Raw genomic sequence first — 72089 nt, forward strand, 5'->3', positions numbered from 1 at the left:
CGTTTGCATTTTGTATGGAGTCGCCACCAATTTTTATGGGAAATTGGAACCGTTCGAATACCTCGTGTCATGTCAAGACACAAAGTAGTGACATGAACACTAAGCAATCGTTACCCTTAGCATTCTATGTCTAGAATGACTCTCGTGGATGCCAATGAACACGGGTGCTCACGGAGATCTGGAGTAAGGGGTGAGGGTACGTATTAGGAAGCTCTTTTGATCGAACACCTAATCCCGCCCGCCTCGATAGCGGCCTCTACTAATGATTAGGGAAGTTATTCGTACTTGATATATCGTCGGTTATATGCATGCAATGCAACATCCATTAGATTAATCCTAGCATGTGAGAATTTAACTAAGTCGGTGAACAATTAAGTTAGCACACAATTGGGTCGAAGTTGGATTTTAATGCTCAATTACATGTGGAAACATACAAATGATAAATGGAATACAATAATTATAAATTACAATAATGGAAATTACATTAGTTTACATTGGATAGGCGATTTATGTCGAAAATACCTTTAAAACGGAAAATTTGAGAAAAAGCAATAAAAGAATAAAACACGACAGATCAGAAGGTGATAATACGGTTATTAGTTGGTTAATACGTAGACTAATTAATCTAGGTCAAGGCAGAAAAGGAGTTCAGAGACAGAACTCATCCTGAACAGCGCAGCAGAATCGCCCTTTGGAAGAGGCGCAGCAGTTGCTGCGTCTGTTCCAAGGGTGAGTTCTGGCTGTGAAGCCGGAACTGCAAACCGTTAATGTTAATTGGTGAATTTATGGATCGATTAAATTATCTACTCGGATGAAAGTAATTAATGGATTATTTACATGCGATTAAAGTCATAAAAACAGTAAAACATGGATGAGACTGAAACAAACGGGCTAATTATGTGAAGGGCCGATGTTAATGAATAATTAATAAAACTAACTACACGAATTAATTACTAAACAAATTAATTAACTAAACATGATGGATTGACGAATATATGACTAAACGGGTGAAAATATATCAAAGGTAAATCCCAGAAACTCAATATGATGAAATTGAACTTCTAAAACTCGAATTGAATATTAGTGACAAAAAACCCGCAAATATTGATTATTTGGGATTTGAGTCGGATTTACGACGATTAGAACATGTTAATGACGAATGAATAATATACATATGAATTATTAAACTATCATGATGAACGAAACAACAGACGAACAAAGCAAAAGAAATATTTTTGATACGAATTACAGAGGACGGAGGAAGAAGAAAAGAAGCAGGAACTGCGGCAGCCTCACGAAGAGGCGCAGCAGGTGCTGCGCTCCTTCGAAGAGGCGCAGCAGTTGCTGCGTCTTTTCTCGACGTCTGTCTACTGGAAATCCGCAAAAAAGGTTTTAAAGACGGTTTTAGAAATCGGTTTTAATTAGATGTTTTCGACATAAACCTTACAACGATGATACGATAAAATAAATAACAATAAATAAAGAGGAATTATTACACCCTCAGACTTACATGTTGACGGAACGAGATGAACTAAGAAGATCGATTAGTGAATGCTCGACGCGAATGCAAGGAAAGAATGCCCTCGTGAGAGGAAAACGATTTAACAAGTTGATTAATTAGATTGATTATTGTGTAGTGGTCAAATTGGTCGGTCATGCAACGGAGAGGCTGGTACCCGGAAGGATCCGAGCTTACGTGGTCGAAGGTTCAAGCACGTAGGCGCCAATTAGTAAGAACGAAGTCTAGAATGCAAAGGGAGAAGAGAAGGGCGGACACTCGCGTAAGAAATATGAGGAACGAAAGCTTCTATTTATACTAATCACGCGGAGGTTTAGGGTTTCGGAGACTCTTTGGAAGTGAATCTCGGAAAGATATGAAAAAGATACGTAAATCATGCAAAGAAGGGCCTGGGAAGAGGCGCAGCAGCCACTGCGTCTCTTGGAAGAGGCGCAGCACCTGCTGCGTCTGTTCCCAGGAGGTTTCCTCCTGTTTAAGAAAGATTTCCGTGTTTAAGTTATGGTAGGACGGATTTGATTCGATTATCTTTTGAATATTGCGGGATTTTATTTGCCAAAAGATAAAATTTGAGAAATATGGAATAGAATTATCCTGAACATTCCAGAACATTCTGACTCGGGATTTAACAGCTATCAGAAAATGGAGACGGTTTTTGACCCGGACTCCGAATGCACTCTAATTACTGTCAAAACGACCGTATCAGGACGTAGATGACAACTAAGAGGTTGACATTAATATTTGAGCAATCACTTGACGATAATCTTACGAATTGTCACAAATCGTTCCGCGAACCAAACATGCGGCCCAATCATCACCGGGTGGTTTGCGAGGGGTGCAGAAACGAGGTGTCTACAGAGCCCCCACTTTGACTGAGGCTTGGACAAGGCGAAAGTCAAAGTATAGCCATCAGTCAATCAATCAAGATTACAACTGACGACTATGGCGACGCGAGGCGGCTCAAGGGGTCTGAGCCAAGGACCTATCGTCGGGAACATTTTAGAGTCTGTCGACTATCGGGGAGGGTCGTTTAAAGTCCATTAGACTACGTAAGGAAGCTCGCCAGCCATAAGAAGAGATAAACCCGAGATACCCCCAGGTGAAGCGGGGATCAAGACGCTTTAAAAAAAAAAAATTCTTTGTCCAAGATAACTTGGTGTCTGAAGGCATTAGGGGGTCACGGGGAACTTTGGTCGAACTCTGCGGGGAACAAGAGATATTAAAAATAGCAGGACGTCGGTAGAAACTGCTGGGGAAGTCTACTTGCGTCGGTCTCAAGCGAACTCTGGCGAAATTTAGAGGCTGAATTTGCTTGCGTTGGTCTCAAGCAAACTCTCGTTGGGGAATATACTGATGACTTTGGGGGGAATCTGCTTGTCTCTGTCCTCAAGCAAACTCTCGTTGGGTGATTATTTTGACGACTAGGAACATCTTGATCGTCATGGGAGAAACTTCAAGTGAGCAGTACTGCAAAATACCACTGCGCTGGATAAAATAAATTGAGCAATATCTTTGCAAATATCACTGCTTGGGGTAAAATGGGTTTGGACAATACTGCAAAATACTGTCGCGCTGGGGAGAATGGGCCGGAACGAAAGAAAATCGTCGAAACGGACCAAAATGACAAAATAGCATCGAGGAAGAGGCGCACCAAAGATGGGCCCACAAATAACGAACTCATAACGAACTTTTGAAAATTCGTATGGAGGGAACAAAAGGAAGAGGCGCAGAAGAGCTGCGTCTCTTGGAAGAGGCGACTCTGCCGCGTCTTTCCCAATTTGGCAATCTCGTAAAAACGCGAAATCAGAAAGGTTTATGTTCATTATTTTCGAAACTTATTTTCTTCAATTTCTTTCTCAAATCTTCACCATTTCCGTCAAGGTTGGATTCAAAAGCTTGCTTGAAATATGACTAATCGAGGTATGCGTTTTAATCTTGCATTAATCATCCATATTTGTCGAATTTTGAGTCATGATAATTAGGGTTTTCGACCCTTTTGATCGAAAATTTGGGGCTTTTCCCCAAATGGATTTGTCTTGCCAAATTGATGCTAGGAATGGATAATAGGTAATGTTAGGAACATAACCATGTATTTGCTTTGAATTTTCATCGAGTTTTGAGCCCTTGAGCGAATTTTGAGACGTTTCACGCTAAACCGCTAATTGCTTCGAAAATGGCCTTAGGATCGCCCATTTGTGATGAAATTTGATATTTGGGACCCTTGGGTGATGGGTAAACTTCCTGTCATCTTGGAATTTTGGTTTGTGACAACTTTTGCAGGACACTCTTCTAGGGCATAACCGCCATTGTAGCGAAATGCTGCCGAATTTTCGACTTGAACCCGGAACTAGGCTTTGACTCGGACTTGACTTGACCCAATTTGTCACATGAGTGATTGGGTTGGCGAGAACATGGCCAAGGATGGCCAGAAATGGGGAATTCCCGGGCCTTGGAGGCTCGAAAATTTCTTAATAGAGGCTTGTCGTCACGTGACGCGCGCCCGAATTCACTTTAATGTTTGCAGTGATGATGCTTCTACTTCGGGAGGACTCCCATGGATATAGACGCTTTCTTCTTTGTTGAGGAGGCTTTGGAGCGGGCCTTCACCGCCGCGATGATGGTCTGCAGACGAGGTTCCCGAGGAGGAGGCCGCTGACGAGGAGGAGATTCCGAGACGGGCCCACCTCGGACGAGGGGGTCGTCAGCTGAGGGGAGCTCCCGCGTGGGCTGAGACCTGGGAGAGTAGGCACCTTGTGTGGGCTGCAGAGGGTCACTTGTCCTACAGGACGGTGAAGAGTTTGGTAAATAGGAATTCCCTAACTCATTACCTACCCCCTTCTTCTTTTGTTTAATCTACTTTCAAATTTACTCAAAACTAAAGATAGCTTTGTTTCAAATCATGATAGGAGGTCGGGAACATCCGGTCGTTCTCGGGGTATACGACGGCGATGGAGCACTACGAGCGGCTGTCGGCAGAGGAGAGAGCCATGATCGAGCGTGGAGCGTTCGGTCCTCTGGTTCAGGTCTGGAGGGATATCGTGAAGAGGAAGTTGCGGGCCAACCTTAGCCTGGTTCGTGCTTTCTTGGATCGATTTTGGGATACGACTTCCACATTTCACCTGCCTTTTGGTGAGGTGGGAGTCACCTTGGAGGATTACGGCATGATTTAAGTGCAGGTGCGGGGCGAGGAGATGGTGTGGCCGGAGGCTGGCATGAGGGCGGATTCGGCCGAGGCGAGGAGGTTGATCGGTGGAACCTGTCGCGCCGAAGGGTGTTGCGGTCTTGGGCTTGGTACCCAGTACCTATGTTCGAGATTACTTTGCGGGGAAGACCCCGACATCGGTGGTGATTGATGGGAGGGAGACTGCTCCTCCTCCTTGTACAGCTGAGTAGAGGGCTCGTCTTTGGCTTTGGTGGTTCTTGTCTTCGATCTACCTCGGAGACAAGGGTGAGAGGCTGTCGACGAAGCTTCTCCCCTTTCTTTCTGACTTGAGTTCCCTAGGGCGTTGGGACTGGGTCACTGCTGGTTTTGCGGTCCTCATCCGCTTTATGAGGGCCATGGTTCGTCCGGAGTTGATGGAGAAGGGGACTTCTCCTGGCGCCCGCGTCGGACACAGGCTCTGTGGAGGTATGAACCTGCCTTTAGACCAAAGTAAATTCTTTCCTTCGTTGAATCACAAAAGATCATTATTGATATTTATGCTTTGCAGGCGTGGGTGTACTCTTACTTTCCGGGCCTCGCGCCCAAGAGGACGGAGCCGCTGGAGAGGGCCTACCCCGTGGTGAGGGACTGGGTCATGTGCCGGACGAAGAGCAAGCGCTCTTCTCACAATGTCTACCGGCGAGATGTGAACGCTCTTCAGCCGAGCAGCGTGAGTATCCTATTTGTAGGCATTTATTCTTCTCATACTTTGTTTTGAATTGATCATAGGAATGACTTTTGCCTTCATATTATCGCAGTGGGTGCCCAGACCTTGGGCGGAGTACGCTGGAGCGCCTCCTTTTGTCGGCCGAGGTCCTTCGACCTAGGAGCTCGAGTCGGCCGCTTGTTGTGGACGTCGATGGGTCTGTGTGGTATCCGGGCGAGCGGTTAGCTCGTCGGTGCTTTCGGGCGCGTTGACGGTTCCCGTCGATCCTCCTAGGACGATGTTTAGGGAGCCTTCGAGGCCGAGAGGAGAGCGGACTTGGGCGGTGCCGATGGCGGCGACCTTCTTCTCCCTGATGAGGATTACTCGGCGTTCCTTTACGGGAGGTTGGCGTATTGGCCGGTAGTGGTGAGTGTCTTTTGTTTCTTGTTGGATTTTGATTTTCGAGAATTGCGACGAAAGATCATCGATTAACGAGAGCCATTCGTCTCTGCAGGAGGTTGAGGCGGCGGGCATCGAGCCCCCAGAGTACCCCGAGACCCTTGAGTACACTGACGCTACTGGGAGGACGACGATCTCCGAGCTGCGTGACTTTGACGTGGCTGTGACGGACGGCCTAGATGACGGCGAGATCGATTCGGAGGGTGAGTTCTTATCTTACGCGATTTTAGTGTAAGAACACATTTGATTGAACTTGTTCGGTTCGACAATTCTTTTGAAATGCGAGTCGCGCCATCTCGGTTTGTGGCACTGGAGGGTGCCCAACCGGCTACGAGCTACGACCATCGAGGCACTCGTCGGCGGTCGAGGTCGTCAGGTATGAACCTCATTTGTTTTTCATTGATCTTTGGTTTTTCCGGTTTTGTTTGAATTGATTGACATGAGCCAATTTCTTGTTGTCCACAAAGCCGATCGTGAGTGGAGCGAGAGTTGACCCAGTCTCGGGAGGAGACGGCTCGTTTGTCGAGGGAGCTCGAGTTTCGGGATGCCGAGATCGCCGCTCTTATGGCGAGGGTTGCCGAGTTGGAGGGTGCCCAGCAGTAGTCTGCTTGGTTTTGGTTTTGAACATCTTTTTTGGATTTGTTTGGGGCGCAAGCCCCAGTTTACATTTGGACTTGTTTGGGGCGAAGCCCCCAGTTTGCACATTTGAACTTGCTTGGGGCGAAGCCCCCAGTTTGCTTGTATATTTGCCTCTTTGGCGGCCTGAGTGCCTTTTGTTGCTGGGTTGCGTTATTTGTACCTGCAGGTTAGCCTTTGAACAGGTTTGGTAGACAACGGTTTACACCGTCATGCTGCCGAAATTTACATAGACAAATCACGTAAAACATACATTTTTATATACACATAAGGCCTTTAATTAGTGCAAAATGAGACTCGAAGGGATGTGAAAATGCAAAAATTTTGTCGGAAATGACCGGACGGTAGGGAGGGTTACCCCCGAAAAAAAAGAAAAAAAGAAATCTATAAGTTAGAAATTAGAATTAAAAAATATTAAGAAGATGAAATGACTAAAAAAAGAATTAAAATGAAAAAAAATAAATATAAAAGTGTGAGAAAAATGGCGGAAAATGTCGATATCGCCTCGAAATGCGCGCTTGCGGATCAAGGAAACCTGAAGCATGGTAAATTACTCGGATTTACCAAAATAAAATCCCGTAGGAATAGGAAATTATTCGCTTATAGAATTAGGAAAGATCCAAACGCGAAATCACAGAGATAAGGTCGGGGAAGAGGCGCAGCATGAGTCGCGTCCCTTGAAGAGGCGCGCGAGTGCCGCGCTGTTCCCAAGCGGTCGGTTCGACGGATTTTTGGAAACAAAGAAATAGTATAAATAGAAGCGTCGACGAAGCTTTAAATCATATAATTCTTCCGTCTCCTCTTCGTCGATTTACACATAAAAATTCCCAATAAATTTTCAAGAGAAAATTATCATCATGAATACCCTAGAGATTCGCTTGAAGGAATGGACTAATGAGTTTTCGAACATTGAGAAACATGACATGGGTGCTTATAACCTTGGATCTTTGCTGAGTTTGAAACTCATTAAGGTTGTAAAACCGTTCTTGGACGCTTGCCTTGATTATTGGGACCCGAATTACCATGTTTTTGCGTTCCCGGAGGTGACATTTGTCCTTTTCCTGGAGGAGATTCTTTGCTATTGGCGGGTGGGACCACTGAATATTTACCCGCCATCCCTTCTACTTTGCTCGGGGGTATAAGGGCAAGTTTAGAGATTTGCTTGGACTTACTAGACTTGAGGTAGATCGCCTTGTTACTCCAAAGGGCGTGAGGATGCTAGACTTTATAGATCGATTTATCAACAGGGCCGACCCTACTATCTCTTATGTTGCTAGGAGGAGAGCATTTGGCTTCTGTTTGCTTCATGTTTATGTCTTTCAGGGACATGTTGACGAAGATTTGAGAGGTGATCCTCGTCTATTGAGCCTTATTGAGCAAATGGAGCTGCGCAGGAGCCCAGCTTGTCTATGTTTGGGGGAGATCATCTTGGGCTTGGATAATAGGAAATCCAACCGCGATCTTCCATTTTTGGGGAGTCCCGTTATCCTACAGGTAAAAGACACCCTTCTTTGTTTCTTTTTTTTTTCTTTTCGTTTTTTTTTGTTTTTTTTTCTTTTTCTTGTGGGTGTCTGATACCTGTTTTTGGTAGGTTTGGCTCATGGAACGGCTCCGGTTGCTCGAGCCCCCAGTTCATGCACTTTCCTATCATGCCCGTATGATTTCGATGAGGACACGGCTGTACATGGTGGACTTCACCCGGGTCTGCGATTATTGGAAGAACAAGTCAAGAAGAATGATGATGGCCCGGCCGATCAGATGGGTCGTTCCGTGGTGGCACCTCAAGTCTGTCACTGGAGTGTCTTCTTTGGATCCTACTAGGTCCGTCCGCATTCCTGGATTGGAGTTTATGGTGTGCATCTTTCCTGAGAGATTGATGAGGCAAGTCGGGTTGAAGCAGATGATCCCTAGGCTTGACACCGTTCCTGCAGATCGCTATGGCGCTTACTATAGAGAGCCGAAGAGAGTGGGCTATGAAGTGGGCCCAAAGAAACATGTGGTTCTTGAACTTCTCCTCCAATGCCTTGTGGGTGTCGGACTCTTATCGATGTGGAGGAAGGCTTCAACTTCGGAAGAGCGCGAAGATCGAGCGAACGCGAGCCCGTTGACTACAAGGTGCGCGAGGGAGAGAAAGAGAAGGAGAAGCATCCGATCAAGGAGAAGAAGAAGCCGGGTTCCAAGTCATTCATCCTTCGAAGAAATCGAAGACTACTCCTGTCGCAGAGATGGTGGTTGGCAAGAATGGAAAAGTCAGGCCTCGAGAAAGACCGTTGGTGATTAGGTCTGAAGTGGTGCAAGAGCGCCCGGCTCGAGGTCGTGACAAGAAATATGACAAGAACGACAAGGGCAAAGGAAAGATGGAGGAATAGCCCAAGTCTTATTTATTATTTGATTATTATTATTATTATTGTTGTAATAAAAGGGAGGGATTTTTAGAATCCTAGCCTATTCTATTTTTATATTATGTAACGTATTATTATTATTAGAAATTGAATGAAATAAAAGAGGTTAAGTGGTTACGAAACCGTTGTGATTTTCCTTAATTATTCTTGTCGAATTTCAAATGCAATGCAAATGTCCTTCTATTTACATTTTAAATATAATGGTGGGTTGAATCCTGTGAAGGATTGCCTACGTATTCGCTTTAAGAAAGCGAAATCAAACCCTTGCGCGTAGTTCAAGCAAATGTAAAAGAATAATTGTTCGAAGCAAGAGCTTGTAATGAACATGGAAAATAGGCATGAGCCTTTGCTTACTCGGGAGGTGCGAATTTAGTTTGTTTGATGATATGAGGATGACAAGTTTGCCAAGATGCCCGAGCATAGTGACATTCAAATGGGCCAGGGGCCGTTCATTTAGTGCCACAGGAGCGACACGTAGGTTTATGCGAGGCGCGTTTTTGTCCCTATTCTAGGCATAGTATCGTTTCAGTTGGTCGAGATTGGTGGGGTTTGAGAACTCATTCCCATCTAGGTCTGTGATTCTAACCGCACCCCCTGGGAGTATTGATTTGACTAGATATGGTCCCCCGATTAGGTTTGAATTTTCCCCTTGGGTCGACAATTAAAAGAGCTCGACCGATTTGAGAACTAAATCTCCTTCTTTGATGTTTCTTGGCCTAACCCTTTTGTTGAAAGCTCGTTTGATACGTGCTTGATATGTTTGGACATTATGTAAGGCACGAAGCCTACGTTCATCCAAGAGGATGAGTTCTTCGTATCTATCCCTCTTCCAATCGGCCTCTGGGATTTGACTCTCTAGTAGGATGCGCAGGGATGGTATTTCTAGCTCGACTGGTTGTACGGCTTCCATGCCGTAAGTCAAATAGAAAGGAGTAGCCCCGATGGGCGTCTGACGGATGTTCGATACCCCCACAAAGCGAAGGGTATTTTGCTTGGCCAATCTCTATAGTTGTCAGTCATTTTCTTGAGGATTGTGACGACATTTTTGTTAGCCGCTTCTACCGCGCCGTTAGTCTGTGGTCTATAGGGCGAAGAGTGGTGATGCTTGATCTTGTATTTGGCTAACAATTGTTCGGTTTCGGCCTGGAAGTGGGACCCATTATCACTGATGATCTCATGTGGGCAACCATATCGACAGATGATGTTATTTTGGATGAATTTGGCTACATTTTTGGCTGTAAGAGCGGTGTAGGAAGCCGCTTCTACCCACTTGGTGAAGTAGTCAATTGCTACTAGAATGAAACAGTGACCTCCTGTTCCTGCTGGGGTTATTTTCCCAATTATGTCAATTCCCCATGCGGAGAATGGCCAAGGAGATGTCATCGTATAGAGTAACGAAGGAGGGACATGTTGTACATTCCCGAAGATTTGGCAATTGTGGCAATGTCGCACATATTTGATGCAATCGGATTCCATTGTGGTCCAATAGTACCCTAGACGTGTGATTTTCCTTGCCATCATGGGTCCACTCATGTGAGGACCGCATTCTCCGTCGTGGACTTCTTCCATCACCTTTCGTGCCTGTGAATGATCAAGGCAATGTAGGATTACACCAAGAGGTGTTCTTTTGTATAATTCTCCTTGCATGAGAACGTATTGTGAAGACAATAGGCGTATAGCTCGTTGTCCCCTCTTATCCATATCTGGTGGATAGGTACCATTAAGCTTGAAGTTCAAGATTGCTTGGAACCAGGGCTCCTGTGCGATTTCTTCTTCATTGGTAATTTGATGGACATAAGCCGGCTCCGACCGTCGTTCGATACACAAAGGCATTTCCATCATGTAATCCGGCATGTTTATCAAAGATGCAAGTTTCGCAAGAGCGTCTGCAAATTGATTTTCCTCTCGAGGTAGGTGTAAGTAGGTTACGTGATCAAAGAATTGAGCGACTTGGTCTATCCTAGCCTGATAGGGTGCTAGGCTTTCACTTCGGATTTTCCAGGATCCCGTAACTTGGTTGATGATTAGTGACGAATCTCCATGCACTCGGAGGTTTTTGATGCCTAAGCTTATTGCTGCTTGTAGTCCAATTAGACAAGCCTCATACTCTGCGGCGTTGTTTGTCACCTCGAAGTCGAGTTTGACAGCAATCGGTGTATGCTCACCTTCAGGAGAAATGAGCAACACTCCTATTCCAAATCCTCTTAGGTTTGATGCTCCATCAAAGTATAGGTCCCAGGAGTCTACATCTGTTTGAAGTATATCCTCGTCGGGAAACGACCAAGTATCTATGTTTTGTGCGTCGTCGATGGGATTTTCTGCGAAGAATTCGGCGACGGCGCGACCCTTTATTACTTTCAGTGGTACATATTTGAGGTCAAATTCCGAGAGCATCATGGTCCATCTTGCCAGGCGTCCGTTGAGGACGGGTTTCTCGAAGAGGTATTTGACTGGGTCCATTTTGGAGAATATCTTAACGGAGTAGCTAAGCATGTAGTGACGTAGCTTCTTTGTTGCCCACACAAGAGCGAGGCATGTCTTTTCGAGTTGTGAGTGTTTGCACTCGTATTCTAAGAACTTCTTACTTAGATAGTAAATAGCTCTTTCTTCACTTCCTACGGTTTGAGCTAGCATTGCGCCCATGGCGGTTTCGGTTACCGTGAGATACAAACCAAGAGGTTGATCTTGTTGTGGTGGCATGAGCACTGGTGGTTTAGCCAATATCTCCTTGATTCGGTCGAATGCCTTTTGACAATCATCATCCCACATGGTGTGGTCTGTTTTCTTGAGTTTCTTGAAGATAGGCTCGCAAATCATCGTAAGTTTCGATATGAATCGACTTATGTATTGAACTTTTCCCAGGAATCCTCTGACTTCTTTTTCTGTTTGAGGTTGTGGCATTTCAATCAGAGCTTTGATTTTGGAAGGATCTATCTCTATACCTCGTTGGCTAACGACGTATCCTAGGAGTTTACCGGATGTTACCCCAAATGTGCATTTACGAGGGTTGAGTCTCATGTTGTACTTCCGTAGCCTTGCGAAGAACTTGCGAAGGTTCGCAATATGTCCCCCTCGCTCCTTGGACTTGAGGATCATATCATCTACATATACCTCAACTTCTTTGTGCATCATGTCGTGTAAGAGTGTAGTTGCGGTGCGTTGGTATGTAGCTCCGGCGTTGATCAATCCGAACGGCATTACTGTGTAGCAATAGGTTCCCCATTGGGTGACGAACGCGGTCTTATGCATATCTTCCATGGCCATCTTGATTTGGTTATAACCCGCATACCCATCCATGAAGGATAGTAATGCGTGGTCTGCAGTATTGTCCACCAATATGTCGATGTGAGGCAGAGGGAAGTCATCTTTTGGACTTGCTTTGTTCAAATCCCTAAAGTCAACACAAACTCGGATTCTCCCATCCTTTTGGGTACGGGTACTATGTTAGCTACCCAGTCAGAATACTCGGAAACTTTGATGAACCCGGCTTTGAATTGCTTATCCACTTCTTCCTTAATCTTTAGAGCCCATTCTGTTCTCATTCGTCGAGCTTCGCTTCACGGGCTTGAAACCTGGCTTAATCGGAATTCTATGTTCGGCAATATCCCTGTCGATCCCTGGCATGTCTTTGTAGGACCAAGCGAAGACGTCTTTGAATTCATTTAGGAGGTCTATGAGGTCGGCCCGTTCGGTAGAGCTCAAGGTAGTCCCTATCCTAAGTTCTTTGGGTTCTAGTTCAGTTCCTACATTGATGGGTTCGGTGTCTTCAATTACTGGTCCCCCTTCCCTTTCCTGTAATATTTCTTTGGCTACGTAGGGAGGTATTTCGGTCAAGTCTGGGTCTTGGTCATCCTCAGTATCATCATAAACAGAAATGCACTCAAGATAACACAAAGAGTAAGCGGAACCTGATTTATTCATATTAAAATTTGAGTAAAGTTGAAACAAAGAAGCCAACCGATCCATGGTCGGTGGCGGTAAAGGAACGATAATGGGGCATTTCCCGAACTACCGTGACTACTCGATGCTAGGCTAGGAGAAACGAAGGGAGTGGGGATGACAACAGGAGTAGACTCTCTAATGACTTCTCTAGACTCCGACTCTGACTCCGACTCCGACTCGAACTCGTCGTCTTCTGGTTCTCCTTTGAACATCTCTCCTTCTCCAGTAGTGAGCTTGAAGAGCCTTCCTTGATTGTTGGTCCATTTGATGGATTTCCTCCATCCTTTCTGCTGTTTTGTGTCAAATTCTGTGATCAACGCGGTGGGGTTGAAGCGATCGTCCTGAAGTATCATAGTAATGATCTCATCCTGCGCGGCCCTAATGAATCGGTCCTCTCCAAACAATAGGCTAACGGCTTGTTCGTCAAAGCAAGGTGCTTGACGGGTTTTGACGGTAGGAACCGTTTCGGGAGGGATGAAGTAGCAATCGTGAAAGATCTCGATTCCGGCTAACTTCCTCTCAAGGTAATGCCAAGGTTCGGGAAACCCGTGAAAGAGTTCTGAACTTCCTTCTTGAACGAAGTATCCATTTAAGATGGGGAGATATGGCCTCATTTGGACTCCTACATACTTGCGATTTTGGACTTGAGCGAGCATTTCGAGAACTTCTTCAGTTGTGGGTTTGTACCCTAGTCCAAGTGGTATTCTCGATGAGTTGCCTTTCTTGTATGGCGCGAAGGTGTTCTTCCGAATCGGGTTCAAAGGCATTCCAGGGAAGTATCCCTGATTTTTGAGTATGTGGTTGACCACTAAGTTAGAGTAAGGATTATAGTATAAAGGTGCCAACTCACTTTCTATGACATTTACACTTTGGAAGCCCCCAAGTTCATATATGGGATCCGTAAGGACTTGATTGTTTGATTGCTTCTCAATTATTGCCTTGATGGGCGACGAAGCGATCGTCACAACTTTGCCATTGAGTGGGATCTTGATCTTTTGGTGAAGGGTGGACGTTACTGCTTTGGAAGCATGAATCCAAGGCCTTCCTAGAAGTATGTTGAATGAAGCTTCGATGTCCACTATTTGGAAGTTGACTTTTCGCTCGATTGGTCCCGTGGCTATGGTTAGGCTAGTAAGTCCAACCACTTTTCGTCGTGTACCGTCGTATGCACGTACACCTTGATTGGTGGGAGTCCAATCCGACTCTTTCATGCCTAATTTGTACGCCGTTTTGAGAGGTATGACGTTGACCGCGGAGCCATCATCTACCAAGGTCATTGGCACATTCTTCTTTAGACAAATGACGGTGATGTATAAAGCGAGGTTGTGACTAGCGCCAAAAGGTGGCAAGTCTTCATCTGAGAAAGTAATAGGATTACTTAACCTCGGTGATTCTTGGAAGACCAAGTTGACTACATCTTCGGGAGTAGAGTTATGCGCTACATTCAGTTTGGCCAACGCTTGCAGTAAAGCTTGGCGATGCGGGAATGAGCTTGCCACTAGTTGCCAGACTGAAAGATCAGCCTTGGTTTTCTGTAATTGCTTGAGCAAATGATCAGTGGGGTCGTCTTCATTGTCATTTGGAGTGATGACATTGGTTGGACCGTTTTGAGTGGTGCTTTGGTATGGACGACCCGAGCGAGTTAGGTGATCCACATCTTGGTCTTCGCCATTTTGGACTATTTCTTTGACTAAGGAGTTTTCAATGAGATACTCGTCCTCGTCGTCATCGGCCCAAACCCCATTGATTGCAGCTAGTTCCTTCATCCTCATGATGTCATTTTCTAGTTGTATGATTTGATTAACTAGCTTGTCGACCACGGCGACTACTTCTTGCATGGTGGCGTTTTGAGAGAAGGTCAATGGTACGCGTTCGTTAGGCGTTGCCTTAGGATCACGTAAGTTTGTTACCATATTCTCTAGTTCCCACACTTGTCTATCTACACTCCTTGCCCATGCGATGAAGTCGGAAATGGTAGGGGAGATGGTAGAGTAGAGTCTTTCTTTCTCAATTGCATGAATTTCATTTTCGGTGGGAGAAATGAGATGTGAGCAATCTAAGGTAGATTCGTCACTTGTAATCACTAGAACTCCAAGAGGATTCTGAGTGTTGTTGGGTTTACCTCCTGGTGGAATTGGAAGTCGACCGTCTTCAATCATATCCTGAAGCACGTGTTTCAACTTGTAGCATTTTTCTGTATCGTGCCCCTTGCCCCTATGGTATTCACAGTAGGAATTTTCGTCCCAGAATTTGGACTTCCTTTCAGGTTCGGGAGTAGGCCCAATGGGTTGGAGTTTACCTTGCTTCATTAGTCTTTTTAGAGCGTTGGAGTATGTATCTCCAAGGTTTGTGAACTTCCTTGGTGGGCTAGTTTTCTTGGATGGCTCGAGAAGGTTAACTTCGTCGGTCTTGCTAGTAGAGCCGTATGAACGACTTGTGGACCCTTGGTATCCTCGACCCACCGTTTTGGACAAGAGTCCTTTACGGATGTCGTCTTCAATTCGTGTCCCTAGTACAGTTAAGTCTTTGAAGGTTTTGATGTTTTGATATCTCAAATGGTTGGCATATATGGGCTTGAGATTGTCCACGAACTTTTCCACAAGAGTGGCCTCATCCCAGGGCGTTCAACTAGTTGGGTACTAGTCTTCCTCCACCTACTTAGGAAGTCGGTGAATCCTTCTTTGTCATTTTGGGTAAGAACCTCTAGAGTACGCATGTTGACTTGGATCTCGGCATTATCCGCGTATTGTTTCGAGAACTCGATGGCGGCGTCCTCCCAAGTAGCGACCTTTTTGTGATCTAAAGTGTAGAACCATTGCTTTGGGATGGTGTCGAGAGATGAAGGAAAGATCCTTAAGAACATCTCGGGTTTGATGCCTTTGATAGACATGTAGTCCTTGAATGCGCGGATGTGGTTCAAAGGATTCTCTTGTCCTTTAAACTTAGGGATATCCGTCATGCTAAAGTTAGTGGGCAATTTGGAATTGACGGCTTCATACTTACGATTGTTCTCCCTGTGAATGTCATTCCCCTTAAGGTACATCAATTGCTCCTCTAGGTATTGGAGTCTTTTCTCACCAAGCGGTCGTCCCTTGGAAAGGGTTCTCATCTTTAGACTCATCATCAGAAAATTGTAGTACTTCTTTTTCAGGAGAAGGTAACTTTCCCTCTACATCAAAGATGCGGCCTTCGATAAGTTCGAGGCGGTCATAGGTTTGTTCTTGAGTGATTTGCATTTGGGCTATCGCGGCTAGGATTCGATCACTATTTTCTTGAAGTTGCTGGAGGTTTGTTTCATCACTTGACCCAGGCATCTTGGAAACTGGATAAGAGATCGACGACGAATCATAACACGATCGACCATTCTATCACACTTGCTAAAAGAGGAAAAGTTTTGACTCGTGAAGTGGGTGTGTGCCACTTGTGTTGAGTGATTTTTTGAAGAAGGACAAGGTCTTTGAAAATGTGCGTCCTAGCCAACTGTAGTGTAGTTGTAGGAGTGGACTCGAGGTGAGGTTTGAAATGGGCTTTGTGGCCCGAATTTTGACACGACAAACGGACAGAGTTTTGACCGGATTTTGCGCTAATTAAAGGCCCTTTTTTTTTTTTTTTTTTTTTCGAAATTTTCGATTGAAATTGGGTTTTGATTTTTTTTTTTTGAAAATTCGTCATGATTTGTTTTGAAATGGTGATCACGTAAGGTTTACACATTTATACAAGCATTATAACGGGATGCTGAGTGCATTTAGAAGGGTTTTGGTTTAAAGGGTGGGTTGCCATACCGAACCATCAAACCCGAAGTCTGTGGAGAGGCTCGTGCCAAACAAGAGTAAGGCCGATTCCTAGTCCATTTCCTCAAGTAGTGAAGGCCCTTGATACAAACAAGAGTAAGCATCATGGTATGGATGACGTCAATCGCTATCCATCCTTAGGCCCAAATAAGAATTAGGACCGTTTAGACGGGACGATTGGTCGAATGGGTTGGGTTGGGCCTAGGAAGGTCAATTAAACGGTCTAGGAAGACCGAGTTATGAAAAACCGACAATTGTCTTGTACAAACTTATTCCCTAACCTTGTTCAAGTTTCACCCTAGCTACACGTAAGTGTATATCCCCAGCCGGAGTCGCCAAACCGTGGACGGGCCGCCCACGGGGCGCTTGGTTGAGAAACGAGGGACAAGCGTTTGCATTTTGTATGGAGTCGCCACCAATTTTTATGGGAAATTGGAACCGTTCGAATACCTCGTGTCATGTCAAGACACAAAGTAGTGACATGAACACTAAGCAATCGTTACCCTTAGCATTCTATGTCTAGAATGACTCTCGTGGATGCCAATGAACACGGGTGCTCACGGAGATCTGGAGTAAGGGGTGAGGGTACGTATTAGGAAGCTCTTTTGATCGAACACCTAATCCCGCCCGCCTCGATAGCGGCCTCTACTAATGATTAGGGAAGTTATTCGTACTTGATATATCGTCGGTTATATGCATGCAATGCAACATCCATTAGATTAATCCTAGCATGTGAGAATTTAACTAAGTCGGTGAACAATTAAGTTAGCACACAATTGGGTCGAAGTTGGATTTTAATGCTCAATTACATGTGGAAACATACAAATGATAAATGGAATACAATAATTATAAATTACAATAATGGAAATTACATTAGTTTACATTGGATAGGCGATTTATGTCGAAAATACCTTTAAAACGGAAAATTTGAGAAAAAGGAATAAAAGAATAAAACACGACAGATCAGAAGGTGATAATACGGTTATTAGTTGGTTAATACGTAGACTAATTAATCTAGGTCAAGGCAGAAAAGGAGTTCAGAGATAGAACTCATCCTGGAACAGCGCAAGAAATAATCTGCGCCCTTTGGAAGAGGCGCGCAGCTTCTTTGCGTCTTTCCCCAAGGGTGAGTTCTGGCCGAAGCCGAATCGCAAACCGTTAATGTTAATTGGTGAATTTATGGATCGATTAAATTATCTACTCGGATGAAAGTAATTAATGGATTATTTACATGCGATTAAAGTCATAAAAACAGTAAAACATGGATGAGACGGAAACAAACGGGCTAATTATGTGAAGGGCCGATGTTAATGAATAATTAATAAAACTAACTACACGAATTAATTACTAAACAAATTAATTAACTAAACATGATGGATTGACGAATATATGACTAAACGGGTGAAAATATATCAAAGGTAAATCCCAGAAACTCAATATGATGAAATTGAACTTCTAAAACTCGAATTGAATATTAGTGACAAAAAACCCGCAAATATTGATTATTTGGGATTTGAGTCGGATTTACGACGATTAGAACATGTTAATGACGAATGAATAATATACATATGAATTATTAAACTATCATGATGAACGAAACAACAGACGAACAAAGCAAAAGAAATATTTTTGATACGAATTACAGAGGACGGAGGAAGAAGAAAAGAAGCAGGAACTGCGGCAGCCTCACGAAGAGGCGCAGCAGGTGCTGCGCTCCTTCGAAGAGGCGCAGCAGTTGCTGCGTCTTTTCTCGACGTCATCTCTTTGGAAATCCGCAAAAAGGTTTTAAAGACGGTTTTAGAAATCGGTTTTAATTAGATGTTTTCGACATAAACCTTACAACGATGATACGATAAAATAAATAACAATAAATAAAGAGGAATTATTACACCCTCAGACTTACATGTTGACGGAACGAGATGAACTAAGAAGATCGATTAGTGAATGCTCGACGCAAATGCAAGGAAAGAATGCCCTCGTGAGAGGAAAACGATTTAACAAGTTGATTAATTAGATTGATTATTGTGTAGTGGTCAAATTGGTCGGTCATGCAACGGAGAGGCTGGTACCCGGAAGGATCCGAGCTTACGTGGTCGAAGGTTCAAGCACGTAGGCGCCAATTAGTAAGAACGAAGTCTAGAATGCAAAGGGAGAAGAGAAGGGCGGACACTCGCGTGAGAAATATGAGGAACGAAAGCTCCTATTTATACTAATCACGCGGAGGTTTAGGGTTTCGGAGACTCTTTGGAAGTGAATCTCGGAAAGATATGAAAAAGATACGTAAATCATGCAAAGAAGGGCACGGGAAGAGGCGCGCAGCCCACTGCGTCTCTTGGAAGAGGCGCAAAGACTGTTTCTGCGTACTGTTCTCAGGAGGTTTCCTCCTGTTTAAGAAAGATTTCCGTGTTTAAGTTATGGTAGGACGGATTTGATTCGATTATCTTTTGAATATTGCGGGATTTTATTTGCCAAAAGATAAAATTTGAGAAATATGGAATAGAATTATCCGGAACATTCCAGAACATTCTGACTCGGGATTTAACAGCTATCAGAAAATGGAGACGGTTTTTGACCCGGACTCCGAATGCACTCTAATTACTGTCAAAACGACCGTATCAGGACGTAGATGACAACTAAGAGGTTGACATTAATATTTGAGCAATCACTTGACGATAATCTTACGAATTGTCACAAATCGTTCCGCGAACCAAACATGCGGCCCAATCATCACCGGGTGGTTTGCGAGGGGTGCAGAAACGAGGTGTCTACAAGAGTATACGAGTATAAGTAGTTTTAGAATGTAACGTTTAATATCGAAAGAGTTCTTTGCATGAACCTTTTAATTAGTTCATAGTTAGAGACTTCAAGGTGAGATTACGTAATTGTTAATATATGACGAAAAATACATACTTTTTTCGATTATTTGTTTGTTTTGGTAAGTAACCATATTCCAAACACAATAAAATAGTAGTTTGAAAATATAAAATTTAAATTTTGAGTAAAAAAATATAATGTTTTCATATTTAATTATCCAGATAAAAGGTATTTGAGTTTCAAAAAACCGAAATTTAAATTTTCAAAGTTGGCAACAAGGTAGAGAATTGAATTTCAAGCATTGGCGCCAAGTCGAGAATTAAATATTCGCTTTGAAACCATGTCAAAATTGAAAATTCGTTGTGGCTTCAAGTCTAATTTCAAACATTTCAAATATTTGATTTGGTCCCAAGTTTGAAATTCAACTTTAATGTTCATTTTTATTTGCTATTCTTTTATTGTCGATTTTCACGTGTGATTTTATGAATAACGATTTACTTACTTAAAAATTAGATATTTTCGAAACAAAAATTAAAAAAAAGTCTCATAGTATTAAAATTATTTTTAGAGAAATTTACAAAAAGTTGGAAAAAAATCATTAAAGTGGTCAAAAAAATGAAACAAGAGGTAGAAAAATGATGGAAAAAAGTTTTTTTTTTAATTTTAATTAACCCGAAAGCTGACCCAAAAGTTGACCCGACCCGAAAGATAACCCGAAATAAAACAATTAAATCATTGACAAAAAAAAAAAACCATTGGGTGGGTCGGGTCAGTACATAAATCGGGTTGACTCGAGTCACGGGTCATCTCGGATCGGGTCGGGTTCCACAAAAGGCGAATAATGGGCGTGAAGCCACTCCCGCAAGTGACTCCACTCAGCCAGGAACGCGCCCCGAAGAACACAGACATATACAAACAATCACAACTACTAAACATCAATCAAAACCAACAACCGTCACAATACTCGTATGATAACAATCAACAAACACAAATCACCACCAACACATTATGGGACTAATACTGAGTAGGGAAACCCTACCCGAAAGCAACACAACAGACGATCTCAACAGCTGTTATCAAAAAGCCTCCTCTACGAATCCTCCTCCTAACATAACATCACATAAATCACTAACCACATAAAACTAACACAACTCCCCAATTCCCAAAATTAGGGTTTAACGAAACTTAATAAAATATAATAAATTCGGTACGTAGATCTTACCCTCGACGCAAGGATCACAAAGATGTAAGGAAAGATGAATTCCGACCTTCCAAGCTCCGGGATTTGTCAATAATGCCATGAATGCGAAGTACGTAGATTGAAATCTCTTTTGAAAGTGATTAGGTTTGTAAAAGCGTATTATGAAAGTGAAATGTGGTCTTTCGTATCGAGAATTGTTAATAAGTCGTTTCGGAATGTTGTGTAGAGCATACGAGTATAAGTAGTTTTAGAATGTAACGTTTAATATCGAAAGAGTTCTTTGCATGAACCTTTTAATTAGTTCATAGTTAGAGACTTCAAGGTGAGATTACGTAATTGTTAATATATGACGAAAAATACATACTTTTTTCGACTATTTGTTTGTTTTGGTAAGTAACCATATTCCAAACACAATAAAATAGTAGTTTGAAAATATAAAATTTAAATTTTGAGTAAGAAAATATAATGTTTTCATATTTAATTATCAGATAAAAGGTATTTGAGTTTCAAAAACCCGAAATTTAAATTTTCAAAGTTGGCACCAAGGTAGAGAATTGAATTTCAAGTATTGGCGCCAAGTCGAAAATTAAATATTCGCTTTGAAACCATGTCAAAATTGAAAATTCGTTGTGGCTTCAAGTCTAATTTCAAACATTTCAAATATTTGATTTTGGTCCCAAGTTTGAAATTCAACTTTAATGTTAATTTTTATCTGCTATTCTTTTATTGTCGATTTTCACGTGTGATTTTATGAATAACGATTTACTTACTTAAAAATTAGATATTTTCGAAACAAAAATTTAAAAAAAGTCTCATAGTATTAAAATTATTTTTAGAGAAATTTACAAAAGTTGGAAAAAAAATCATTAAAGTGGTAAAAAAAATGAAACAAGAGGTAGAAAAATGATGGAAAAAAGTTTTTTTATTTTATTTTAATTAACCCGAAAGCTGACCCAAAAGTTGACCCGACCCGAAAGATAACCCGAAATAAAACAATTAAATCATTGACAAAAAAAAATAAAAAACAATTGGGTGGGTCGGGTCAGTACATAAATCGGGTTGACTCGAGTCACGGGTCATCTCGGATCGGGTCGGGTTCCGTTTCGAGTCAACCTTAATCGGATTACGTCGGGTTATAGGTCATCATCGGGTCAGTTTCGGGTCCTATCGAGTCGGGTCACTCGAATCGGGTCAGACTTGCGAGCTCTAGTTGCATATCCCGTACAAAATCTCTATTGCAGTTAGAACATGGGGAGTCATGTTGTTGCATTTTGTGTAAGAAGCATTAGCGAGTGGAGTGGTCTTAATGCTACCAAGAGATGCTTGTCTTAGTAGGAGTTATTTTCGATGATTGATACATATGTATGACATATTGCATTTAGTTAATGTTTTTTTTTGTTGACAGTTGTATTTAGTTAATGTTAGTGCATTTTACTCAAAATTAATTGAATAGAAAGTCCCTAAAATAGTTTACGATGATGAAGTGGATCATTTAATACGTGACGTAGTTGTGGAACTCCATTTGATTGATATTCTTATTTTTATCTTTAGTCAGGGTTTTATGTATGTTGGAATACTCATGAATAACTAGTGTGTACACTGGTTGATAATTATGTTCCATAAGTCATAAGTATGGAGATACTAAGGGAAGTACATGGATGTGTGTTGGAAAATACACATTAGGTAGATTTGAAAATAACTGAATTTTTCTGTAATTATTTTCTTCAATAAGCCTTCCTTGAAACGACACTATTCGTCTTAGTGTCGTCTGAAATGAAAATTTGTGTTTTTAAAAACCTGATTATTGTATGAGATATTGTCAGGCGAAATAGCATCTCATCATTCTCATGTAATACGAATGTGGCCAACAAATGTAAATTTTGTTTGTTTGTTTATTTGTAGAGTATATTTTTTTATTTCATTAAGAGTAACCTGGAAAAACAAGACAAAGCATAACATTAAGGCCTTTATTTGAAAAAATGGTGTGACCATATAAGATTACCTTATAATTGTAGGCGTGCAGTTCCTAATTCTAGCCGACCAGATAGCGACTTAGGGACTAACTCAAATATTGATCATGGTATTCATTAACGATTTTGCGCCATAATCTCTGAATTAGTCATCGTGATTCGTGACCTACTCTTTGCCGACGTTAATTTGTCAAATGCAATTGCTAACTTTCGAAACCTTTATAATGCCCGTCACATTAATATCGACCTATATTTAATACCATGATGCTGATGCTGATGCTGATGCTTGTTTAGAGTTCATATATGCTTGGCGCCTAGGCTTTAAGCACGGGTTACATATAACGTCCTTACATCCCTCACAAAACGCTTCTACTTAATACCCCTATGTTTTTCATATTCTATGGTGTACCTCTTAGAAAATATAAAACATAGAGGTACTATGTAGAATATCCCTTATTCTTTCCTTGAAATTTTAATCTCATTCTCACAAATACTGAGTAGCGCCATTAATTTTTTAGTATTCTTATCGCTCCACTTAAACAATAAGCAAAAGAGGAAAATTTCACTTATATATCAATAGATCAGATGTTTCGTCACTATCATTACCTTAGGTCCTGATAGTGTCATAAAGAGTCGAGTCAAGTGAGTGTTCTTAGCACCACTCATGTGTTTAATAAGGGTCTTTAAGTATGTTTATTATAATAAGTGAGTCTCAATTGTCGGGGCTATGATCGTGGTGTATTTGGACTTGCTCGGGATTGACAAAGTGAACAAGATCATGTCCGAGTTATGTCACAAGTCAAGGGAAGCCAAGAAGGACCTTTGAAGCAACAAGACAAGCATCAAGGCGGATTTTGGAAAATAGCGTTCAAGCATTTTGGCGAACTGCCATTTGCCACAGCAGTCTGCCGTTTAGCCAGCAGTCTGCTATTCAGCCCGCAGTCTGCCGATGTGCTGGACTCGGATTTGTTACTCTGCTTTTTGCGTAAATCAAGGCCCATTGTAACACCCCAATACTCCAAGTGCCTTACCAGGACCACTCAAGGCATGGAAGTGCTACCATCTCGGTTACCCGAGGCAATGATAATCATAAGACAATGAAGAAACGTACTTTAAAAGTAAATATAATTTAAGTGATTACATGTCTCAAACCAAAACTGTCAAAATGAAATACAAGGTTCTCAGACGATCTACTGATAAAACAATCAAAGCTATAAAACATCATCTGACACAGTGGAAGACTTCTAACTGCCACGTGATGACTCATCCCAGCTATCCCATACGCGTCATCTCATACCTGCTCAATAACTGCTCACCACCCCCGAATGGATCACCACAGTTTTTAAAACAATAAACGGGGTCGAGACTAATCACACAATTTATATAGTCCAACAACACAACAAACAACACAACTCAATCGTCACGGATATACTCCGAACTCCATCACCAACTCCACAATCGACTACACACTAAAGTGTGTAGCCCCGCCAGTGCCCATCGCAACAGTCACTCCACGCCGCCAAATGGGGGACCGCAGCCGTTCCCATCTAATCCCCGCTCATCTCCGTCGAGCGATAAACCCAAATCCATTAATGTGCACATCCCTTCTGTGGCGGGTTCCACAGAAGGCGAATAATGGGCGTGAAGCAACTCCCGAAAGTGACTCCACTCAGCCAGGGACGCGCCCCGAAGAACACAGACAGATACAAACAATCACAACTACTAAACAACAATCAAAACCAACAACCGTCACAATACTCGTATGATAACAATCAACAAACACAAATCACCACCAACACATTATGGGACTAATACTGAGTAGGGAAACCCTACCTGGAAAGCAACACAGTCAGACGATCTCAACAGCTGTTATCAAAAAGCCTCCTCTACGAATCCTCCTCTTAACATAACATCACATAAATCACTAACCACATAAAACTAACACAACTCCCCAATTCCCAAAATTAGGGTTTAGCGAAACTTAATAAAATATAATAAATTCGGTACGTAGATCTTACCCTCGACGCAAGGATTACAAAGATGTAAAGAAAGATGAATTCCGACCTTCCAAGCTCCGGGATTTGTCAATAATGCGATCAATGCAAAGTACGTAGATTGAAATCTCTTTTGAAAGTGATTAGGTTTGTAAAAGCGTATTATGAAAGTGACGGAAGTGTTTATATATTAATTCGCATTATTAACAAAACCCGACAAAACATTACCTGTAAACCGGGCTACTCGATCGAGTAACTGACGTACTCGATCGAGTGCCGCCTACTCGATCGAGTACCAAGGCTACTCGATCGAGTACCCAACAGGTCAGAAACTATTTTAAATCGTAAAACACCCTTACTCGACAGAGTAAGGCCCACTCGATAGAGTACCCAGAGACTCATAAAACCGTAGTATTACAGTCTTCCCTCCTTAAAAAGAACTTCGTCCCCGAAGTTCAACCCATACATAAAAACAAACCTATCAACTCGACCAAGATACAACAACGCAACCAAGAACTCAAAACAAAACCTCATCCTATGAAACATGAACTCTTAACACCAACTCCACCAACCACGCCTACCTCCACAACATGTCTCACGATATCGTATCAACTACATTATATCTCTGTCAACACTAACTCCATACACTACCAACACAAACGCTGCTAGCTCCGTAACATATCATCCACTAGATAATCCAATATCAAGATACTCATAACATCAAACGGAATGTTACATTATACCACCCTTAAAAGGAACTTCGTTCTCGAAGTTTACTCACACTCATAACATCATCATCCAACTGTCATGACCTTTAATAAAATCAATCAAAACAAATATCCGTCCTTTATGCTACACCAACACTCTACTTCCAAATATACTACCATATGTACAACCATCAAAATCTCTTTTATCGCATCCTACTCCTCTTAAGATAAATGTTACGTCCCGTAACTCACTAATACTAAATCCTAGCTATATCGTCTCATTATCCTCATCACCACCGCATGTCAAAGATAACCACCTATAATCTAAACACTCGCCATGCATATATCCAAGGCTCTCTTACTTAAACATTTCTCATACCTCAACTCATTCGGCACACCACCTAACCTATACCATAAAACTCGTAGCAAAATCACCATACTAACTCTCCATTATTACTGCAAAATAACATACCTCTCTATGTAAAGCACCTATCTCCCAAAAGCATAACTCACGATCCACACTCGTTACGTACACTCACACTAGATCCTCAAGTTCTTTCCTTCATTACCGCAAAACTCATACATAACTTAACATGACACTAATTCCCCCAACACCCTACACTCACTGTCTCAACAAATGATTATGAACTACCTGCATCTTGCAGGTCATTACCACACATGTTTTACGAATCACTTGCCATTACCATGTCCACTAAAACCTTATCTAGAACAAGATCAAAATTACTGTAACAACCTCGCACAACCGTGTTTCATCAACAAAATATCACTATACCATGACAACAACGAAAACATATACAACTCTATTTCATATCATACTCTACCCTCATTCCCAAACTTAACCTGGTAAAGAAAACATCAATAAACAAGACAACTGTCTATCTTCACAAACTGAAACTCGCAGGGAGCAACATCAAGCAAAGCAACAATCTATGTATAACTGGTATGTACTTTCGAAACTCGAATCATAATCATCCCGCCTACTCCACCACAACCGGTGACGGCATCGCAACACCGCCACCAACAGCCGCACCGCAGTGCGAAAATACCCGCATCACAACATGAAGTACCATGCCCGGATCACCACTCGAGGCACAACAACCACATCGATAAACATCACAATCACATATAATTCCCATAAACACTGACTCAGTATGACATTTCGAACAAGAAAACTCACTCAAAACCGTTTTACTAGATTATAACACAACATATTACACGGAATAAACTGACAAGAATCTCATGAACATCATCCTTACCATTTCACGGAATAAACATGTATCATCAATACACATACAATTTTAACTATCCATGCCAGATCTGTTGGAGTTAGTGTCCTCCACAATAGTGCGTTAACATAATAAATCTCATTAATAGAATATCATCAGATATTTGATTATTTGATCCTCGTCAGTTGATTAACGTAAATCGATAACGGTTGGCTGACTAGAGTTTGACGTTATTGTCGTGAGACGACGGTGATCAACTGACCCCTTTCGGTCACACCTAAAGGAACGAACCCCAATTGATAACTAATTAATTGTATGAGATACAATTTATTTAGTCCCTTGATTAATAGACTAAGAGGTTAGTCGATTATTATTAGAGAGATTTCGAGTTGCGAACTCGAGGAGCGGCAGGTATTATTTAATTATGCGATAATTAAATAATAAGTTTTAGGAAACGGGTTTTAGTTATTTAACTGTTAATTTACTAAAATTGTACTAATTGATTAATGCGATTAATATTAGTACGTAAATAATATGTGTAGTGGTACACGTATATTTACGGATTGAATTGGACGAATTTATTATGGAAGCATTTAAACATGATACGATGTTTAAAATGAAAATTACACGGATTTGTGCGACAAATATAAAAACCAACATGGACCCGTATATGGTCATGTGGACCGTGTAAAATAAGTGTAATGAATGATTACTTACATAATCATTTTACCTTATTTTGTATACTACCATAATATATGTCTTATACTACATTTTGCATGTGATGTAAGATAAAAATATAAAACAAAATTGTCCACTAAAGACTCCTTCCACCCGCCACTTCCTTTCCTCCTTACACACTCCATATATTTGTTCACTTGCTCACACTACCTCTCTTACACAATTCATTCATTTTGCATGTGAACAAAACCTCTTCCATCTCTCTACAACATTTCTCTAGTATACAATTATTACTAAGAATAGTTAGTAATATTACTAGTATTATTATCAAGGGCACATATTAATAAGTTACTAGTTCATACTTATTAATATTGTTGGGTAGTTCTTGGGTGCTACTTGGAGGAGACTTTCTATTTGAAGGTTTTTCAAGGAGGATCATCCATATCATTTTAGCTCAAGAACAAATTAGTAAGGAGAACTAATTTGTGCCCATTTTACCTCATATTCAATGTAAGGAAATTGTTTTTCCTTATACTTTGTTTTTATGCTTTCATATTAGCATGCATGTTACATAGATCACATTAACAACAATTTATGAGATAAATTTATTTTATTAGAGTGTCTAATATGGATCTATGATCTTTCAAGTGGTATCAGAGCTTAGGCTTGTAATTTGCATGTTGATTTTAAGCATTTTTATGAATTATGAGATAATTAGTAAAAACTCAAAAATTGTGTTAGAAGAGGTTTTGGCACGAAATTTTTTGGGACATGCATACCTACTGATCTCAAAAGGTTTGTGGAATTTTTTGGTGATTTGTGAAGTAATTTTGCTAATTTTAATGATTTTTGGTAGAAAACCGAGTCAAAATGTCGCATTTTAGTGAAAAATTGACTAAAATTAGTTATATGTTGATTCGGTGCATGGCTTTTTTATGGTAGTTCATGCATGTTTTCTACTGATTGTATGCAAAAATTTGAAGGTTGGTTCGAATTTTTGCATGTTTATTGATTTTTTGAGAAAAAAGTCGATAAAAGTCAAATTAATTAATCATAATTTCGTTTTTTTGGATTCTGCCCATGATAAATTTATGTACATTTAAGAATATTATTTAAATGTCAAAAGTGATTTTGCATGTGTGTTTTCACTTTGTTTTGATGTTTATTGGTTTTTGTGGTTAAAAACCGATAAATATCAATCTTTTTCTTCACAAAATTTATCCGGAAATTTTGGGCAATTTTTCTGACTTTTTGGTGTTCTTGGGAGTGTTCCAGAATACTAAAAATTTTTGTTTCAATTGTTTGGGTAATTTTTCAATTATTTTGGATTTTTACTTAAATATTATGATTTTACCGATTAAATTAGCAAAATATCACCAAATCAAACTAATTATTTATCATAAAATTAGTGAGGACTAATTTTGAGGTTCAAAACAGTTTGGACAATTAGTTTGGACTTAAATGAGATTTAAGAGTTAATTATTGATTTTTACATGTTAAAAATCGATTAAATCCACAAAACCCGAGATGGATACCAATGAATGATAGGTAGGGCGATTTTGGCATCATATTTACAGCATTTTAAGCATATTTATTTAAGTTAAATGAATGATTGTCATTTATTTAAAGTATTTATCTTTTGTACCTAGTATGGCCTAGTTTATTTTTAATCGTTATTACCCGAAATGAATGGGAATATCGATTTGTTTGTAATTAAATACGATCTCGTATCGTTGGTTTTTAATTAATTAATAGTTTTATTTATTTTATTAATTAATGTATAATAGGAATAGCTATGTAATTCATTCGTAATAGTTATTTTACCGGCGTTTCCAAAAGACGGATTACAACGAGACGGAGTCTATTTTTGGAAGGTGTTCCAAATCCCACAAGGAAGAGCCACTTATGGAATGAAGAGGCAAGGGACCAAGGAGTTGGTTTCCGAAATGTAATAGACTAGTTTTTATTAACTAGGAGGCCATACTATGATTTATTCATATGCTTACATGTTTGCTTGTTTTATTTTTCGCGCATGCCAAAATCGCCATTCACATGCATTTTATTTTTCGCGGTTGTCAATTCACGTCATTTATATTCACCGAATTAATTCACTTATAAGGAATTTATGACTAAATTGACAAGATCTCTCACATAACTAAAATTGAGATTAGCCTTACCAATTAGTAACACCTATGAATCTCTTGTTCATTAGAGCCACGCTCGCCCAAGCGGGGTGTTCTCTTTTTACCTTGGGTAAGTAGGGTGGTAAGCGGTTATCACATGCCAAAATTGGTTGGACTCAACGGGATATAAGACGGTCTTGTGTTCCGGGGCTAGTAGATGAATTTGAGGAAATTTGTCGACCAAGAGTTCTAGAGGTAGAATTAGTCAACGTGACTTACCGAATTTACGCAATTATGGGATGTTTCGCCCAAGCGATGCTCACATGTTTTTACAAGTAATTTTTAAAACAATGAATGTTAATTTTTCCTTTTTGTTGTAGCATTTTAATTCGCAATGGCAACTTCATCAACTCCATCGACTACTTCACTAGGCAAAGATTCATGGCTAAGGTCCGTAATGGACAAATGTATTTTAAAAGATGACGGTAGTAACTTTCTTGAATGGGAATCCAACATCAAAAGTGCCGCGTTGTCCGACAATGTGCTCACTTACTTGACCGATGCTCCTCCTATCGAGCCCGGTGCAAGAGCTTCATCGGCGGTGCGGACCGCCTATGATGACTATGTGAGGATGTTGAATGATATCAAGAATGTGTTGATATGGTCAATATCGCCAAAACTCAAGCTTTCATGCATTTCTTTAAATGCTTACGAGATATTCACTCGTATGATCACTATGTTTTCACAAACACCTAAAGTCCGTCAATACGATGCGGCGGCACGCTTCTTTGAAGCTAAGCTTGAGAGGGGCCAAAAGGTTGGTCCCCATGTCCTTAAAATGGTCGAATATGTTGACATCCTAGAGCGTCTAGGGTGTAAGATTCCTAAAACTCTTGTGGTGGATCGAATCCTTCACTCACTCCCCACCAAGTTTGCCCACTTTAGGGTAAACTACAATATGAATGACATGGATAAGAGTTACCATGAAATTCATGCACTCCTCTCCCAAGCGGAGAGGGATATGGAGGCTAGTGGGAGTGAAAAGAGAGATGTTTTAACCATGAAGTTAAAGAACATGTCTCTTGGAGTCAAGAAAGGAAAGGGAAAATAAAAGTCCCAATTCAAGAAATCGTCAAAGAAAATTGACAAGGGAAAGGGGAAGGCCGTTGAGAATGGCAATCCCAAGGCAAAAAGTGTCAAGCTCTCTGAGGCCGAATGTTTCCATTGTAATGGGAAGGGGCATTATAGGAGGAGTTGTCCCAAATACTTGGAGGATCTCAAGGAAGGGCGTGTGACGCCTATTGGTATGATTTCCTCTCTCTATGTGATAGACGTTAATTATGCTTGTACTTCCACTTGGGTACTTGATACCGGATGTGGCTCTCACCTTTGTAACCATTTGCAGGGTATAAGGGACGTGCAAGCACTAGCAAAAGGTGATGTGGATCTCCGCATGGGCAATGGAGCTAGAGTAGCCGCCATTGCCGTAGGGACCTATGTGCTCACTTTAGCTAGTGGTTTAGAGTTGTATTTAAATAAGTGTTATTTTGTACCAACTTTAACTAAGAACATCATCTCCATTTCCGCGTTAGACGCGGAAGGCTTTTATTTTATGATTAAGGACAAGTGTTGTACTTTTTCTTTAAATGATGTGGTTTATGGCAAGGCCATTTCAATTGGAGGCATTTATGTTTTAAATGATGTTAATGACGTTTATCATATGGAAACTAAAAAGCTCAAAAAGGGTGATCCAAACGAATCCTACCTTTGGCATTGTCGTTTACGCCACATAAACGAAAGACGCATTAAGAGACTTGCTTCATCAAAAGTGCTCAAACCATTTGGTTTCGAATCTTATGGTACATGCGAGTCTTGCCTTTTAGGCAAGATGACTCGTGCACCTTTTGCGGGAAAAGGGACACGAGCTAGTGAGGTTTTGGCTCTCATACACACGGATGTGTGTGGGCCATTAACCATCACCGCTAGAGGAGGTTTTCACTACTTCATTACTTTTACTGATGACTTAAGTAGATATGGGTATGTCTACTTAATGAAGAACAAAAGTGAAGCCTTTGACAAGTTCAAGGAGTTTCAAAAAGAAGTAGAGAACCAATTGGATAAAAAGATTAAGACTCTACGGTCCGACCGTGGTGGTGAGTATCTAAATATTGAATTTGATTCACACCTAAAAGATTGTGGTATAATATCACAATGGACTCCTCCTGGCACACCACAACTAAATGGTGTGGCCGAAAGGAGAAACCGAACTTTACTTGATATGGTTCGGTCAATGATGAGTCTAACTGAGCTTCCTAGTTCATTTTGGGGTTTTGCACTCTTGTCTGCAGTATTTTCACTAAATCGAAGCCTGACTAAAGCGGCCGATAAGACTCCATATGAGATATGGACAGGGAGAGTCCCTCATTTGTCATTTATGCGTATTTGGGGTTGCGAAGCGTACGTTAAGATCAAGTCTGACAATAAGCTTGCACCCAGGTCTGACAAATGTCTTTTTGTAGGATATCCAAGGGAAACACGTGGCTATTACTTCTACAATAAACACGAGAACAAAGTGTTTGTGGCTCATGATGCTGTCTTCCTAGAAAAGGAATTTATTTCTAGGAGACAGAGTGGGAGAAAATTTGAACTTGAAGAAGTTCGAGAGCCACAAACCGAGAATGAGGTAGAGGAGAACGTGGAGGAAAGCATTCCCTCTTCCTCTGAAACGGTAATTATTCCTAGAATGTCAAGCAGGATTTCTAATCCACCTGATCGCTACCTTGGTAACATCGAAGAGGATGGTGTTTTGTTACTTCTTGAGAGTAATGAACCCACTACCTACAAATTGGCCATGTCTAGTCCCGACTCCTCGCTTTGGCTAGAAGCCATGCGGTTCGAAATGGATTCCATGTACGAGAACCAAGTATGGGACTTGGTGGATTTACCTGAGGGAGTGCGACCTCTTCAGTGTAAATGGATATACAAAATTAAACTCGGCGTGGATAAACATGTGGATGTTTACAAAGCTAGATTGGTGGCAAAAGGTTTCACCCAAGTTCATGGTTTACACTATGACGAAACCTTCGCTCCGATCTATGCTAAGGTCCATTAGGATAATCTTAGCGGTTGCCGCATTTCATGATTATGAAATTTGGCAAATGGATGTCAAAACCGCCTTCTTGAATGGGATTCTAGAAGAAGAGGTGTACATGATACAACCCGAAGGTTTTGTGGATACATCTAACCCTAAGAAGGTGTGTAAGCTCAAGAAGTCCATTTATGGTCTTAAGCAAGCATCTAGGAGTTGGAATCATTGCTTTGATCATGTCATTAAACAATACGGATTCACTAGAAGTGTGGAAGAACCGTGTTTATACATGAAGTTTAGTGGGAGTAAGGTGTATTCCTTGTCCTATATGTGGATGACATATTGCTCATTGGGAATGACATTCCATCGCTCACTTCCGTTAAGGAGTGGCTAGGGAAACACTTCCAAATGAAGGACTTGGGAGAGGCACAACGAATCTTAGGTATCCGGATCTATAGGGATAGGTCCAAGAGGATACTAGCATTGAGTCAAGAAGCTTATATTGACAAAGTTCTTGACCGGTTCAATATGAAAGACTCCAAGAGAGGATTTCTACCTATGGGCCAAGGGATTACTTTGAGCAAGTCACAGTCTCCCTCTACCCCTAAGGAAATTGAACACATGAAGACCGTCCCTTATGCTTCCGCTGTTGGGTCTATCATGTATGCTATGATTTGCACTCGTCCCGACGTTGCGTATGCCTTGAGCATGACAAGTCGGTATCAAGCCAAGCCTGGTGAGAGTCACTGGATAGCCGTAAAGAACATCCTTAAGTACTTGAGAAGAACTAAGGATTCGTTCTTAGTGTTTGGAGGAGAAACCGAGTTGTGTGTAAGAGGTTACACGGACGCAAGTTTCCAAACCGATCGGGATGACATGAAATCCCAATCCGGCTACGTGTTTATACTAAATGGAGGAGCTGTTTGTTGGAAGAGCTTCAAGCAAAGTGTTACTGCGGATTCTACAACAGAGGTGAGTACCTTGCGGCGTCGAGGCCGCGAAGGAAGTTTGTTTGGATTAGGCAATTCATGGAGGGGCTAGGAGTAGTCCATTCCGCCAAAGATCCTATCACTCTATATTGTGATAAAAGTGGAGCTATTTTTCAAGCCAAAGAGCCTAAGTCTAGTAACAAATCTAGACACATTGAAAGGAAATACCATGTAATTAGAGATTATGTGGAAAGGAAGGAAATTGACATTTGTAAGGTTGGGACAGATGACAACATTGCTGATCCTTTAACCAAGCCTTTATCAAAGGCCAAGCATGATGGTCATGTCGTCTCTATGGGATTGAGACGAGTACCAGATTTTCTTTAGATTATGGATATGTAATAATTGGATAGTGTATCTTTTATTATATATATGATAATCACATTCATTGTTTTCGTATTAATTCTTTTATGAATTTTTATTTAGTGTGACTAAATTTTAATACCTTGTTTATCTGAATAAGTTGTGGAGACAATGTTGAACACTATTCAAGTGAATAAGATGAACATTGTATTTTGTCCATAGTCACTTAATGAGGTGACGTCTCGGAGTGACTAGATTGTGAGTCGATTGATGGTTGTTCAACACCATAAGGTCATATGTGATGACTGGTCGATTACATAGGCAGAGTGTGTGACACTTTGCCGGACAGTGACCATTTAGAGAGTCCCTAAGTTCTATTATAGACGCCTGGTCGTGGCAGGGATCTCTAAGATGTTCTAATGAGTCGATTCTTTTGACTGGAGACTATTATCTGAGCAGGTGCAGTTTCCGAGTGACTTTGGCTTTTGTCCTAGGTCGTGCCGTGAAAGGAGGCCAAAAGGGCATTTACTAGGTCATGGTGAGTCAGATTGTGCAATAGGATAGATAGGCCGGGCATACAGAATTGTCCACCCACGTTGGGTAACTATATCTCAAGGCCACTCGAGGAGTTAATGACTACAAATGCGTGGCCACGCTCGGAAGTAATCTGTGAGAGATTTTTCCGGTCAGGTAGTCATACTCCCGATCGAGAAAACCACTCGCGATATGTTCATGTGCAAGTGCGACCTGAAAGACACCTTGCATTGAGTGGGAGATTAAAACGGACAAGAGAATTGGTAGCGCACACCTTGTGTCGGACAAGTGGGAGATTGTTGGAGTTAGTGTCCTCCACAATAGTGCGTTAACATAATAAATCTCATTAATAGAATATCATCAGATATTTGATTATTTGATCCTCGTCAGTTGATTAACGTAAATCGATAACGGTTGGCTGACTAGAGTTTGACGTTATTGTCGTGAGACGACGGTGATCAACTGACCCCTTTCGGTCACACCTAAAGGAACGAACCCCAATTGATAACTAATTAATTGTATGAGATACAATTTATTTAGTCCCTTGATTAATAGACTAAGAGGTTAGTCGATTATTATTAGAGAGATTTCGAGTTGCGAACTCGAGGAGCGGCAGGTATTATTTAATTATGCGATAATTAAATAATAAGTTTTAGGAAACGGGTTTTAGTTATTTAACTGTTAATTTACTAAAATTGTACTAATTGATTAATGCGATTAATATTAGTACGTAAATAATATGTGTAGTGGTACACGTATATTTACGGATTGAATTGGACGAATTTATTATGGAAGCATTTAAACATGATACGATGTTTAAAATGAAAATTACACGGATTTGTGCGACAAATATAAAAACCAACATGGACCCGTATATGGTCATGTGGACCGTGTAAAATAAGTGTAATGAATGATTACTTACATAATCATTTTACCTTATTTTGTATACTACCATAATATATGTCTTATACTACATTTTGCATGTGATGTAAGATAAAAATATAAAACAAAATTGTCCACTAAAGACTCCTTCCACCCGCCACTTCCTTTCCTCCTTACACACTCCATATATTTGTTCACTTGCTCACACTACCTCTCTTACACAATTCATTCATTTTGCATGTGAACAAAACCTCTTCCATCTCTCTACAACATTTCTCTAGTATACAATTATTACTAAGAATAGTTAGTAATATTACTAGTATTATTATCAAGGGCACATATTAATAAGTTACTAGTTCATACTTATTAATATTGTTGGGTAGTTCTTGGGTGCTACTTGGAGGAGACTTTCTATTTGAAGGTTTTTCAAGGAGGATCATCCATATCATTTTAGCTCAAGAACAAATTAGTAAGGAGAACTAATTTGTGCCCATTTTACCTCATATTCAATGTAAGGAAATTGTTTTTCCTTATACTTTGTTTTTATGCTTTCATATTAGCATGCATGTTACATAGATCACATTAACAACAATTTATGAGATAAATTTATTTTATTAGAGTGTCTAATATGGATCTATGATCTTTCAAGATCAACCAAATTATTACCTTTTGAACCTCATTCCATTAGTATACCATACCCAACATAAATTACAAAACAATCATATAACAACTTTATAATTATCACACCATACCACTTCTTGTGAGGTCAGAACCTCACACAAACATTTACACATATCATAGACCCGTAATCACATCCACCTAGTCAATCCTGATCACGTAAGTTACCGCCTGATAAAAGTTACCTCTCACCCGAGCTTAACTCGTATACCCCTCATAACATATTCTCCCATTCGCATATCCATCACCCCCTGCCAATTGTAACCATACCATTAATACTCAACTACTAACAACCGCCTCATATAACCACATCTTATACTCTCTCACAACCATACATATCAATCTGGTCTCTACAAAATCAACCTCTTTAGAACTGCTACCTTTCTAATATACCATCACCCTTAACCACTAGTCACAAACCATAACACTACCACTGTCCGGACATCAAACCGCTTACACTCATCTCTAAACATCACGATTTATTTCCTATCTTTGGTTAACATCCTAAACAACGAACATCGAATCCATCAACAAAATTACCTCAACATTCTTCCCAATACTATCCTTAATTGTATCATCATCTAACTCTCCACCGAAAATATCGTATCGTGCAAATACTCCACCAACTTCATACTCCCTTAATTCCTCGAAACTCATGATTAATCATGTTGTCCTGAAACTTCTGTATAACCATTAACTTACTTACTCTTGATAGTATCATACATCTCGACGATTCCTTACTTTTATGTCACATAACTCCGGTGAACATTTTTCTCAGCTTACTTTTATCCTTCTTTTCTCTTTATACTCAACAATACCATTTAATAGCTCAACTCCTTATTACTTCTACCTAACTCTTTAGTGCTCAAATTACCTTCTCATCGCTCCAAAACTCAAATCCCTTTATTTTATATCGATATCATCTCACTCTTTCTTACCATGGATCTTCTCTTATTATGCTATCACTCACACTTGCCACTAATATATCCATAAAATCAACGTTCACTGTTCAAACAATTGCATCTCCTTTGTACCTCTCTAGAAATCAGAATTCATTTCATACCGTTAATTGCCCAAGGAAATCACACAGTAGTTTCATTTCTTAATAAATCAAATCTCCCAAACTCACTCACTGTGTACAAATCTACCTCGCGACATGTCTCCATAAAGTTCACTGTATACCACTCTTCTCAACCCCTTTAAAACGAACTTTCACTACATATATCCTTAACCCACACGACTCCTAACCATCTCCCTCCATAATTCTTTACACATCTCAAGCTGCCACTATCCACATCCTTACTTTCAATATTTTTACTCTCACGTTCCTTAGACTCACATCATCCCTTGCCCACATTCACTTGCTTTTACGTTACTCAACACACAATCATATCACTCATCTCATCTCAAAAAACATGCTCCATGTCTCAATTAAGCCATAACGATCTTCCTTTTCTTTTTCCACTATCTATCACAACCACATATAACTCATGTCCTCTCACTGAACTCATACTCACCATAGGTGCCACTCCTTACATCATAAGATTGGGTAACTTACGCATCAAGATCAAGATACATATAAAACAATGCATAAAGAAGCAAAATAACACCTTTGAATTAAACATAATATGCAACGAAGTCAAAAGATAAGCATATGACCCAAAACATGGGTCACTAGATCGAGTACAGGCCACTCGATCGAGTAAGTGACTTACTCGATCGAGTAGGTGAAAGTCAGAGACACGTATATAAAAATTACCAGGGCTACTCGATCGAGTAAGGGGTACTCGATCGAGTACCAAGGTGCACTAGATCGAGTAAGGGCCACTCGATCGAGTACCCTATGCATTTCTCAACACTGTCCAGTTTTCGTAAAACGGTCATAACTCACTCATTTCTTGGTCGTTTTGGGCGTGTGACCTATCGTTAGAATCGTAAAAGAACAAGCTATCACCTCCAATTGGAATCACATCAAAATCATTTATACATCTTAAGTTATAACAGTTTAAAGACAACCTCTTTATAATAAAAAAACTCAACTACTTGATTTTACTTCCAAACAACTTAAACGACAACAAGGTAAACAAAAATAACCCAATACTCATAAAACCAGTAGTCCCAATCACATGTTACTATTTTCGAAAGCAAAGCAACAATATTCATCATGCACATAATTTATTTAACTTGCCAATCATGACTTACCCACATGCTTTTATTCTATCACTTTTCGTAAACAAAATCACAAATATATGACATCAAGTCCCCTATTCACATGTTACTAGCATAACAACATTATAAAATAACTTCTATTATATAACATGCTTAATCATAAATCATATTATCATACAACGATTATTCATCTTTTTCCACTAATTCATCCATCATGCCACATATTTATCCACCATATTCGTTCAACATATTCACCCAACACATGTTCAATTCACACTCCCAACTTTCTGTACTCTTACTCAAAACGAAAACAACAACATATATACTTACGCATCGCTTTATATATATATATATATATATATATATATATATAAACAAAACACTTTTTCTTACCTAATTATAACATGCCAAATTACATGTATCAATCATTATACTTTCATGCTTTACAATCAACCAACATACAATTCACGCCATCATCATCTTTCAATTCAGATCTCCCATCCTCCACATGCATGCATCTATCAATTCATACAACATGCTACTACATAGATACACAAAGCAAACAATAAGCACATAACAATCCCGACACATATCCCATGGTAACCGGTTCAAAATTGTAGGACGAGTTCGCGACTTTAGGACGTCTCCCAAGTCTTTGCATTGGCTCCTACAATTTCTACCCAGGGTTCATTTTATTTGACTCCCTATGTTCATTGGATTCATTGGTTATAGGTTTCAGGATCGTCGCTCTGATACCATTTTGTAACACCTCCATACTCCAAGTGCCTTACCAGGACCACTCAAGGCATGGAAGTGCTACCATCTCGGTTACCCGAGGCAATGATAATCATAAGACAATGAAGAAACGTACTTTAAAAGTAAATATAATTTAAGTGATTACATGTCTCAAACCAAAACTGTCAAACTGAAATACAAGGTTCTCAGACGATCTACTGATAAAACTATCAAAGCTATAAAACATTGCCTGACACAGCGGAAGACTTCTAACTGCCACGTGATGACTCATCCCAGCTACCCCATACGCGTCATCTCATACCTGCTCAATAACTGCTCACCACCCCCGAATGGATCACCACAGTTTTTAAACAATAAACGGGGTCAGTACTAATCACACAATTTATATAGTCCAACAACACAACAAACAACACAACTCAATCGTAACAGATATACTCCGAACTCCATCACCAACTCCTTAATACTGACTACACACTAAAGTGTGTAGCCCTGCCAGAGTGCCCATCGCAACAGGTCACTCCACGCCGCCAGTGGGGGACCGCAGCCGTTCCCACCTAATCCCCGCTCATCTCCGTCGAGCGATAAACCCAAATCCATTAATGTGCACATCCCTTCTGTGGCGGGTTCCACAAAAGGCGAATAATGGGCGTGAAGCCACTCCCGCAAGTGACTCCATTCAGCCAGGGACGCGCCCCGAAGAACACAGACATATACAAACAATCACAACTACTAAACAGCAATCAAAACCAACAACCGTCACAATACTCGTATGATAACAATCAACAAACACAAATCACCACCAACACATTATGGGACTATTACTGAGTATGGAAACCCTACCTGGAAAGCAACACAGTCAGACGATCTCAACAACTGTTATCAAAAAGCCTCCTCTACGAATCCTCCTCCTAACATAACATCACATAAATCACTAACCACATAAAACTAACACAACTCCCCAATTCCCAAAATTAGGGTTTAACGAAACTTAATAAAATATAATAAATTCGGTACGTAGATCTTACCCTCGACGCAAGGATCACAAAGATGTAAAGAAAGATGAATTCCGACCTTCCAAGCTCCGGGATTTGTCAATAATGCCATGAATGCGAAGTACGTTGATTGAAATCTCTTTTGAAAGTGATTAGGTTTGTAAAAGCGTATTATGAAAGTGAAATGTGGTATTTCGTATCGAGAATTGTTAATAAGTCGTTTCGGAAGGTTGTGTAGAGCATACGAGTATAAGTAGTTTTAGAATGTAACGTTTAATATCGAAAGAGTTCTTTGCATGAACCTTTTAATTAGTTCATAGTTAAAGACTTCAAGGTGAGATTACGTAATTGTTAATATATGACGAAAAATACATACTTTTTTCGACTATTTGTTTGTTTTGGTAAGTAACCATATTCCAAACACAATAAAATAGTAGTTTGAAAATATAAAATTTAAATTTTGAGTAAAAAAATAGAATGTTTTCATATTTAATTATCAGATAAAAGGTATTTGAGTTTCAAAAAACCGAAATTTAAATTTTCAAAGTTGGCACCAAGGTAGAGAATTGAATTTCAAGTATTGGCGCCAAGTCGAAAATTAAATATTCGCTTTGAAACCATGTCAAAATTGAAAATTCGTTGTGGCTTCAAGTCTAATTTCAAACATTTCAAATATTTGATTTTGGTCCCAAGTTTGAAATTCAAATTTAATGTTAATTTTTATCTGCTATTCTTTTATTGTCGATTTTCACGTGTGATTTTATGAATAACGATTTACTTACTTAAAAATTAGATATTTTCGAAACAAAAATTAAAAAAAAGTCTCATAGTATTAAAATTATTTTTAGAGAAATTTACAAAAAGTTGGAAAAAAAATCATTAAAGTGGTAAAAAAAATGAAACAAGAGGTAGAAAAATGATGGAAAAAAAGTTTTTTTATTTTATTTTAATTAACCCGAAAGCTGACCCAAAAGTTGACCCGACCCGAAAGATAACCCGAAATAAAACAATTAAATCATTGACAAAAAAAAATAAAAGAACAATTGGGTGGGTCGGGTCAGTACATAAATCGGGTTGACTCGAGTCACGGGTCATCTCGGATCGGGTCGGGTTCCGTTTCGAGTCAACCTTAATCGGGTTACGTCGGGTTATGGGTCATCATCGGGTCGGTTTCGGGTCCTATCGAGTCGGGTCACTCTAATCGGGTCAGACTTGCGAGCTCTAGTTGCATATCCCGTACAAAATCTCTATTGCAGTTAGAACATGGGGAGTCATGTTGTTGCATTTTGTGTAAGAAGCATTAGCGAGTGGAGTGGTCTTAATGCTACCAAGAGATGCTTGTCTTAGTAGGAGTTATTTTCGATGATTGATACATATGTATGACATATTGCATTTAGTTAATGTTTTTTTTGTTGACAGTTGTATTTAGTTAATGTTAGTGCATTTTACTCAATATTAATTGAATAGAAAGTCCCTAAAATAGTTTACGATGATGAAGTGGATCATTTAATACGTGACGTAGTTGTGGAATTCCATTTGATTGATATGCTTATTTTTATCTTTTTTTTGAAATTGTCATCTCATTAATAATCAACTAGGCGTAGGGGTTTTATGTTAGTTGGAATACTCATGAATAACTAGTGTGTACACTGGTTGATAATTATGTTCCATAAGTCATAAGTATGGAGATACTAAGGGAGGTACATGGATGTGTGTTGGAAAATACACATTAGGTAGATTTGAAAATAACTGAATTTTTCTGTAATTATTTTCTTTAATAAGCCTTCTTTGAGACGACACTATTCGTCTTAGTTTCGTCTGAAATGAAAATTTGTGTTTTTAAAAACCTGATTATTTTATGAGATATTGTCAGGCGAAATAGCATCTCATCATTCTCATGTAATACGAATGTGGCCAACAAATGTAAATTTTGTTTGTTTGTTTATTTGTAGAGTATATTTTTTTATTTCATTAAGAGTAACCTGGAAAAACAAGACAAAGCATAACATTAAGACCTTTATTTGAAAAAATGGTGTGACCATATAAGATTACCTTGTAATTGTAGGCGTGCAGCTCCTAATTCTAGCCGACCAGATAGCGACTTAGGGACTAACTCAAATATTGATCATGGTATTCATTAACGATTTTGCGCCATAATCTCTGAATTAGTCATCGTGATTCGTGACCTACTCTTTGCCGGCATTAATTTGTCAAATGCAATTGCTAACTTTCGAAACCTTTATAATGCCCGTCACATTAATATCGACCTATATTTAATACCATGATGCTGATGCTAATGCTTGTTTAGAGTTCATATATGCTTGGCGCCTAGGCTTTAAGCACGGGTTACATATAACGTCCTTACGTCCCTCACAAAACGCTTCTACTTAATACCCCTATGTTTTTCATATTCTATGGTGTACCTCTTAGAAAATATAAAACATAGAGGTACTATGTAGAATAGCCCTTATTCTTTCCTTGAAATTTTAATCTCATTCTCACAAATACTGAGTAGCGCCATTAATTTTTTAGTATTCTTATCGCTCCACTTAAACAATAAGCAAAAGAGGAAAATTTCACTTATATATCAATAGATCAGATGTTTCGTCACTATCATTACCTTAGGTCCTGATAGTGTCATAAAGAGTCGAGTCAAGTGAGTGTTCTTAGCACCACTCATGTGTTTAATAAGGGTCTTTAAGTATGTTTATTATAATAAGTGAGTCTCAATTGTCGGGGCTATGATCGTGGTGTATTTGGACTTGCTCGCGATTGACAAAGTGAACAAGATCATGTCCGAGTTATGTCACAAGTCAAGGGAAGCCAAGAAGGACCTTTGAAGCAACAAGACAAGCATCAAGGCGGATTTTGGAAAATAGCGTTCAGGCATTTTGGCAGACTGCCATTTGCCACAGCAGTCTGCCTCGGCAGTCTGCCGTTTAGCCAGCAGTCTGCCTCGGCAGTCTGCTATTCAGCCCGCAGTCTGCCGATGTGCTAGACTCGGATTTGTTACTCTGCTTTTTGCGTAAATCAAGGCCCATTGTAACACCCCAATACTCCAAGTGTCTTACCAGGACCACTCAAGGCATGGAAGTGCTACCATCTCGGTTACCCGAGGCAATGATAATCATAAGACAATGAAGAAACGTATTTTAAAAGTAAATATAATTTAAGTGATTACATGTCTCAAACCAAAACTGTCAAACTGAAATACAATGTTCTCAGACGATCTACTGATAAAACTATCAAAGCTATAAAACATCGTCTGACACAGCGGAAGACTTCTAACTGCCACATGATGACTCATCCTAGCTATCCCATACGCGTCATCTCATACCTGCTCAATAACTGCTCACCACACCCGAATGGATCACTACAGTTTTTAAAACAATAAACGGGGTCAGTACTAATCACACAATTTATATAGTCCAACAACACAACAAACAACACAACTCAATCGTCACAGATATACTCCGAACTCCATCACCAACTCCACAATACTGACTACACACTAAAGTGTGTAGCCCTGCCAGAGTGCCCATCGCAACAGTCACTCCACGCCCGCCGGGGGGGACCGCAGCCGTTCCCACCTAATCCCCGCTCATCTCCGTCAAGCGATAAACCCAAATCCATTAATGTTCACATCCCTTCTGTGGCGGGTTCCACAGAAGGCGAATAATGGGTTGAAGCCACTCCCGCAAGTGACTCCACTCAGCCAGGGACGCGCCCCGAAGAACACAGACAGATACAAACAATCACAACTATTAAACATCAATCAAAACCAACAACCGTCACAATACTCGTATGATAACAATCAACAAACACAAATCACCACCAACACATTATGGGACTAATACTGAGTAGGGAAATCCTACCTGGAAAGCAACACAGTCAGACGATCTCAACAGCTGTTGTCAAAAAGCCTCCTCTACGAATCCTCCTCCTAACATAACATCACATAAATCACTAACCACATAAAACTAACACAACTCCCCAATTCCCAAAATTAGGGTTTAACGAAACTTAATAAAATATAATAAATTCGGTACGTAGATCTTACCCTCGACGCAAGGATCACAAAGATGTAAAGAAAGATGAATTTCGACCTTCCAAGCTCCGGGATTTGTCAATAATGCGATCAATGCGAAGTACGTAGATTGAACTCTCTTTTGAAAGTGATTAGGTTTGTAAAAGCGTATTATGAAAGTGACGGAAGTGTTTATATATTAATTCACATTATTAACAAAACCCGACAAAACATTACCCGTAAACCGGGCTACTCGATCGAGTAACTGACGTACTCGATCGAGTGCCGCCTACTCGATTGAGTACCAAGGCTACTCGATCGAGTACCCAACAGGTCAGAATCGTAAAACACCCTTACTCGACAGAGTAAGGCCCATTCGATAGAGTACCCAGAGACTCATAAAACCGTAGTATTACACCCATTCCGTGCTTACCCTAGGATTTTGTGCAGCACTATATATACCCCAATATTTGAGAACAAAAGGAGGTTATGCTTTGCTTTTAATCTTGTAATAATTAGACCTTAATCATTTCCATTTTCATTGTAATCTTTCCACAAAAATTGGGTTGTAAGACAATTATGGAAGGCTAATCTTCCATTACTTGGTGTAATTCATTCAAAGTTTCCAACTTTGGTATTGTAAGTGTAATACTACGGTTTTCCTAGGTTGGTACTCGGCCGAGTATGGCCTACTCGGTCGAGTAAAGTGTATCGTGTATCCTGTTTGGCTACTGTCCAGGAACACTCGGCCGAGTATGTGGAATACTCGACCGAGTAGAGGGTACTCGGCCGAGTATACTCTATACTCGACCGATTATCCGGTCCGTCGAGTGTTATTTCCGCGGTTTGATTTGGAAATGATTAGAGTTATTTAAAAACGTAAATCAGTTTCTAATTACACTTTTACAAAACCCAATCACTCAACGACGCTCTAATCCTCTCTAAATATCTCCTTAGTGTGTGTGTGATCGTAACAAGTGCATTCATCCTTTGTTTCATCGTCGGTAAGTCCTTGTTTCTATAATTCATTGGTTCATATTTTAGGGTTTGGCTTTAATTATGAATTGGGGAAAATGGGGTTTTGCATATAGTGATTGTTGTTATGTGATTGTTTATTAGCCAGAGACTTCGTAGAGGAGCTGTTCTAAACCGCTTGCTTGTGTTTCATGCATTTGTGCTAAGGTAGGGTTTCCCTACTCAGTTCCTGTTTAATTGATTTGAGATTTGTTGTTTTGTGTACGATTGTTTGTCTGCTCATCATCGTTGGAGTGTTGGTGCGGTGTTGGTGTGGTGATAGTGTTCGTGTTGTGATGATTGTGGTGGAGTCACTTGCGGGAGTGTCTTCACACCCTAGTTCGCCCTCCGTGGAACTTCCACGGGAGGGGATGTGCACATTAAGAGACAGGGATATCGCTCGTTGATGAGCGGGATTTAGGTGGGGATGGCTGCAGTCACCCACTGGCGGCATGGATTACCTGTTGCGATGGGTAATCTGGCAGGGCTACACACTTTGGTGTGTAGTTGGTTACTGTGTGAGTTCGGGAGATCGGAGGAGAAGGATGATCAGCTGGTTGCTTATTGTACCTGTCTTACTTTAATTATTCAGTAACTGACCCCGTTGTTTTTTGTAAAATCTGCGGTGATCCATTCGGGGATGGTGAGCAGATTGTGGCAGGTGATGCAATCTTTTAGCTTTGGGACAGTCATGGGGAGTTACCACGCAAGCTTAGCTTCCACTATCAAGAGTTCTAGTTGTCATTTTGTAGTTGTTGATTTTTTGGATGGTTCTTTAATGTCGGATTTTGAGACTATGTAAACTTTAAGTCTTTCGTACTTTAACAAATGTGTTGGGTTGTGTGGACAGCGGGCCGCCCACGGGGGCGCTTGGTTGAGAAACGAGGGACAAGCGTTTGCATTTTGTATGGAGTCGCCACCAATTTTTATGGGAAATTGGAACAGTTCGAATACCTCGTGTCATGTCAAGACACAAAGTAGTGACATGAACACTAAGCAATCGTTACCCTTAGCATTCTATGTCTAGAATGACTCTCGTGGATGCCAATGAACACGGGTGCTCACGGAGATCTGGAGTAAGGGGTGAGGGTACGTATTAGGAAGCTCTTTTGATCGAACACCTAATCCCGCCCGCCTCGATAGCGGCCTCTACTAATGATTAGGGAGTTTATTCGTACTTGATATACTGTCGGCTATATGCATGCAATGCAACATCCATAAATTAATCCTAACATGTGAGAATTAACTAAGTCGGTGAACAATTAGTTTATCATGCAATTCGGTCGAAGTTGGATTTTAATGCTCAATTACATGCGAGAGCATACAAGCAATGAAAGAAATAATTATAAATTACAATAATGAAAATTACACTAATTACATTGGAAAAGGCGATTTACGTCGAAAATACCTTTAAAACGGATGATTTGATAAAAAGGAATAAAAGAAATAGAAGAAATAAATTAACGAATTGAAATTAGCGATATTACGAATATTAGTTGATTAATACGTAAACTAACTAAACTACGTCAAGGCAGAAAAGGAGTTCAGAGACAGAACTCATCCTGAACAACAGCGCAGGCAGAAATCGCGCCCTTTGGAAGAGGCGCAGCAGTTGCTGCGTCTGTTCCAAGGGTGAGTTCTGGCTGTGAAGCCGGAACTGCAAACCGTTAATGCCAATTGGTGATCTTAATGGTTGATTTAATTGACTCGGATGGAAGTGATTAATGGATTATTTACATGCGATTAAAGTCATAAAAACAGTAAAACATGGATGAGACGGAAATAAACGGATTAATTATGTGAAGGGACGATGTTAATGAATGATTAATTAGTGACATCGGTGAATGGGACAAACTAAACAATTAATTAGACTAAACATGACGAATGAACACGAACATGGATGCAAATATATCAATGACGAACCTCAGAAACCCAATATGAACAGATTGAACTTCTAAAACTCGAATTGAATTTAATGACAAAAAACCCGTAAATATTGATTATTTAGGATTTAAGTCGGATTTGAGATGATTAAAACATGTGAATGAATAATATACATATGGATTATTAATGATAAATAATTATACGAAAGAATTAAAGAACAAAAGAAAACAAATAAAACAAAAGACGAATTACAGAGGACGAGGAAGAAGAAAAGAAGCGAGAATCTGCGCAGCCTCACAAAGAGGCGCAGCAGTGCCGCGCTCCTTTGAAGAGGCGCAGCGATTCTTGCTGCGTCTTTTCTCGACGTCTCTCTTCATCGGAAATCCGCAAAAAGGGGTTTTAAAGACGGTTTTAGAAATCGGTTTTAATGAGGTACTTTCGACGTGAATCTTACAATGATGATACGATAAAATAAATAACAATAAATAAAAGAGGAATTATTACACCCTCAGACTTACATGTTGACGGAACGAGATGAACTAAGAAGATCGATTAGTGAATGCTCGACGCGAATGCAAGGAAAGAATGCCCTCTAAAGAGGAAAACGATTTAACAAATTGATTAATTAGATTGATTGAGTGTAGTGGTCAAATTGGTCGGTCATGCAACGGAGAGGCTGGTACCCGGAAGGATCCGAGCTTACGTGGTCGAAGGTTCAAGCACGTAGGCGCCAATTAGTAAGAACGAAGTCTAGAATGCAAAGGGAGAAGAGAAGGGCGGACACTCGCGTGAGAAATATGAGGAACGAAAGCTCCTATTTATACTAATCACGCGGAGGTTTAGGGTTTCGGAGACTCTTTGGAAGTGAATCTCGGAAAGATAAAAAAAGATACGTAAATCATGCAAAGAAGGGCCTGGGAAGAGGCGCAGCAGAGCCATCGCGTCTCTTGGAAGAGGCGCAGCACCTGCTTTGCGTCTATTCCCAGGAGGTTTCCTCCTGTTTAAGAAAGATTTCCGTGTTTAAGTTATGGTAGGACGGAATTGATTCGATTATCTTTTGAATATTACGGGATATTATTTGCCAAAAGATAAAATTTGAGAAATATGGAATAGAATTATCCGGAACATTCCAAACATTCCGACTCGGATTTAACAACTATCGAAAAATGGAGACGGTTTTTGACCCGGACTCAATGCACTCTAATTACCGCCAAAACGACCGTATCGGGACGTAGATGACAACTAAGAGGTTGACATTAATATTTGAGCAATCACTTGACGATAATCTTACGAATCGTCACAAATCGTTCCCGCGAATCAAACATGCGGCCCAATCATCACCGGGTGGTTTGCGAGAGGTGCGAAACGAGGTGTCTCTGAGCCCCCACTTTGACTGAGGCTTGGACAAGGCGAAAGTCAAAATATAGCCATCAGGTCAATCGAAGATTACAACCTGACGACTATGGCGATGCGAGGCGGCTCAAGGGGTCGAGCCAAGGACCTGTCGTCGGGAACATTTTAGAGTCTGTCGACTATCGGGAGGGTCGTTTAAAGTCCATTAGATCGCGAAAGCTAGCTCGACCATAAGAAGAGATCATACCGAGATACCCCTGGACGAAACGGGATCAAGACGCTTGGAAAAAATCTTTGTCCGAAGATAACTTGGTGTCCGAAGGCATTAGGGGTCACAGGGGATTCTCAAGGAACTTCATGCGGGAACAGGAGATATTGAAAACAGCAGGACGTCGGTAAAACTGGGGGGAGTCTGCTGCGTCGGTCTCAAGCGAACTCGGCGAAATTTGGAGGTCCGAATCGCTGCGTTGGTCTCAAACAAACTCTTGTTGGGGAATGTACTGATGACTTTGGGGGAATCTGCTTGTCTCTGTCCTCAAGCAAGCTCTCGTTGGGGTGATTATCTTGACGACTAGGAACATCTTGATCGTCATGGGAGAAACTTCGAGTGAGCGATCGCAAAATACTACTCACGCCGGATAAAATAAATTGAGCAATATCTTTTTGCAAAATACAGCTGCTGCGCGGGTAAAATGGGTTTGGACAATACGCAAAATCTTTTGTGTCGCTGGGATAAACATGGGCCGGAACGAAAGAAAATCGTCGAAACGGACCAAAATGACAAAATAGCATCGAGGAAGAGGCGCACCAAAGATGGGCCCACAAATAACGAACTCCCAACGAACTTTTGAAAATTCGTACGGAGGGAACAAAAGGAAGAGGCGCAGCAAGAGCTGCGTCTCTTGGAAGAGGTGCAGCACCTGCTGCGTCTTTTCCCCAATTTGGCAATTCCTGCGTAAAAACGCGAAATCAGAAGGTTTATGTTTATTTATTTTCGAAACTTATTTTCTTCAATTTCTCTCTCAAATCTTCACCATTTCCGTCAAGGTTGGATTCAAAAGCTTGCTTGAAATATGACTAATCGAGGTATGTGTCTTAATCTTGCATTAATCATCCATATTTGTCGAATTTTGAGCCGCAATAATTAGGGTTTCCGACCCATTTGATCGAAAATTTGGGGCTTTTCCCCCAAATGGATTTGTCTTGCCAAATTGATGCTAGGAATGGATAATAGGCAATGTTAGGAACATAACCATGTATTTGCTTTGAATTTTCATCGAGTTTTGAGCCCTTGAGCGAGTTTTGAGACGGTTTCACAGCTAGACCGCTAACTGCTTCGAAAATGACCTTAGGATTGCCCATTTGTGATGAAATTTGATATTTGGGACCCTTGGGTGATGGGTAAACTTCCTGTCATCTTGGAATTTTGGTTTGCGACAACTTTTGCAGGACACTCTTCTAGGGCATAACCGCCATTGTAGCGAAATGATGCCGAATTTTCGACTTGAACCCGGAACTAGGCTTTGATTCGGACTTGACTTGACCCAATTTGTCACATGAGTGATTGGGTTGGCGAGAACATGGCCAAGGATGGCCAGAAATGGGGAATTCCCGGGCCTTGGAGGCTCGAAAATTTCTTAACAAAGGCTTGTCGTCACGTGACGCGGCCTGAATTCACATTAATGCTGCAGGTGATGATGCTTCTACTTCGGGGAGGACCCCCATGGACATAGATGCTGCTGCTGTTGAGGAGGCTTTGGAGCAGGCCTTCACCGCTGCGGTGATGGCTGCTGCAGACGAGGTTCCCGAGGAGGAGGCCGCTGACGAGGAGGAGATTCCGAGACGGGCCCACCTCGGACGAGGGGGTCGCCAGCTGAGGGGAGCTCCCGCGTGGGCTGAGACCTGGGAGAGTAGGCACCTCGTATGGGCTGCAGAGGGTCATTTGTCTTACAGGACGGTGAAGAGCTTGGTAAATAGGAATTCCCTAACTCATTACCTACCCCTTTCTTCTTTTGTTCAATTTACTTTCAAATCTACTCAAAACTAAAGATAGCTTTATTTTGAATCATAATAGGAGGCCGGGAACATCCGGTCGTTCTCGGGATATACGACGGCGATGGAGCACTACGAGCGGCTGTCGGCGGAGGAGAGAGCCATGATCGAGCGTGGAGCGTTTGGTCCTCTGGTTCAGGTCTGGAGGGATATCGTGAAGAGGAAGTTGCGGGCCAACCTTAGCCTGGTTCGCGCTTTCTTGGATCGATTTTGGGATACGACTTCCACGTTTCACCTGCCTTTTGGTGAGGTGGGAGTCACCTTGGAGGACTACGGCATGATTTCTGGTCTGCCGTGCGGGACTGAGGAGATGGTGTGGCCGGAGACTGGCATGAGGGCGGATTCGGCCGAGGCGAGGAGGTTGATCGGGCTGGAACCCGTCGCCGAAGGTCTGTTCTTTGTCTTAGGGCTTGGTACCCGTACCTATGTTCGAGATTACTTTGCGGGGAAGACCCCGCACGGTGGTGATTGATGGGAGGGAGACTGCTCCTCCTCCTTGCACACCGAGCGAGAGGGCTCGTCTTTGGCTTTGGTGGTTCTTGTCTTCGATTTACCTCGGAGACAAGGGTGAGAGGTCATGTCGACGAAGCTTCTCCCCTTTCTCTCGACTTGAGTTCCCTAAGGCGTTGGGACCGGTCATCACTGGTTTTGCGGTCCTCATCCGCTTTATGAGGGCCATGGTTCGTCCGGAGTTGATGGAGAAGGGGACTTCTCCCGCGCCGTCGGACACAGGCTACTTGTTGGAGGTATGAACCTTCCTTTGGATCAAAGTAAATTCTTTTCTTCGTTGAATCACGAAAGATCGTCATTGATTATTATGCTTTGCAGGCGTGGGTGTACTCCTACTTCCCGGGCCTCGCGCCCAAGAGGACGGAGCCGCTGGAGAGGGCCTACCCCGTGGTGAGGGACTGAGTCATGTGCCGGACGAAGAGCAAGCGCTCTTCTCACAATGTCTACCGGCGAGATGTGAACGCTCTTGACCGAGCAAACGTGAGTATCCTATTTGTATGCATTTATTCTTCTCATACTTTGTTTTAAATTGATCATAGGAATGACTTTTGCCTTCATATTATCGCAAAGGTGCCCGCACCTTGGGCGGAGTACGCCGAGCGCCTCCTTTTGTCGCCGAGGTCCTTCGACCTAGGAGCTCGAGTCGGCCTTTGTTGTGGACGTCGATGGGTCCCGTGTGGGTACCCGGGCGGCGGTTAGCTCGTCAGTGCTTTCGGGGCGCGTTGACGGTTCCCGTCGATCCTCCTAGGACGATGTTTAGGGAGCCTTCTGAGGCTGAGAGGGAGGCGGACTTGGCTGGTGCCAGTGGCGAAGATCTTCTTCTCCCTGACGAGGATTACTCGGCGTTCCTTTACGGGAGGTTGCCGTATTGGCCGGTAGTGGTGAGTGTCTTTTGTTTCTTGTTGGATTTTGATTTTCGAGGACTGCGACGCAAGATCATCGATTAACGAGAGCCATTTGTCTTCGTAGGAGGTTGAGGCGGCGGGCATCGAGCCCCCAGAGTACCCCGAGACCCTCGAGTACACTGACGCTACTGGGAGGACGACGATCTCCAAGCTGCGTGACTTCAACGTGGCTGTGACGGATGCTGGCCTAGATGACTCGCGCAAGATCGATTCGGAGGGTGAGTTCTTATCTTACGCAGCTTTAAAGAATACATTTGATTGAACTTGTTCGATTTATCGAAAATTCTTTTGAAATGCAGGTCGCGCCATCTCGGTTTGTGGCACTCTGGAGGGTGGCCAACCGGCTACGAGCTACAGCCATCGAGGCACTCGTCGGCGGTCGAGGTCGTCAGGTATGAACCTCATTTGTTTTTTCCTTGATTTTTGGTTTTTTCAGTTTTGTTTGAATTGATTGACATGAGCCAATTTCTTGTTGTCCACAGGCCGATCGTGAGCTGGAGCGAGAGTTGACCCAGTCTCGGGAGGAGACGGCTCGTTTGTCGAGGGAGCTCGAGTTTCGGGATGCCGAGATCGCCGCTCTTATGGCGAGGGTTGCTGAGTTGGAGGGTACCCAGTGAGTCCGCTTGGTTTTGATTTTGAACTCTCTTTTTTGGATTTGTTTGGGGCGCAAGCCCCCAGTTTACATTTGGACTTGTTTGGGGCGAAGCCCCCAGTTGCACATTTGAACTTGTTTGGGGCGAAGCCCCCAGTTTACTTGTATATTTGCCTCTTGTTGTATATACGACGGCCTGAGTGCCTTTTGTTGCTGGGTTGCGTTATCTGTACCTGCAGGTTAGCTTTTGAACAGGTTTGGTAGACAACGGTTTACACCGTCATGCTGCCGAAATTCACATAGGCAAATCACGTAAAACATACATTTTTATATACACATAAGGCCTTTAATTAGTGCAAAATGAGACTCGAAGGGATGTGAAAGTGCAAAAATTTTGCCGGAAATGACCGGACGGTAGGGAGGGTTACCCCCGAAAAAAAAGAAAAAGAGAAATCTATAAGTTAGAAAATAGAAATTAATAAAAAATTAAGAAAATGAAATGACTTAAAAAAAAAAGAATTAAAATGAAAATTAAATATAAAAGTGTGAGAAAAATGGCGGAAAATGTCGATGTCGCCCCGAAAAGCGCGCTCGTGGATTAAGGAAACCTCAAGCATGGTAAATTACTCGGATTTACCAAAATAAAATCCCGTAGGAATAGGAATTTATTCGCTCATAGAATTAGGAAAGATCCAAACGCGGAAATCACAGAGATAAGGTTTGGAAGAGGCGCAAAGATGAGTGCGTCCCTTTGAAGAGGCGCAAAGCAGTGCCGCGCCTGTTCCCAAGCAGGTCGGTTCTGACGGATTTTTGGAAACAGCAATTAGTATAAATAGAAGCGTCGACGAAGCTTTAAATCATATAATTCTTCCGTCTCTTCTTCGTTGATTCACACATAAAAACTCTCAATAAATTTTCAAGAGAAAATTATCATCATGAATACCTTAGAGGTTCGCTTGAAGGAATGGACTAATGAGTTTTCGAACATTGAGAAACATGACATGGGTGCTTATAACCTTGGATCTTTGCTGAGTTTGAAACTCATTAAGGTTGTAAAACCGTTCTTGGACGCTTGCCTTGATTATTGGGACCCAAATTACCATGTTTTTGCGTTCCCAGGAGGTGATATTTGTCCTTTTCCGGAGGAAATTGCTGCTATTGGGGGGTGGGACCCCGAACATTTACCTGCCATCCCTTCTACTGCTCAGGGGTATAAGAGCAAGTTTAGAGATTTGCTTGGACTTACGAGACTTGAGGTAGATCGCCTTGTTACTCCGAAGGGCGTGAGGATGCTAGACTTTATAGATCGATTTATCAACAGGGCCGACCCTACTGTCTCTTATGTTGCTAGGAGGAGAGCATTTGGCTTCTGTTTGCTTCATGTTTATGTCTTTCAGGGACATGTTGATGAAGATTTGAGAGGTGATCCCCGTCTATTGGGCCTTATTGAGCAAATGGAGTGCGCGCAGAGCCCAAATTGTCTATGTTTGGGGGAGATCATCTTGGGTTTGGATAATAGGAAATCCAACCGCGATCTTCCATTTTTGGGGAGTCCCGTTATCCTACGGGTAAAAGACACCCTTCTTTTTCCTTTTTTTTTTTTTTTTTTTTTTTTTTTTTTTTTTTTTTTTTTTTTTGTGTGGGTGTCTAATACCTGTTTTTGGTAGGTTTGGCTCATGGAACGCTCCCGATTGCTCGAGCCCCCGGTTCATGCACTTTCCTATCATGCCCGTATGATTTCGATGAGGACACGGCCAGTACATGGTGGACTTCACCCGGTCTGCGATTATTGGAAGAACAAGTCAAGAATGATGATGGCCCGCCGATCGGATGGGTCGTTCCGTGGTGGCACCTCAAGTCATCACACCGGAGTGTCTTCTTTGGATCCTACTAGGTCCGTGCGCATTCCTGGTTTGGAGTTTATGGTATGCATCTTTCCTGAGAGATTGATGAGGCAAGTCGGGTTGAAGCAGATGATCCCTAGGCTCGACACCGTTCCGCAGACTGCTATGGCGCTTACTACAGTGAGCCGAAGAGAGTGGGCTATGAAGTGGGCCCAAAGAAACATGTGGTTCTTGAACTTCTCCTCCAATGCCTTGTGGGTGTCGGACTCTTATCTGACGTGGAGGAAAGCCGCAACTTCGGAAGAGCGCGAAAGACTGAGGAAGCGCGAGCCTGTTGACTACAAGGTGCGCGAGGGAGAGAAAGAGAAGGAGAAGCATCTGGCCGAAGGAGAAGAAGAAGCCGGGTTCCAAGTCATTCATCCTTCGAAGAAATCGAAGACTACTCCTGTCACAGAGATGGTGGTTGGCAAGAATGGAAAAGTCAGGCCTCGAGAAAGACCGTTGGTGATTAGGTCTGAAGTGGTGCAAGAGCGCCCGGCTCGAGGTCGTGACAAGAAATATGACAAGAACGACAAGGGCAAAGGAAAGATGGAGGAATAGCCCAAGTCTTATTTATTTATTATTTGATTATTATTATTATTGTTGTAATAAAAGGGAGGGATTTTTAGAATCCTAGCCTATTCTATTTTTTTATTATGTAACGTATTATTATTATTATAAATTGAATGAAATAAAAGAGGTTAAGTGGTTACGAAACCGTTGTGATTTTCCTTAATTATTCTTGTCGAATTTCAAATGCAATGCAAATGTCCTTCTATTTACATTTTAAATATAATGGTGGGTTGAATCCTGTGAAGGATTGCCTACGTATTCACTTTTAAAAAAAGCGAAATCAAACCCTTGCGCGTAGTTCAAGTAAATGTAAAAGAATAATTGTTCGAAGCAAGAGCTTGTAATGAACATAGAAAATAGACATGAGCCTTTGCTTACTCGGGAGGTGCGAATTTAGTTTGTTTGATGATATGAGGATGACAAGTTTGCCAAGATGCACGAGCATAGTGACATTCAAATGGGCCAGGGGCCGTTTATTTAGTGCCACAAGAGCGACACGTAGGTTTACGCGAGGCGCGTTTTTGTCCCTATTCTAGGCATAGTATCGTTTCAGTTGGTCGAGATTTGTGGGGTTTGAGAACTCATTCCCATCTAGGTCTGTGATTCTAACCGCACCCCCTGGGAGTATTGATTTGACTAGATATGGTCCGGCCCAGTTAGGTTTGAACTTTCCCCTTGGGTCGACAGGTAAAAGAGCTCTGACCGATTTGAGAACTAAATCTCCTTCTTTGATGTTTCTTGGCCTAACCCTTTTGTTGAAAGCTCGTTTGATACGTGCTTGATATGTTTGGACATTATGTAAGGCACGAAGCCTACGTTCATCCAGGAGGATGAGTTCTTCGTACCTATCCCTCTTCCAATCGGCCTCCGGGATTTGGCTTTCGAGTAGGATGCGCAAGGATGGTATTTCTAGCTCGACTGGTTGTACGGCTTCCATGCCGTAAGTCAAATAGAAAGGAGTAGCCCCAGTGGGCGTCCTGACGGATGTTCGATACCCCCACAGAGCGAAGGGTATTTTGCTTGGCCAATCTCTATAGTTGTCAGTCATTTTCTTGAGGATTGTGACGACATTCTTGTTAGCCGCTTCTACCGCGCCGTTAGTCTGTGGTCTATAGGGCGAAGAGTGGTGATGTTTGATCTTGTATTTGGCTAGCAATTGTTCGGTTTCGGCCTGGAAGTGGGACCCATTATCACTGATGATCTCATGTGGGCAACCATATCGACAGATGATGTTATTTTGGATGAATTTGGCTACATTTTTGGCCGTAAGAGCGGTGTAGGAAGCCGCTTCTACCCATTTGGTGAAGTAGTCAATTGCTACTAGAATGAAACAAACCCTCCCTGTGTTCCGGCTGGGGTTATTTTCCCAATTATGTCAATTCCCCATGCGGAGAATGGCCAAGGAGACGTCATCGTATAGAGTAACGAAGGAGGGACATGTTGTACATTCCCGAAGATTTGGCAATTGTGGCAATGTCTCACATATTTGATGCAATCGGATTCCATTGTGGTCCAATAGTACCCTAGACGTGTGATTTTCTTTGCCATCATAGGTCCACTCATATGAGGACCGCATTCTCCGTCGTGGACTTCTTCCATCACCTTTCGTGCCTGTGAATGATCAAGGCAACGTAGGATTACACCAAGAGGTGTTCTTTTGTATAATTCTCCTTGCATGAGAACGTATTGTGAAGACAATAGGCGTATAGCTCGTTGTCCCCTCTTATCCATATCTGGAGGATAGGTACCATTAAGCTTGAAGTTCAGGATTGCTTGAAACCAGGGCTCCTGTGCGATTTCTTCTTCATTGGTAATTTGATGGACGTAAGTTTCTCCGACCGTCGTTCGATACACAAAGGCATTTCCATCATGTAATCTGGCATGTTTATCAAAGATGCAAGTTTCGCAAGAGCGTCTGCAAATTGATTTTCCTCTCGAGGTAGGTGTAAGTAGGTTACGTGATCAAAGAATTGAGCGACTTGGTCTATCCTAGCCTGATAGGGTGCTAGGCTTTCACTTCGGATTTTCCAGGATCCCGTAACTTGGTTGATGATTAGTGACGAATCTCCATGCACTCGGAGGTTTTTGATGCCTAAGCTTACTGCCGCTTGTAGTCCAATTAGACAAGCCTCATACTCTGCGGCGTTGTTTGTCACCTCGAAGTCGAGTTTGACAAAGAATCGGTGTATGCTCACCTTCGGGAGAAATGAGCAACACTCCTATTCCAAATCCTCTTAGGTTTGATGCTCCATCAAAGTATAGGTCCCAGGAGTCTACATCTGCTTGAAGTATATCCTCGTCGGGAAATGACCAAGTATCTATGGTTTGTGCGTCGTCGATGGGATTTTCTGCGAAGAATTCGGCGACGGCGCGACCCTTTATTACTTTCAGTGGTACATATTTGAGGTCAAATTCCGAGAGCATCATGGTCCATCTTGCCAGGCGTCCGTTGAGGACGGGTTTCTCGAAGAGGTATTTGACCGGATCCATTTTGGAGAATATTTTGACGGAGTAGCTAAGCATGTAGTGACGTAGCTTCTTTGTTGCCCACACAAGAGCGAGACATGTCTTTTCGAGTTGTGAGTATTTGCACTCGTATTCTAAGAACTTCTTACTTAGATAGTAAATAGCTCTTTCTTCACTTCCTATGGTTTGAGCTAGCATGGCACCCATGGCGGTTTCGGTTACCGTAAGATACAAACCAAGAGGCTGATCTTGTTGTGGTGGCATGAGCACTGGTGGTTTAGCCAATATCTCCTTGATTCGGTCGAACGCCTTTTGACAATAATCATCCCACATTGTGTGTTCTGTTTTCTTGAGTTTCTTGAAGATAGGCTCGCAAATCATCGTAAGTTTCGATATGAATCGACTTATGTATTGAACTTTTCCCAAGAATCCTCTGACTTCTTTTTCTGTTTGGGGTTGTGGCATTTCAATCAGAGCCTTGATTTTGGAAGGATCTATCTCTATACCTCGTTGGCTAACGACGTATCCTAGGAGTTTACCAGACGTTACCCCAAATGTGCATTTCTGAGGGTTGAGTCTCATGTTGTACTTCCGTAGCCTTGCGAAGAACTTGCGAAGGTTCGCAATATGTCCCTCTCGCTCCTTGGACTTGACGATCATATCATCTACATATACCTCAACTTCTTTGTGCATCATGTCGTGTAAGAGTGTAGTTGCGGTGCGTTGGTATGTAGCTCCGGCGTTGATCAATCCGAACGGCATTACTGTATAGCAATAGGTTCCCCATTGGGTGACGAACGCGGTCTTATGCATATCTTCCATGGCCATCTTGATTTGGTTATAACCCGCATACCCATCCATGAAGGATAGTAATGCGTGGTCTCGAGATTATCCACCAATATGTCGATGTGAGGTAGAGGGAAGTCATCTTTTGGACTCGCTTTGTTCAAATCCCTAAAGTCAACACAAATTCGGATTCTCCCATCCTTTTTGGGTACGGGTACTATGTTAGCTACCCAAATCGAATACTCGAAACTTTGATGAACCCGGCTTTGAATTGCTTATCCACTTCTTCTTTAATCTTTAGAGCCCACTCTGTTCTCATTCGTCGGAGCTTCGTTTCACACAAAGCTTGAAACCTGGCTTAATCGGAATTCTATGTTCGGCAATATCCCTGTCGATCCCTGGCATGTCTTTGTAGGACCAAGCGAAGACGTCTTTGAATTCATTTAGGAGGTCTATGAGGTCGGCCCGTTCGGCAGAGCTCAAGGTAGTCCCTATCCTAAGTTCTTTGGGTTCTAGTTCAGTTCCTACGTTGATAGGTTCGGTGTCCTCGATTACTGGTCCCCCTTCCCTTTCCTGTAATATTTCTTTGGCCACGTAGGGAGGTATTTCGGTCAAGTCTGGGTCTTGGTCATCCTCAGTATCATCATAAACAGAATTGCACTCAAGATAACGCAAAGAGTAAGCAGAACCTGATTTATCCATATTAAAATTTGAGTAAAGTTGAAACAAAGAAGCCAACTGATCCATGGTCAGGGGCGGTAAAGGAACAGTAATTGGGGCATTTACCGAACTACCGTGACTACTTAATGCTAGGCTAGGAGAAACGAAGGGAGTGGGGATGACAACGGGAGTAGACTCTCTAATGACTTCTCTAGACTCCGACTCTGACTCCGACTCCGACTCGAACTCGTCGTCTTCTGGTTCTCCTTTGAACATCTCTCCTTCTCCAGTAGTGAGCTTGAAGAGTCTTCCTTGATCGTTGGTCCATTTGATGGATTTCCTCCATCCTTTCTGCTGTTTTGTGTCAATTTCTGTGATCAACGCGGTGGGGTTGAAGCGATCGTCCTGAAGTATCATAGTAATGATCTCATCCTGCGCGGCCCTAATGAATCGATCCTCTCCAAACAATAGGCTAACGGCTTGTTCGTCAAAGCAAGGTGCTTGACGGATTTTGACGGTAGGAACCGTTTCGGGAGGAATGAAATAGCAATCGTGAAAGATCTCGATTCCGGCTAACTTCCTCTCAAGGTAATGCCAAGGTTCGGGGAACCCGTGAAAGAGTTCTGAACTTCCTTCTTGAACGAAGTATCCATTTAAGGTGGGGAGATATGGCCTCATTTGGACTCCTACATACTTGCGATTTTGGACTTGAGCGAGCATTTCAAGAACTTCTTCAGCTGTGGGTTTATACCCTAGTCCAAGTGGTATTCTCGACGAGTTGCCTTTCTTGTATGGCGCGAAGGTGTTCTTCCGAATCGGGTTCAAAGGCATTCCAGGGAAGTATCCCTGATTTTTGAGCATGTGGTTGACCACCAAGTTAGAGTAGGGATTATAGTATAAAGGTGCCAACTCACTTTCTATGACATTTACACTTTGGAAGCCCCCAAGTTCATATATGGGATCCGTAAGGACTTGATTGTTTGATTGCTTCTCAATTATTGCCTTGATAGGCGACGAAGTGATCGTCACAACTTTGCCATTGAGTGGGATCTTGATCTTTTGGTGAAGGGTGGATGTTACTGCTTTGGAAGCATGAATCCAAGGCCTTCCCAGAAGTATGTTGAATGAAGCTTCGATGTCCACTATTTGGAAGTTGACCTTTCGCTCGATTGGTCCCGTGGCTATGGTTAGGCTAGTAAGTCCAACCACTTTTCGTCGTGTACCGTCGTATGCACGTACACCTTGATTGGTGGGAGTCCAATCCGACTCTTTCATGCCCAATTTGTATGCCGTTTTGAGGGGTATGACGTTGACCGCGGAGCCATCATCTACCAAGGTCATTGGCACATTCTTCTTTAGACAAATGACGGTGATGTATAGAGCAAGGTTGTGACTAGCGCCAAAAGGTGGCAAGTCTTCATCTGAGAAAGTAATAGGATTACTTAACCTCGGTGATTCTTGGAAGACCAAGTTGACTACATCTTCGGGAGTAGAGTTATGCGCTACATTCAGTTTGGCCAACGCTTGCAGTAAAGCTTGGCGATGCGGGAATGAGCTTGCCACTAGTTGCCAGACTGAAAGATCAGCCTTGGTTTTCTGTAATTGCTTGAGCAAATGATCAGTGGGGTCGTCTTCGTTGTCATTTGGTGTGATGACATTGGTTGGACCGTTTTGAGTGGTGCTTTGGTATGGACGACCCGAGCGAGTTAGGTGATCCACATCTTGGTCTTCGCCATTTTGGACTATTTCTTTGACTAAGGAGTTTTCGATGAGATACTCATCCTCGTCGTCATCGGCCCAAACCCCATTGATTGCAGCTAGTTCCTTCATCCTCATGATGTCATTTTCTAGTTGTATGATTTGATTGACTAGCTTGTCGACCACGGCGACTACTTCTTGCATGGTGGCGTTTTGAGAGAAGGTCAATGGTACGCGTTCTTTAGGCGTTGCCCTAGGATCACGTAAGTTTGTTACCATATTCTCTAGTTCCCACACTTGTCTATCTACATTCCTTGCCCATGCGATGAAGTCGGAAATGGTAGGGGAGATGGTAGAGTAGTGTTTTTCTTTCTCAATTGCGTGAATTTCATCTTCGGTGGGAGAAATGAGATGTGAGCAATCTAAGGTAGATTCGTCACTTGTAATCACTAGAACTCCAAGAGGATTCTGAGTGTTGTTGGGTTTACCTCCTGGTGGAATTGGAAGTCGACCGTCTTCAATCATATCCTGAAACACGTGTTTCAACTTGTAGCATTTTTCTGTATCGTGCCCCTTACCTCTATGATATTCACAGTAGGAATTTTTGTCCCAGAATTTGGACTTCCTTTCAGGTTCGGGAGTAGGCCCAATGGGTTGGAGTTTACCTTGCTTCATTAGTCTTTTTAGAGCGTTGGAGTATGTATCTCCAAGGTTTGTGAACTTCCTTGGTGGGCTAGTTTTCTTGGATGGCTCGAGAAGGTTAACTTCGTCGGTCTTGCTAGTAGAGCCGTATGAACGACTTGTGGACCCTTGGTATCCTCGACCTACTGTTTTGGACAAGAGTCCTTTACGGATGTCGTCCTCAATTCGCGTCCCTAGTACAGTTAAGTCTTTGAAGGTTTTGATGTTTTGATATCTCAAATGGTTGGCATATATGGGCTTGAGATTGTCCACGAACTTCTCCACAAGGGTGGCCTCATCCGGCGTTCAACTAGTTGGGTACTAGTCTTCCTCCACCTACTTAGGAAGTCGGTGAATCCTTCTTTGTCATTTTGGGTAAGAACCTCTAGAGTGCGCATGTTGACTTGGATCTCGGCATTATCCGCGTATTGTTTCGAAAACTCGATGGCGGCGTCCTCCCAAGTAGCGACCTTTTTGTGATCTAAAGTGTAGAACCATTGCTTCGGGATGGTGTCGAGAGATGAAGGAAAGATCCTTAAGAACATCTCGGGTTTGATGCCTTTGATAGACATGTAGTCCTTGAATGCGCGGATGTGGTTCAAAGGATTCTCTTGTCCCTTAAACTTAGGGATATCCGTCATGCTAAAGTTAGTGGGCAATTTGGAATTGACGGCTTCATACTTACGATTGTTCTCCCTGTAAATGTCATTCCCCTTAAGGTACATCAATTGCTCCTCTAGATATTGGAGTCTTTTCTCACCGCGTCGTCCCTTGGAAAGGGTTCTCATCTTTAGACTCATCATCGAAAAACCGTAGTACTTCTTTTTCAGGAGAAGGTAACTTTCCCTCTACATCAAAGATGCGGCCTTCGATAAGTTCGAGGCGGTCATAGGTTTGTTCTTGAGTGATTTGCATTTGGGCTATCGCGGCTAGGATTCGATCACTATTTTCTTGAAGTTGCTGGAGGTTTGTTTCATCACTTGACCCAGGCATCTTGGAATCTGGATAAGAGATCGGCGACGAATCAAAACACGATCGACCATTCTATCACACATAAAAGCGGAAAAGTTTTGACTCTTGAAGTGGGTGTGTGCCACTTGTGTTGAGTGATTTTTGAAGAAAGACAAGGTCTTTGAAAATGTGTGTCCTAGCCAACTGTAGTGTAGTTGTAGGAGTGGACTCGAGGTGAGGTTTGAAATGGGCTTGTGGCCCGAATTTTGACACGACAAACGGACAGAGTTTTGACCGGATTTTGCGCTAATTAAAGGCCCCTTTTTTCGAAATTTTCGATTGAAATTGGGTTTTGATTTTTTTTTTGAAAATTCGTCATGATTTGTTTTGAAATGGTGATCACGTAAGGTTTACACATTTATACAAGCATTATAACGGGATGCTGAGTGCATTTAGAAGGGTTTTGGTTTAAAGGGTGGGTTGCCATACCGAACCATCAAACCCGAAGTCTGTGGAGAGGCTCGTGCCAAACAAGAGTAAGGCCGATTCCTAGTCCATTTCCTCAAGTAGTGAAGGCCCTTGATACAAACAAGAGTAAGCATCATGGTATGGATGACGTCAATCGCTATCCATCCTTAGGCCCAAATAAGAATTAGGACAGTTTAGACGGGACGATTGGTCGAATGGGTTGGGTTGGGCCTAGGAAGGCCGGATTAAACGGTCTAGGAAGACCGAGTTATGAAAACCGACAATTGTCTTGTACAAACTTATTCCCTAACCTTGTTCAAGTTTCACCCTAGCTACACGTAAGTGTATATCCCAAATGAGTCGCCAAACCGTGGACAGCGGGCCGCCCAGGGGGCGCTTGGTTGAGAAACGAGGGACAAGCGTTTGCATTTTGTATGGAGTCGCCACCAATTTTTATGGGAAATTGGAACCGTTCGAATACCTCGTGTCATGTCAAGACACAAAGTAGTGACATGAACACTAAGCAATCGTTACCCTTAGCATTCTATGTCTAGAATGACTCTCGTGGATGCCAATGAACACGGGTGCTCACGGAGATCTGGAGTAAGGGGTGAGGGTACGTATTAGGAAGCTCTTTTGATCGAACACCTAATCCCGCCCGCCTCGATAGCGGCCTCTACTAATGATTAGGGAGTTTATTCGTACTTGATATATCTTCGGCTATATGCATGCAATGCAACATCCATAAATTAATCCTAACATGTGAGAATTAACTAAGTCGGTGAACAATTAGTTTATCATGCAATTCGGTCGAAGTTGGATTTTAATGCTCAATTACATGCGAGAGCATACAAGCAATGAAAGAAATAATTATAAATTACAATAATGAAAATTACACTAATTACATTGGAAAAGGCGATTTACGTCGAAAATACCTTTAAAACGGATGATTTGATAAAAAGGAATAAAAGAAATAGAAGAAATAAATTAACGAATTGAAATTAGCGATATTACGAATATTAGTTGATTAATACGTAAACTAACTAAACTACGTCAAGGCGAAAAGGAGTTCGAGAGACGAACTCATCCTGAACAGCGCGAAGCATCGCGCCCCTTTGGAAGAGGCGCAGGCGATTCTTTGCGTCGTTCCCAAGGGTGAGTTCTCGGGCCGTGAAGCCGAACGCAAAACCGTTAATGCCAATTGGTGATCTTAATGGTTGATTTAATTGACTCGGATGGAAGTGATTAATGGATTATTTACATGCGATTAAAGTCATAAAAACAGTAAAACATGGATGAGACGGAAATAAACGGATTAATTATGTGAAGGGACGATGTTAATGAATGATTAATTAGTGACATCGGTGAATGGGACAAACTAAACAATTAATTAGACTAAACATGACGAATGAACACGAACATGGATGCAAATATATCAATGACGAACCTCAGAAACCCAATATGAACAGATTGAACTTCTAAAACTCGAATTGAATTTAATGACAAAAAACCCGTAAATATTGATTATTTAGGATTTAAGTCGGATTTGAGATGATTAAAAATGTGAATGAATAATATACATATGGATTATTAATGATAAATAATTATACGAACGAATTAAAGAACAAAAGAAAACAAATAAAACAAAAGACGAATTACAGAGGACGAGGAAGAAGAAAAGAAGCGAGAATCTGCGCGGCCCTCACAAAGAGGCGCAGCAGTGCTGCGCTCCTTTGAAGAGGCGCAGCAGTTGCTGCGTCTTTTCTCGACGTCTGTCTACTGGAAATCCGCAAAAACAGGGTTTTAAAGACGGTTTTAGAAATCGGTTTTAATGAGGTACTTTCGACGTGAATCTTACAATGATGATACGATAAAATAAATAACAATAAATAAAAGAGGAATTATTACACCCTCAGACTTACATGTTGACGGAACGAGATGAACTAAGAAGATCGATTAGTGAATGCTCGACGCGAATGCAAGGAAAGAATGCCCTCTAAAGAGGAAAACGATTTAACAAATTGATTAATTAGATTGATTGAGTGTAGTGGTCAAATTGGTCGGTCATGCAACGGAGAGGCTGGTACCCGGAAGGATCCGAGCTTACGTGGTCGAAGGTTCAAGCACGTAGGCGCCAATTAGTAAGAACGAAGTCTAGAATGCAAAGGGAGAAGAGAAGGGCGGACACTCGTGTGAGAAATATGAGGAACGGAAGCTCCTATTTATACTAATCACGCGGAGGTTTAGGGTTTCGGAGTCTCTTTGGAAGTGAATCTCGGAAAGATAAAAAAAGATACGTAAATCATGCAAACAAGGGCACGGGAAGAAGCGCAGCGGCCATGCGTCTCTTGGAAGAGGCGCAAAGACTGCTGCTTGCGTCTATTCCCAGGAGGTTTCCTCCTGTTTAAGAAAGATTTCCGTGTTTAAGTTATGGTAGGACGGAATTGATTCGATTATCTTTTGAATATTACGGGATATTATTTGCCAAAAGATAAAATTTGAGAAATATGGAATAGAATTATCCGGAACATTCCAGAACATTCTGACTCGGGATTTAACAGCTATCAGAAAATGGAGACGGTTTTTTGACCCGGACTCCGAATGCACTCTAATTACTGCCAAAACGACCGTATCGGGACGTAGATGACAACTAAGAGGTTGACATTAATATTTGAGCAATCACTTGACGATAATATTACGAACTGTCACAAATCGTTCCGCGAATCAAACATGCGGCCCAATCATCACCGGGTGGTTTGCGAGAGGTGCAGAAACGAGGTGTCTACAGGTTGTTGCTTTTGATATACTAACCTCGGGCAACCGAGATGGTAACAACTTTTCATGCTAGGGTAGTCCTTGGTAAGGTACCTTGGTATGAGGGGGTGTTACAAAGTGGTATCAGCGCCGACGATTCCGGCACCTAAAACTAATGAACCGAATGAACTTAGGGAGTCTAAATAAAATGAACCCGGGGAGAGTTGTTTGGAGCTACCGCAAAGACTTGGGAGACGTCCCGAAGTCGCACTAAGGCCCTTACGATCTTAAACCGGTCACCAGGGGGGAATCTTGTATGTTAAGTCAATGTATGTGTGTTGTACTTGGAAACTTGAATGGTTGGATAATGCGGTAGAAGAAGTGGTATGTGATAGCATGTGAAAAACGTGGCAAGATTTGTGGATTTGAATTTTAGTATGAATGTGTGGGCATGCTATGTGTTTATTACATGGCTTTTAAGATTGATGATGTATTATATGTATCTTTTGGGTAGAAAGGCATGTATAGAATATGTTTACGTACAGTTGTAGCTCGTTTATGGCATGACTCGGCCGAGCAGGGCAGGTACTCGACCGAGTAACCAAGCACTCGACCGAGTGTTGATTGGCAGTGAGTAGCAGTAGCTACTGGTCGTGTTTACTCGACCGAGTATTTTAGCATACTCGGCCGAGTATTCTGCATAATCGACCGAGTATGATTTCTGTGTTGTTGACGTTGGCTACTTGAGTGGATTACTCGACCGAGTAGTCCTTATTCGACCGAGTATCGCTACATACTCGGCCGAGTGCTTCTTTGGCGGAGGGTCGTTTACATTTTGAGCCGTAGACTTTTGTGCTTACGTTTCCTTTCTTCTTATCAGCTCAAAATGCCGCCAAAGAAGACTGCCGCGCAAATTCAGGCATCTGAGATATCTATTGATGAGATAGCCCGTATGATCGAGCAACATGAGGCACTCCTTGAAGCTCTTAAGAATGTGGGTAAGGGGGCAGTAAAACCGGTGGATGCTACCCACCTGAGCATTATCATCGCTCACTTTAACCCACCTACTTATGAGGGCGTCGGGGAACCAAAGTTGCTCGAAAACTGGCATCGTGAGATGGAGAGTGTTCTGGAGGTTGTTAAGTGTCTGCCAGAGTTTGTTGTTGAGCAGGTAGTGTACTACCTGAGGGGTGAGGCTCCGGTATGGTGGCAGAACGTCAAAGAAGATGCCAGGGCTTACTACCAGGCTGAGGGTCTAGGGGCTATACCATGGTCGGGCTTGAAGAGCGTTATGAGGGAACAGTTTGTGCCGGAGCATATCCGTCACAAGATGAGATCCGAGTTCGACTCCTTTACCATGACTGATGACATGACAGTCAACGAGTACTATCACCGGTTCCTTGAGTTATCTCGCTATGCGGAAGACATGCAGTTAGGGCAGCGGGGTTTTGCTCTTCGTTTTGAGAGGGGTTTGGCACCCAAGATCATGAACTGGCTACTAGCTGGGGTTATCACCGATCTTAAAGATGTGTACTTGAGGGCTGGACAAGCTAAGAGGTTGGTAGATCTCTCTAAGGAAGCTAGTAAGAGAACTGTCGCTGAGAAGAGGAAAGCAGAGAGTGGGAATAACAACCAGTCAGGTAGCAAGAAGGGCAACTTCAATCAGGCAAGAGCTTTTTCAGGTGGAGCTGGGTTTTATGGAGGATCGCGAGCTTGGGGTAGGGGTGGTGGACGGAGTGCGAGTTACAACTCCAACCTTTCTTGCTACAACTGTGGTGGCATAGGCCACAAGAGACGTGACTGTACGAGTGCTCAAACTGGAGGAGGCTCGGAAGCTTTCCAAGGGAATTTCTCACAGGGTCAGAGTCAGAGTTTTGCTAGCAACAGGCCATCTGGGTCGTGGGGTAATCGTGGGGGACAGAACAACAATGGCAGTTTTAACCACAACAGTGGAGGATCCTACCAACGCCCGAACAACAGTGTCACCCAGGATTCGGCAGCTAAGCCAAGTACTTCTAACGCCTCGGTCCAGGGAGGAGGTCAGAAAAGCAGTGGGAAGCTCTTCATGATGGACAAGCAGGAAGCTGAGAACGATGCACATGTAGTTACCGGTACCTTTCTTGTTCATAATACACCGTCTTTTATTTTGTTTGACTCGGGGGCAACACACTCTTTTGTGTCTAGAGGTCATGCTATGTCTATGGGTTTGGGGGAGTTTTAACTTGTAAAGGATGATGTGTTTATACCTTCTGGGGAGTCGGTGTCATGTGTTAAGTTGTATAGGAACGTGTCTATGTTAGTTGGAGGGGTAGACTTACCGGTTAACTTGTTAGAGTTTCCTATGGATGGGTTTGAGGTTATCGTCGGGATGGATTGGTTGGGTAAGTATGATGCCAAGATAGATTGTCGGCAAACGAAAGTGTCTTTAAAGGGTCCTAAGGGTATAAGAGTGTCTTATAAGGGGCTTGTCGTGAAGCCTAAGTGTAAGTTCATCGCGGTAATGACTTTAAAGTTATGTTTGAGGAAAAAGTGTCCCTTGATTCTTTGACAAGTGAGAGATCGCCGGGTGGAGCTGCTGACGGCTTCTGATATACATGTGGTGGGAGAGTTTAGTGATCTCTTTCCAGAAGAGATACCGGGGTTACCGCCAAAGAGAGATATCGACTTCAACGTAGAGCTTAAACCGGGAACAAACCCTATATCTAAATCACCTTATCGTATGGCACCTAAAGAACTGGAAGAGTTGAAGAAACAACTGCATGATCTGTTAGACAAGGGGTATATCCGACCTAGTGTTTCGCCATGGGGAGCACCGGTGTTGTTTGTAAAGAAGAAAGATGGGAGCATGAGACTTTGTATCGACTACAGGGAGCTTAATCGTGTTACAGTGAAGAACAAGTATCCTGTGCCTAGGATTGATGATCTGTTTGACCAGTTGAGTGGAGCAGGGTGTTCTCTAAAATCGAGCTGAGGTCAGGTTTTCACCAGTTGAGGATAGCAGATAAGGATATTCCCAAGACATATTTCCGGTCCCGCTATGGTCATTATGACTATGTGGCGATGCCTTTTGGTTTGACGAATGCACCAGAAGCTTTCATGGATTTGATGAACCGGGTTTTTAGTCCGTTCTTGGACAAGTTCGTGGTTGTCTTCATTGATGACATCTTAGTCTACTCCAAGACTAAGGAGGAGCACTTGAGGCTAGTTTTGCAGACTTTGAGAGACAATCAACTTTATGCCAAGCTATCCAAGTGCGAGTTCTGGTTAAAAGAGGTGGCTTTTCTGGGTCACGTGATATCTAAGAAGGGTGTGTCCGTGGATCCTAGCAAGATTGAGGCAGTGATCAAGTGGGAATCACGAAGAATGTTGCTGAGATTCGGAGTTTCTTGGGTTTAGCTGGTTACTACAGGAGGTTAGTGAAGGACGTTTCCACGATAGCACGACCTATAACTGCTTTGATGAGGAAAGAGACCAGTTTTCGATGGGACGATAGTTGTGAGACGGCGTTCCAAACCTTAAAGGAGCTTTTGACCACAGCTCCTATCCTACCTTTGCCAGAGGGTTGTGAAAACTTTGAAGTGTACACCTATGCTTCAAAGAATGGTTTGGGTTGTGTGCTGATGCAGAATGGGAAGGTTCTAGCTTATGCACCGAGGCAGCTGAAGCCATATGAGGAGAACTACCCTACTCATGATTTGGAACTCAAGGCAGTTGTTTTTTCTCTTAACATTCGGAGGCACTACCTTTACGGGGCAACCTTTAAGGTGCTTTCGGATCATAAGAGTCTGAAATATATCTACACTCAGAAAGAGCTTAACATGCATCAGAGGCGATGGATGGAGCTGATCGGGGATTATGACATGGAGATCATCTATCACGAAGGTAAGGCTAACGTTGTTGCATATGCCTTGAGTAGGAAGAGCGTTCATTCGCTGTGTACAGCTATGTCCTTGCTTAAGCTGAGGGATGAGATGTCCAGGATGGGGATCTATATGATAAGGAAAGGGGATACCATCGGGGATTTGACAATCGAGCCGGATTTGTATGAGAGCATCAAGAGTAAGCAAGAGCTTGATCCTAAGATCCAAGAGTGGAAGTCTAGGGTGGAGAGAGGCACAATTTCCAGGTTTTCTATCCATACAGACGGGAGTGTTCGCTTTGATGGGAGATGGTGCGTTCCTGATGATACAGAGTTAAGGAGAGTAATCCTGACAGAGGCTCATTGCACTCCCTATTCGGTTCACCCAGGGGTGACAAGCTATATAAAGATCTCAAGAAGACTTTTTGGTGGCCTAATATGAAAAGAGATGTGACTGAGTTCGTGGCTATATGTTTGACGTGCCAGAGGGTCAAGGGTGAGCAGCGGAGACCACAGGGTAAGATTCAATCTCTTGAGGTACCTGAGTGGGAGTGGGAGTCGATCTCTATGGATTTTGTCGTGGGGTTACCTAGGACACAGCAAGGTAACAATATGATTTGGGTGATTGTCGACCGGTTAACAAAGCAGCTCACTTCGTTCCTATGAAGGATACTTGGACGAAGATACAACTAGCCTTGAGTTACACGAAACATGTGGTCCGGTTATGTAACACCCTGTATTTTTATCAATCTTTTATAATTGCTTCTCATTTTACGTTATATTTTGTTCTAGTTTTAAAATACCAGACCCCCTTTCCCGGGATGGACAAATTTTCACATTTTTGTTTTTCTAAAATCAATTTGTTTTAAAGCTCGTCTTTTAAAAAAATTCACATTTTTTTTTATTTGGTTTCATTTTTAAGGCGAATGCAATTCTTTCTTAATAATCGTGATTAGACGCTCCTACGCGATTGAAAGGGAAGAGCAAGAAGGTCTAGCGTACCAGGACGAGAATTTATCCGATCAAGCCAAGAGTCGTGAGACACTCAATATTTTTTTAAACTCGATTCTTACTTTGATTATGGTACATCGATCCGGTTTTATAATTAATAGAATTTCATAGATATTATTTAAAAGTTATTTTTATATTAATATTATTTTCTCAAATTTAAGAATAGATAAATACTTGTGTGTAATTGTTAAAATTCTTCGTTAATACGGTTTCTTATTAACCTAAGTTCCGTCAATATTACGCCATTATTAGTACATACGTAAAACTCGTCATATAAATATGATATTTACATTTCATCTTAAACAATCTAAATTTCTTGTTTTATATGGATTCAAAACCCTTTTGATATTGTGACACCTGTCTTTTTCTTAAATATTCTACGTTACTAATAAAACGTCTTATTACTACGCGATTATTATCAACTCGTGACTAGACTTAGTTATTTACGAATGTCGAGTCTTATTTGTGCAATTACACCACTAGTACTATAAAATTTATTTCGATTCAAAATTTTATTTGAAAGCTCGTCTCATAAAACCGAGTCAATATTTATACAATAATGTGCAAAACCGAGCATTGACCCCAAACTTGGGCGTCACACACGTGTTTTCATACGTGTCTCTTCCTTTTGATTTCTTTTACACCTATTCTACTCCCTCATAATTTTTTACTTTCATTCATTTACTTTCAAATACAAACACAGGGCTTAAACTTTCCCCTTTCTCCTCGTTTTTCCCTGTAAAGAAAAACTTAAGAAAACAAGACCCAGCAATTTCATTTAACACTAAAATTTGGGAGAGACGGTCTCTCACTAAGTTATTGAGAGACCAATCTTTCGTATCCTTTTATTTGTATTTCGTACCCATTTTGTTGTTGATCGTAACATAGTAATTTTGTACCTATTTATATAATAAATGTACCCATTTTATCATTAATCATGATTTGTACCTATTTTATTATTTTATTACCTCTAGTACCATTTTTTCTTAAAATTGTACAATGGTCTCTCAATAAAGCTTATTAAGAAACCGTCTCTCGAAAGACCTACTATTCATTTAATTGTCTCATTCAATTACCTCACACTCTCCAATTACTCTAATTAGAATACAATAACCTCTTCATTTGTTTAACCAAAATTGTAGGAGATCCTTCCTCCTTATTCCATGTTAAACGAGAAGGCTAGCCATACCAAAAGTCGAGCTGCTTTATTTTTTTTTACTTTGAACATCCATCATCTAATAATTCAAGGTAACTTCTGCTATTTTCTTTTCATAACAGTCGATTTTCAGATTTCCATTTTTAAAATCTTGGGTTTAAAATCAACATGCATGTCAATTTATTGATAGATCATGGCTTAAAATCGATTTTTGTTTAAAGACTTCTAAATATCGAAACTACTTAAGTAATAATATTATGGTGTAATTGTAAAATTTTATTGTTGTGGTGTTGTCTTGATGCTGCCGCCGAGAAGAGAACGAGAAGAGAACGAGAAGCAGAGGCTCCGTTCGTCGGACCCGTCTCGAGGCTCGAGTTGGTTAAAATTATCTAATCCCTTTTATAATGGTGGGTAAATTAACATTTTTATTATTGCATGTGAATTTATTAAATTGTTTGTTAATTGCATGTGGGTGATTTGAGTTATATTCGATAGTATGTGTTCCATTATGCGTCATAGAAATTGTCGTAAATATTATGGATTTAAAATGAAAACTTTGATTTGGGGTGAATGAATGGTGAAGACCGAATGGTCTTTAATCGAAGAGGAATTTTATTTTTACAAATCTTTAGCATAAATGTCATTTTACATAACTATTTTGGTAACGAATAATAATATCGAGATAGTGTAAGTTTTGGGGGTATTATGTTGACCGAATTGGATAGGGTGAAACATGGGTTAATTTTCATTTTTAATAAATTATGTTGTTTAGACTATGGGTGATAGTAATATAGTTTATTAAAGTATTGTTGTTGGTGTTAGCCGAGATACTACAATTGGTAAGATAAGAATGGATTTTATAAAAGACTAATCTTGTTTACTTTGACATAAATAAATGTTTTAAGGTAGGTTTTAATTTGCTAAAGGGTGGTAGTACACATATTATTATATGGTTACATGCATATATTATGTCAGCTTGGTAAAAATTGAGTACACATTATATTCTCTGTTTAAGTGGCTTGAGTTATTGTATTATTGTTTGTAATTTAATTTCCATTTTATTTTATTTTATTTTATTTAAGAAACT

General features: G+C 41.5%; 2 long non-coding RNA genes across 2 annotated transcripts; both read left to right on the plus strand.

Annotated features, from left to right (window-relative positions):
- Positions 1 to 27393: 27393 nt before the first annotated feature.
- LOC141630456 (uncharacterized) lies at positions 27394 to 31084 on the plus strand. Its single transcript, XR_012537490.1, has 3 exons — positions 27394 to 27715; positions 29709 to 30632; positions 30734 to 31084. It is a non-coding gene; the product is annotated as an uncharacterized LOC141630456 (long non-coding RNA).
- A 4211-nt stretch (positions 31085 to 35295) lies between these two features.
- Positions 35296 to 46096, plus strand: LOC141630460 (uncharacterized). Its single transcript, XR_012537492.1, has 3 exons — positions 35296 to 35635; positions 44866 to 44928; positions 45412 to 46096. It is a non-coding gene; the product is annotated as an uncharacterized LOC141630460 (long non-coding RNA).
- Positions 46097 to 72089: the final 25993 nt, after the last annotated feature.

This window comes from Silene latifolia, chromosome 2 (assembly GCF_048544455.1).
Source record: "Silene latifolia isolate original U9 population chromosome 2, ASM4854445v1, whole genome shotgun sequence".
Taxonomy (NCBI): Eukaryota; Viridiplantae; Streptophyta; class Magnoliopsida; order Caryophyllales; family Caryophyllaceae; genus Silene; species Silene latifolia.